This window comes from Nestor notabilis, unplaced genomic scaffold, assembly GCF_000696875.1.
Source record: "Nestor notabilis isolate BGI_N333 unplaced genomic scaffold, ASM69687v1 scaffold9622, whole genome shotgun sequence".
Classification (NCBI taxonomy): Eukaryota; Metazoa; Chordata; class Aves; order Psittaciformes; family Psittacidae; genus Nestor; species Nestor notabilis.
In genome coordinates, this window is record NW_009919664.1 from 1 (window position 1) to 50,711 (window position 50,711).

A 50,711-nucleotide genomic window follows, 5' to 3' on the forward strand; every position below is an offset into this window, starting at 1 on the left:
TCTCGGCGTGGCTCTGCTGAGCAACGCTGCCCCGCTCGGCTTTGTGCACCTGTGCGCGGGCACGGCCGCCCGTGGGCAGTCCCGTGGGCAGTCCGGCTGACCCGACGCCCGTGGGCAGTGTCTACCGCGGCGTTCCTCCAGTGTGGGCAGTGTGGCACTGTCATGTGTATTCCGGAGGATCTGGGTATGTTTCATTGAAATTACACGAAGTGAAACAGTCCTTTACCTCAGGGACGCTCCAGGATTGACAGAAATACTTAAAAGTCTGATTTTCTTTTTTTGAAATCCACAGAATTTAGCATAAAGAGCTCAAAAGATTGACCAAGGCATGCTTTAAAGCACCTTTGCTTTATTTACTTACTGCAATGAACTACAATTTTTCCTTCTGCCTGGACAAATACAGTTAATAATTGATGAAAATCTGTGTTAATTTTTTTGTGCACGTGTGATGATCTGAAATGTATTTGGGAATGCGTGACCTAGGAGTGTTCATCTAATTCATACAAATCAAGTGTGGAATTGCTAATTGTCCTACGCTGCTTTTGTACTAATATTAGAATTGCCGTTGTGGGACAGACAGAAAGCATTGGTCCTCTCTGATGAAGCCCTTTGCCCCTGGCAGGGGCCTAGCCATTACCTGGGAAAGAAAAAGAAACACTGTGCAGCCCTCATGATTTTTTAGTTCTAAGCTTGGTCTAGAAGCCCAGACCTCTGCTATCTGCAACTTATTTATTGTTTTCAACTGAAACAAGTCAGGCTGAAATCTTCCTAAAAAGAAAAAAAGAGGTCTTACTGTGGGTTTTGTTTGTTTGTTTTTCCGCGTGGCTCATCTTTAATACCAGCTGTACTTTTCTCAGTAATACTTGTGATGGTGTATTCTTCAGACTAAGTATACACTGTGGACCAAGTGTAGTTACAGTGGACTGAATTTTCACTTCATTTAAAATAACTAAACACATGAAGTTATTTGTGGTATTTCCTTCTATATCCACTGTGACTGTCAGACCTTATCTCACTGTAACATTCATTTTATGTTAATGTCAGTATTTTGCTATGATTTCTTTTGGTAGACTAAACCTTTTTTTTTTTTCTTCAGCTTTCTTCATGTGAATCTGTTGTTTCCAGCTATTCTAGTTGCCCATCTTTGGACCTTTTATGTTGCAGAGCTGGTGTATTTGAGATGAGCAGAGTGGGCCTGCTGTTGTCAGTGAAATCATATGAAGCTATTATAATTTATCGACATTATTCTCTTACCCTTCTTAATTTGCCCCAGTATTTTATTTGCTGTGTGATGCTGCATGCTGAGCAGATGTCTTCACTGAGCTGTTGATTCAGCTAATTCTTTCCCCTTTGCCGTGTACAAGTAGTTTAAATTATTTCTTCCAATTTGCATTATCTTGCACTTGAAGGTGCGATTTTTCATCTTGAAATATGTAACTCGAATACACCAGGATTCAAAAACTAGCCTACAGCTGTGACACTGCAAAACCTGCTTTTATTTTATTGAGTCAATGTTTGCAAAGTCGGTGAGCCTGTTAAATCAGGACGTTCTCAGTGTGTAAAGTTAATGCTCAGTGCGTAAGGTAATGCTAGCTGCTTGCTAAGACAGCTGTTAACGAGAACATTGTCTTTCCTTCCAGCCCATCCTTTTTTATGTACCCAAGAGGGTTTTTTTTTTCTTCCCTCTCTCCCCCGAAGTGCTGACAGTGCACCTGGGACAGCAGCTAGAGTTGTGCACGCTCAGTGCTCCTGAAAAATAGGGCTCGTTTTTAAAGTAGGACCCAAAATTGGAGGTGGCTTCCGAGAATTGAAATCCTTATCTCTGTAAGGCTTCCTGCATTTGTAAGAGGAAAACTACAAAGCTGGATGAAAAAAACACTTCAGTATCTTCTAATAGAAGATGTTGTTATCTTCTGTATCACTATGAATGTTACACGCACGTGAGGAAGATGCTGCAGTGATCTCTGCCTGCTGTGAAGTTTTATTTCTTGAATGAGTTGGAGAGTCATAGGGAAGCTGTGGTTTAACTTTAGAGACATTTCCCTATTTGGTATGTCAACTGGTTGACTATATTTCACGCTTGAAGGACTGAATTTACTGTTAAAGGCGTTGGGAAGGAGTTTCACACAGAGGTGGATTTGCGTTTCTTCTGATGTATTGGGTACTGTCCTTTCCCTAGCAGAGTCCAGCCACTGCTTCCAACAGTATTACACATCTGGGATCCATTTGCTTTGCAGACACTGATGAATGTTATCTCAGGCCAACATGGCAAAGGTCAGTTCGTCTTCTGAGTGTTTGCTCAGTAACAGAGAAACTGAGTCAATAGAGTCTGACTGACATACAGCCAGTGGGAAGCAGGCTTCTTGACCCGGTGCCATTCAAACTGGTGCCTTCAAAGAGAGGCTTGAAAGGAACATTTCAGGCTTCCAGCTCCTCAAGTCCCAGTGGTGTCACAGGAATGCACCAGTGAGCACTGACATGGAGCTGTGAATTCAGGCCTGTGGGGAGAGCTTGGATGTGGCTCACTTGTGTTGCAGGTAGCCCTGCAGTGGGCAGCAGTGGTTTTGTCTCTGGTGAGTTTGCAGGCAGGGTTCAGGTACTGCTTCTCCTTTGCAGTGCTGTTTCTTGTGAGGGCATTTGGGCTTGAATTCGTGAGTGCCTCTTGCCATCCAGCTACTGTTTGTACTATGGGACCTGCTTTGGGAAGCATTTTGCTGCAGTCAGAGGAAGGGTATTGCAGAGGCAAATCTCTTACTTGCTGTCGCCTGCACCCCATTGCTCCTTTGTCCGTTTCCTCCTAAAAATACGGATTTGTAAAACTTGTGACGTGGGCTGTGCTCTGTCTCCTCGGATGCCCTTTCCAAATTAAACCTTGGCTTTCAGGACTGGTTTTATTACTCAACTCCATACCTTATGGAGATGGAATGATGTTTTGAATCCATTGGCTTTGGTGCCAAAGTGCCCGTTACTTCAGAGGGCCTGGAATGTTGCCCCAAGTGTGGTGTGGTCATCAGAAGTGGTGTTTGTGTGTTCTGAGCAATTCGTGATGGTAGAGGTGCTTGTTCTGTTGTTGACCATTTCTTTGCTTTTTGGTGACACAGTTCCTTGAGTTCCTTCATTTCAGTAAAATGGAGATAATGAGACTCGCTTTTCTTCAGGGTTTGTGTTTGGGTCTGTGAACAGAAAAACTCAATCCAGTTTGCAGCCAGAATCACAAAGTAGCATTGCCTTAAGTTTCTTGATGTGGAGAGGGTAACTTTAGAAGTAAGTTATGGTTTACCTTCATCCTGCCACCATTTCAAGCGTGTGAATGGCAAAAAAATGTGATAGTAAAGCAGGTCTTAAGTATTGGCACTTTGCTAACTGAGAGTGGCTGGTGTCATTGATAGGTAACACTGATTTGTGTGCTAGCAGAACACAGATAACAAAGGTAATCTCATCTGTGGCTGCCTTGATGAAGTCCTGTCTGATGTCTTTGGGTTTGTAGTACTGTACCATATATGCTGGGTGACTGTGCATAGACTCTTTCTTTCCCCCTGCTCTGTTTTCGGGAGATGGCACACCATGAGTGTGTGGTGGTGTGCTGCACTAGCATCAGCTGCATGCTGGCCTGCTCTGATGCTGCCTCCCTTTTGCCTCTTCCAGGTTGCTTCCTTCCTGTGTGAATCTTACTCCAACTATTTAAATTAAGCTTTGTCTCCTGTCACCTGGCAGAAAACTGAAAGGATTAATTAGTTAATATTTGTGCAATGCTTTGAAGATAACAAGTGCCATATAAAGTGCTAAGGATTTTCAGGTGTCATTTTTCACCCTCTCTTCTTTCTAAGTCCCATTAATAGTGGTTTTGTCTTTTTATAGCATCTCCTGCATGCTTCTTGAGTAGGTGATACTTCTTTAAACTTCTTCAAAACTCAGTTTTTAGTGGGGGATTATGTGGCATATGCTTTTGAAGTCATCCAGGTATGTTAGTTCAGAAGTGATACCTGAAACATTTCATCAACAGCTTGTTTAATATATATATTGCACCAGTGCCTGGCTTGAAGAGAGAGCAAGCTTAACATTCATAGTAAGGAGAAAGTTCTTTGTCAGCATTAGTAATTTACCCAATTACAGTCAGTTGTTAATTAGTAAATACTTGTGGAGGTTTTCCTTCACTAAGCGTTTGAAAACCCAGTACAACTAACTGGCTACACAGCACCCTTAAGAACAAGTCTTAGTTGTTATACCTGTAGCTTGTGTTCCTTAAAAAACAGTGTTTAAGAACAATATGAACAGTAGAGTCTAGTCAAATTTTGACGTCTCCATGGTATTTTTTGCTATCTTCTATATTTGGAAAGTGAACATAGCAAGCACCGCGCTAAGTGGAATGCCTTATTTGTAGCGTTCTTCAGCCTAAGATAAAGAATACCAAGACGCTCTGTGGCAGGATTTTAATTTGCCTTCCTTTGTGAACAAAAGAAGATCTGACACTTGCCTCTTGCAGATATGACCCACCACAATAAAATGTCAGCAGTACTTGCTTTTCTTTATTCCTTGAATGGCTTGAGGTGAGAGTTAATTGATCTGGATTATATACAGTGTAAGAATGCAGTTCCATGGACCTCATGGGAAATGAACAAAGCTCAAGATGTGTCCAATGGAAGTGTCTGCAAATGTAAATCTATAGGGCAAAGCCATGATTTTCTGCTGCTGTCAGTCTTCCAACGTAGGAATTGTTGCTTTTCTGGTGTGTCTGCAGGAACTCTCCTCACCTGGCCATCCCATGCTGCTGTAGGCACAGAAGTCACCACTCCCCACTGACCCTGTAGATCATTTTGGATCAATCGCAGGTAACGTGCTGCAGGCCCTGAGCAGGTTGCAGTTTGGGAACCCCTGCAGATGTGGCTGGGAGAAGATGGTTTTGTGGTCTCAGTGGGATTGCAGGAGCTACTTCAGTTGTTAGCTTGAAAGTCTGAGACCCAAGTGCTACTCTTTTTCTTCCTCCGCTCATTGAAATAATAAATTCTTGGCAGGCTTCCTTGAGGTACATTTGGGTAACAGAGGTAACCTGTCTCCCCTCATCTGATTTGATTAAAACGTTTCTACAGCTATTTTGGGTATTAATCATGAATGAAAACAGGGGACTGTCCTACTTATCACTATCCATCTCAGAAGGCATTTGTTACAAATGGCTCAGTGATCAAAGCAGCACAACCCTGAATGTAAATAGCAGCAGAGGGAGGGCTTGTGAGTGAAAAGCAAGCAATTATTGCACAAGGTCAAGAGCTGTTTGTGTGATGAACAAGGAAGATAAAACATCTGCAGTCAAACTGTGATTCTTGTAAACAAGGGGGCTTTGGATTTGAACATACTATATTTTTAAGAGAGAACAAATGGGGGGAAGGGATCAACACATCTGTTGTGCTTGTCTGGAGATGACTTAGACCTAGTATTTTCAGTACGTGCACACTGTCCGCAACCCAGGACCTGGCAGTGCCACTGGCTGATGCAGGTTTACAAACCTCCATCACTGCAGCGAAGAGATGTTCCTTCAAGTCCACCTTCTGAAGTTAAGTGCATGCTCCACCACAAGGTTCATTTTGGGAACTGAGTAGAAAAGGGAAGGTGAGATCTGGTCTTGTTCTTCGGATTTCTTGCCTGTTCTCTCTCTCTTGCCCCCCATTTTAATGTAGCAGAAGAGACCTCTTTTTAGAATGTGAACTACTCCCCTCCTGAAGAAATTAATTATGAAATTAAATGCAGTCATCTCCATTACTGCTTGGTATTTTGAGGCGGGTTTGCTCTTCAGCTAGATTCCCATAAAATGTCTTGTCAGACACAATCTGTTTCATATGTACAGGGTCGCTCATTGATCATATTTATAGTGGGTTGAATGCTGTTGTCCCAAAATGAGAAAGACATCAGTGGGTGGTTAAGCTAAGACACAAATCAATGTCTTGCTGAAAAATGGGCTTTTGAAATTGTGGTCGGGTGTAAGACTGCTTCTTTGCCAAGCAGCAGTTCCGCTAGAATTGGGTTGCTCGCGTCAGCCCCAGCTATTCTTGATGAAGTGTGCAAAATGTCTACCTAATTATACATGTAAGTGTTAGTGTGTGCATAAAAAATGTATGTTGACATATGGATTCAGGCACCTAAGCACTGTTTCAGCCACATATCCATTTACATTTTTTTTAATGCGTAATTTGTGTCCAGGGAAATACATTTTTTCATGCTCTTGAGCTGGAAATAGGAGAAATAGGAAATAGATATTCTCTCCAGTGTACTTTAATAGTTCCTCCTTATTTAATTTTGATTTATATTTTCTTCTTTTTAAAACCATGTTTTCATTGCCTTTGATTTAAAATAAATAAATAATTCTCCATGCATGCTGCTTATCCCTAGCAAAAGACCATGCTGTCATGAAGCTTTCGTGGGGAGCAACTCATAAATTGAACTGGGTTCTATGGGAACAGCACTTAAGCATTTATCACATTTAATTTGAATAATAAATGTAAAATATGAAAATACACGCTTATGGCTTCTTGAAAGATATTCCCGTTTTGAGAATGACATTGAGAAAATAGTAAAAACCTGAGAAATTAACTCTGCTCTCTCAGATCCTTGATGATTTTGAGAAAACATGGCTTGCGGGGCGACCACATTTTTCAATAGTGTCAGTCCTGGAAGTATAATTAGTAAATAGTTATTTGCCTGTAAGACTTTCCCTCTGGGTTTCTGAAAGCTCAGAGGTTTCTTGGGTACCAGTTCTAGGCGAGTGGGGTTGTGGAGTGTTTCACTGTTCTTTAACACTTGCATACATCAAAGATCCTTGCAGCTCTGCTAGGAATTGATGGAAAGTGGGAAAGAGAAAGGAAAAACCTTTCTGACTGATCAGATTTCTTCCACCTAGCTTGCAAGATTATATATTTAAATATATCCTTTGATTTAAAGAGCAGAAGCAGAGCTAGAGAACATGCGTTTTTGTACCTTGTACTTGAATAACAGTGACTGTCAGCAGTTTTGAATTGACTGTCTTGAGGGTTTGGGCTCACTTACGTTTTACTTGAGAATCCTTCATGCATCTAGATCAGACACTACAAGCACATGACTGATGTGCGACCTACGCCATAAAAAATTCTGTGAAAATAAATTCAGATTGAGATCTTGAGCTGGGGAAAATCTGCAGACTAGAAGTGCTACCAGATTTGCATTTCATAGTCTGCCTCTTGTAGTCTGCCTTTTTCCCAAGGTCTTCACCAAAGTTTCCTGCGTCTGAGGACACCAGGTGATTCATATATTGGTTCCAGCTCACTGAGCCAGCTATGGATGAGGACCATTGTGCTAGGCACTGTGCAAACACAGCATGAAATAAAATAGACCTTCCCTCAGTTTTACTGAAATTTCTTGTCGGCATAATTGTCACAGGGCAGGAGGGGCACAGATGTTGCATGCGTTGGTCCTACTGCCTTATAAGTTTAACAGGTACCAAGATAGGAAGCTTCTTCAGAAGAATGTTAGGAGTGTTTCTTAACTTTTCAGCGGTGTTTGTGAATAGATTTTAAAGCTTCGGCATGCTCAAGTGAGGAGAGTTTAGCTTGTTTCTTATTTATAGAGTTCCATATGTGTGAATGTAGCACTTCCTGATGCATATGAAAAGAGGCTTCCTGCCCAGGAGGGACTGTCACCTTTCTTGACCTCTTCTTTTTTTAATATGAGCTCATCTCCTCTTGTGCCCTGGATTTAAACAAGCAGCAGCCTGCTTGATCGGGCAGTGCCTGGCTGATGAGCTCTCCTGCAAAATGTCTGGAATAAATCTACCTGAGTCATCTCTCACAATTAAAGTCATACAGCTCGGTACATGCAAATGAGCCTCATCTTTACTGCCACTATGCCTGTGGGCTGTGCAGGAATATGAGCCTGGTTTTCCATGAAGAAGAGCTTGTAACTGTTTTCATAGGATTCTCTTTCCCCATCCTTTTAATTTCATGCTGTTGCCAGAACTGTAGCTGCTGGTACCATCATCATAGTGTTGTCTCTGGAGCCCAACAAAGCAGCCCCATGGCTGGGACTGGCACTGGGTGAAAATGACTGCTTGGCATCGCTTGCCTTCAGTGCAGCTGGTAGCAAAGATGGAGGTTCTTCGGGAGGTTTAAGGATAAATAGGCCTCTCATTTATTTGTGGGTAGGGTCTTCATTAATTTAATCAGGAAAAAGCTGGAGAGAGTGAAATTGCTTAATTCTTACCAGTTTGCAAACATCATGTAGCACAAATGCATGTTGGGAGGTGGTGAACTCTTCTGTTCGGCTGATAACCTACCAGTATTGCTATGGCTGCCTTAGATGTGCAAGCAGGGTGTTTCTGTCCAACTCAATGCTTTCAGCTTGCACCTTTAGGGTGTTACAACCAGGAAAGGCTGCAACATTAATCTTAATTAAGGGGAGATGATGATTTATTCAGCAGGGCTGACTGGTGCACTTGTATGCACAATGCCTTTCCCAGTGGATTTTGGTCTAAACTGTAGGATCAAAGAGAGCTGCTGTAGTAAAACAGCAGGAAAATGAGTAACGTGTATTGATTTGATACCTGGGAAGGAATTGGACAAAGTAGCAGTGGATATATGCAATGCGATGTGCTTCTCCCTCCAACCACCTGCTCTTCCACCAGCACAGCGAGTTTTCTTTAGTGGCAACACTGACAAGGCAGTAGTTAAAGCTGTCACCATTTCCAGAATCCAATTTTTCAAGAGGTTTATAGCTCTGCCATTATAGGGAGGAGAAGGAGAAAATTTCACTGAAAATGCTAAGCAGCCTTTCCATCTGGAAATGGCATGAAATACATGTACTTGTGAGCTATCAGTGCTTTAAACAAAGTTCATAATACCGTTTGGTGTCAGGTTGAAAATGGCTTTTGTGGCTTTTTTAGTCCAATTAATTATTTCTGGTAGTGATTTCATAGACTGGAATATCCTTAATTGAGTCCAGTTTTCTAAACCAAAGAAGTAGCCTGTAATTTTGCTTTTCCCCTCTGTGTTCAGCCTTAGTTTCAGTAAAGTTTAGTTTTAGTCTTTTGTAACTTGAGACATAAGTAAACCTTTAAGACACTTGGAGGGTTACAAAAAATTGAGGTGAAGGGAAAAGTTTAGAAAAAACCCCCCAAAAACTTAGGATTACAGAGATCTGCTCATAAATCAACATTAGATTAATCCTTCCTCTACCAGCCTCTGATTGCAATGAGTTTTGAGCAGGAATTTGCACGTCTTTGTCATCTCACTTAGCACAACTGTATTTGTCTACTTTCATTGGCAACACCGTTTATTCATCTCGGAAAATACACGAATGATTCACATACATCAGCCTGAAGTAGGAAGGCTGAGCTGTGGACACCTGGATTTAGAAGAATGCAAGTCTGTCAGTCGAATTAAAGCATCAAGGACGTTTATGCTGAAAGTAGTGGCTGACTTGCAAATGTGCTTTTTTCCTTCTCACAGTTAGACCATCTGGTCAGTGGGGCTCAGTGGTGAGAATCCTGCCTGCAGAGTGGGATAACTTCTTTGTTCTGTGCCTCTGCAGCCTGTCATGCATTTATATTTGATGTTATAGGTGTGTCCTGTAGTAACTTTAAATTCCAAAACACGTCCTGGGGTTGTTTTGAGGATGACCTCCGTTTCAGCTCAGCTTCTTCCTCCACCTCATGTGTCCCAAAACCCCCCTTCCCTTTTCCACATGTAAAAACTCACAGCACTTATGAAGTATATGTTGGAAGTGCAGGTTTCGTTTCTGTGCCTCAGTGACATGATGTTTGCAAATAGCTGAATTTGTAGTGATGTGTAGTGCCCGGGGCTGCATGTTCTGACTTTGATCGGCTTAGTGCCTTGTTTTGAATGCTGCAGTCTGTAATGCATGGGATGCAAGAACAACAGTCTCTTACTTCTTCACACTCACTTTGGACACATTTTCCAGCCCAGTTGGAGTGAGTCATGATCAAAATTAGTTCTGTAATTAAGAAAACACTGAACCTCTTGCGTGTGTTAGGCAAATGAGCTGAAGCTTTTAGCCAAGCAATTATGTGTTAAGGTTTTACTGTAAGGTGAATGTAAACTAGATAATTTCTCCAGCTAAGCTTCCCATAATCATTCCATTAGTATGAATTCAGTACAGTGCAGAAGGGAGGCAGCATAGTTTGATGGTTAAGATTATTATTATTGAGGATTATTGCAGTACAAATTAGCAGTAGAGGCTTCAGACAAGGTTATGGTCATATTTTGATATGGTAGGATACTTTTTTGACTTTTATGATAGGATAAAAGACCGCTCTGGAGTGGTCATGATTTAAATAGACCAATAGATGCAACAACAAAAAAATTATTTGCGTAGCTACAAAACTGAGATGCAGCGAGATTAAATGCTGTGCCTTCCATGTGGCCAGTGGAAGCCAAATTTGATCTTGTGGCAAAGGCATTCATTTGTGTGTGTGTGTGTAGTACAGTATCACTTCTGGGAAATACGAGCCCTGTTCCACTTTGGAAGGGCAAGTGGGAGAGGGTTGTGGTTAGTGCAGTAATGTGGGTGCTGGATTACCTGCAAATTGTGTTTTCATTTCCTTCATCTGCTCTCTGTCAGTGGGTTAGTTATTTTATCTGATTATCTGCCTAGGGAACAAATGTTTAAAAGGGGAGGCTTCTTAACTAGAACCATATTTCTTGATGTTGTGTTTATCTCATCTTTCCACTTAAGGATGCTTGCTGGGAGTGGTATTGTTCCAGTTTCAGTAAGCCGTGTGTATAGCTTTTTTATTTCTTTGGCTTTTGCTGATCAAATTGATATGATAGTTTATTTAAGGCAGCGTGTCTCAAGATGATGGAAAAAGGTCAAGGCAATTTCAAAAGCAGTTTGTATTTTGTTTCTCAGCATGGAAGCTGTTATTGATGTTTCTGGCTTTGTGTTTCTGTAGGCATTCTTGCCAGCGTTCGTGTACTCGTTGAAGGTGTCTCCACTCATAGAAAAAATAAGTGACCACAAGGATTTTAAGAAGCTTCTCAGGACACGGAATAACGTACTAGTGCTGTATTCCAAATCTGGTAAGTCCTCTTTTTTTTTTTTTTTTTTTTTTTTTGTGTCGCAGCTTGTGTGCCCAGCAGGGTGTGTGTGTTTGAACATCTGTGTACATGCTTAGGTGACTAAGCTCTTTGCCCTTACTTGCTTTCTGTTCAGTGTTGCCTTATCTGACTGCAAGGTGCTTCTGTGTGACTACAAGGGCTTCTTCAGGACTGGTGTCTTTGTTCTAACTCAGAGGCTTCCGATGTTTCAAGTTTGGTGGCGTCTTGATTTGGTCTTCTAATTGCTCTGTCACACTGGCAAAAATGTACTTTATTCTGGCTTTGTGTCCAAAACTGGCAGCTCGTAACAGCTCTCCGCCAGAGTTTTCTGGTGTGTTTATCACAGTAGTTCTCAAGTTTCAATTTCCTGGTGACACTGAAAGGCTTAATGAATAGTTATAGTACTGAAATCAATCCATCTTTGCTTCTGACAGCTTTGAGTGTCCCATGGTTGTCTTTCAACTTAATTAACAAAATATAAAAATAAAAAATGAGCTGCTTGTGTAGGAGGGAGAGACGGCTCATTTCATGTAATGCTACTGTCATGCTACAGTCCTCTCTCTTTCAGGCTCTTTTCTGACTGCTCACGCTTCCTTCCCTGCCTCTTTGCTCTTCCTATTGCTCTATTCTGTTTCTGCTGTACCTTGTCTCCTTTGTTGCCTTGTTTGTTTTGATGTGTTATTTTGTGTGACACCATGTAAAATGAAGAAACAGTCCTTAAGCTCCAAACACAAGTGCAGAATGCTGTTGTGGATGTGGAAGTCATTTGACAGCAAAAATTAAAATACGTCATGAAGATGATTTTTTCCTTAGTGCTGTATTGTTTTTGTTGTTTCTTCCTTTTCCTTCCTCCAGGCAAGCAACACAAGATAAGCTTTGTTTGCGAGTTGTGTTCTCCGTCTCTGACCTGTTGCAAAGGTCTTGTCTCAAACTCAGTGACACTGGTAGTTGCTCTGGGTTTATAATGTCGCAAATTGGAGCAGTATGTGATGACCCAGTATCCTCCCTGCCTCCTCTCCCAAATATCAGAGAACTAGGCAGACAAAAATGTGCAGCTGCTGGGATAATTAACTTTTGTTTCCTAAAGATATGGTTATTCTGAAACAGTTAAAATGATACATGTGACTTAATTTTGTTAAAATATTTGTGTTTTGCTATAATGGGAGACTTTGAGCACCCAAACTTGGCCAAATGGTTTTGTAGTAACAGGTTCAAAGTAAGTCATAAAAGAGTTTCTAATGCTTTTTGATTTTGAAAGGAACACTTCAGATAAAAAAGACATCTGTGTTATTCAGCTTTTGAAAGGGAAAATTTTCTTTTTACGCTTAATATTTTAAGTGGTGTTTGCTTTCATTTTTAGCAGCACAACCAGAACACTTCAGCTCTGACACTCATCAAATAAATGTTGCCCTATAGGCATTGTTCAAAAGCTGTGTTGTGGAGATTTCTTTTTTCTGTTTTTGTTACTTAATTGGTTAGTTTTAGCAGTCTAAACCATTGCATGCAGAGCTGACTGTGGGATTAATGTTTCTTCCTAGAACAGTGATCCTGCACAATTAGAAGTCTCTTGGTTAACTTTCACCCAGAAAGAGGGAAGGGGAAAATAGAGGTAGGAATTTGGAGGTGCAATTCTAAACCAGGTATACATCCCCCAGCTGTAATGAGATGTTGGTCAGCATCTGATCATACTGCTGGAATAAAGGTTTTGCTTCTCAGCTGAGCAGAACTAGATAAGCATTTCTATCTCACATAGAAAATTCATTTGGTTTAGGAGATGTCCTCGTTTTTAGGAGATGTTGAGTTCACCCTATCAGCAGGGTATCCTGCCAGGGCTGCTCAATTAGTGAGTCTTCTGGGACAAGTCTGTCCTATCCTAAATGCTTATTTTTTAAGAGGTGTTCGTCAAACTATTCCACTTTGTGTGAAGAATTCCCCCATGTGTCTACATCCTTGTGTTGCAGAGGGGTGGCAGTTGCATGTTATCGGTATTGGGGGTAGGATAGTTTCTTGAGAGCTAACATGTGTGGGCTGGCATCTCTGATGGCATCAGGCCCAAGCAAAGGCTGTCAAATAAAAAGAAGCTGTTTCTGACTCAGGAAATCATTGAGACAAAAATTGTGGAGGTTCAGATGCTGAGGAGGCTATCACTGCCCACTGTTTCTACTTGTCTGCTCTGACCTATATAGGCCTTCACTTTCTCAAATGTTGGAGACAGATAGTGGTTTATTATAGGAGCATTTGGTTTGACCCAATGTAGCTATTCCTATATTCAGTTAGTTGAAGTAGCGTGGAGCAGCAGCAGTTTGAACAGATCTGGAAGAGGCTCTGGGTTTCTGTTTTCTGTTTATCGAGGCAGGAAACAGTTTCCATTAGATTTAGTTTTTCTGTTAGATTCTTCAGTGTTTATTTTTAATGCCATTTTTAAGACTTCTCTGGAATGGAAGCATTTTGCAAAATCCACGCATGTGGCATGGCATTACAAAAATCCCAGCTGGGTATTTCTAATACAGCCAGCTCTTGGAAGGACCTTTTGTGGGTGCTTTCTGCTAATAGTTTTGAGCTCCTCACAACTGTTAATTCGGGTATCTCCCAGAGTTATTACGAGAATAACTGTGTTATTTTCTGTGTATGACAGGGCAATTGAGGCAGGCAGAGATGCTGAATGGCTTGCCCTAATGAAGGTCCTAATTAGCAGGCAGTGATACAAACTGGTTAGTGCCTAGCCACAGAAAGAAGGCAGTGTTGGGATGGAAGCCAGTTTGCAGGAGAGGACACAGTATAATTCCATAAATATAGGTCAGGGAGCATGCCTGGAGGTATGAATTTCAGTGTGTTGTTTAAGGGGGGTGGAGGGAAGAAGCCACCCAACTTTAGCTGCAGCCAGCATTCCTTCTAGTTTACAGAAGATTTTACTGATCCTTCTCATACTGGTTTCTTCAAATTAGCCAAATGTTCTCCCAGTGCTTCAGAACAAAGGAATGCACCATTGTGTTTTTCTGTGTGGAGTAATAATGCTGTTGTTGATTAATTTTTATTATTATTTTGTCTTCCAGCTGCTGCTGCGGAAAGCTCACTCAGGTTACTGTCCAGCGTGGCCCAGGAGGTGAAAGGACGAGGTACTATAAGCTGGATAGACTGTGGGTATGTGTCACACTTTTTCTTCTTTTTTTCCCCTCTTCGCTTTTGGCTTTTATTGCAGACTTGGCTTTTTTTTAATAGGTCTGAAACTTTTGCCCATAACTGAACAGGCATGACTCTGTGCAGTGTCTTCATAGCTGCAGGGAGCCTACATCTTGCCATCCTCTCTTCCTTCAGACCAGTAGTGGGGAATCATTTTTTCCTTATGGCTGTTGTCACTTCTCTGACAGCATGCTTTGCAGCCTGAAGCTGGGGACCCCAGCTAGCTTTGCCTTTCATGGGGGCACATAGCATGGAAACTCTGACTGCTCTGGTTTTCCCACAAGTCTGGGGAGGAGGAATTTCATCAGCTGGAGATCAGTGCCGTTCTGCTCTGACAGCAAATGTTGCACAAGCAGTAGGGCTGTTTGCTTGGTTTTGAAGTGTCCATCCATTTGTATTTCTCAATCAAATGTGTTTTCTTCTAAAGAACTTCCTCTGTGCTTGCATAGGTTCATGACAGTTTTTAATGTGACGGCAGGGGAACTTGTTTCTCTAAGTGATTGATTGTGTGTGGAGGAATGAAGAGATGTGTAGTTTCTGGTTTGCACGTGTGAAAGCCACACAGCTTGGTGTTGTCGGCAAACTTGCTGAGGGCGCACTCAATCTCACTGTCCATATCTGGACATACCTCTGAAGTCCAGTCTCCTTTTCTAATGAAAGCACTGATAAACAGTTTTTGGCTGTCAGTAATGAGGGCTAGCAAATAGGATACTGGTCCAGCTTCTTGGCTTTAGTTTCTAATTGACCCCCTTTGTCACTATGGAGTGGTCACTACCTCTTTGCATCTTCAGTTTTCCTTTTGGTTTAGGCTGTTTCTGTGTTGAGAGACTTACTGCTTGTCATGTATGTGTGCATGTGGCATGTGCATATAACTAATGGAATGATGAGGCTGTTCATCTGGCCCTTCAAAATGCTGCTATAATACAACTAAGCAATACCCATCTACAGGATTTATTTTAGTTCTAGACTGAAGAAGGAAAGTTTCAGTGTTTAGGACTTCAGTTTGAAATCCAGGGAAGATTTGTCTCTTAGCTCAATGAGTCAGTCTCTGCTTCTGAGATTTTAAGTGATGGTGATGGGGAGGGAAATGTGTTGTTTGGTTTTGCTGCAAAATAAACTTCAATTCATCAAACCCTAATGTGCCCTCCCTTTCTAAATGTTGTCATCTAAAGCAAACTTTGTTATGGAAGTTACTTGCAAGATATGTATTGTAAAGTCTCCTGCAGGTAGTGCTTCAGTATGTTTCCTAGGAAGCTTGGTACTTGAAGAGCCTTTCCTCTGACCATGGTGGGGAAATATTTAAGTTAAGCTTCCTATTTGTGATGAAAAGTGAGTTGTTCCCCCGGAGTGAAGCAACCTGGTGAAGGTCATGCTCTAAGAGGTAGGGAGTCCTGGGAATAGATTTGCAGGTTCCCAAAATTTGCTTTGATGCCGGTAGTATCACAATCAAATTGCTATTTGCAGAGTGACAGGCAGTGGGCAGGGTGCTGTAAGATGACAGTAGCTGTAATTCTGTCTTCAGGGGCTGATCAGCACTTCCTTTCAGATCACTTGGTTGTGAAGAACCTGGAAAAAAATAGATGACCTGTCCAGCTGTAGCTGGCTGTTCGTCAGGGATGCCTCTTCTATCTCTTCCACCTGCAGAGGGATGTTGTAAGAGAGTTTGTGAACTTGCCTCATGGGGCAAGGAGAGCTGGAAGACTGGTTTGTGGCAAAGGAGGCCTTGATGCATGCAAAAAACCTCTTCAAACAAGTAGAATCATAGAATAGTTAGGGTTGGAAAGGACCTTAAGATCCTCTAGTTCCAACCCCCCCCGCCATGAGCAGGGACACCACACACTAAACTATGTCGCCCAAGGCTCTGTCCAACCTGGCCTTGAACACCCCACCAGGGTTGGAGCATTCACAACTTCTTTGGGCAACCCGTTCCAGTGCCTCACCACCCTCACTGTAAAGAACTTCTTCCTTACATCTGATCTAAACTTCCCCTGTGTAAGTTTAAAGCCATTACCCCTTGTCCTACCACTAGAGTCCCTAATGAAGAGTCCCTCCCCCAGTAGTTTGAGCCTGAAGCAAGTTTTGTGGTTACTTTGCTTGTTAAACCTTTAAAGCATTCTCAAATCAATCTTGTAATGTTGAGATAACTTTTAAACAAATTTCTTCCTCAAAAGATCTTTTTTTTTTTTCTTTGCTTATTGCTGCCTTTATCATGATTTATTTATTGATTTATTTTTGTGTATCACTCACTACAGTGATAGTGAGAGAGGCTGCAGTAGTGCTGTCTGTCACTGGTCACAAAGGGCCAGCTGTAAGGCCTGAACGGCCTGAGTCCTACCAGAGTTGCTCAAGCTATTCTCCCACTGCAAGTATGCTGTGAGGCTTATTTGCAAGTCTTCATGCCGAAACAAACAGCACACAGATGCAGGGATATTTACAGCACAGGCTCAATTTGTTTTACAAATACTGACAAGAAATGGCTTGTCTGGCAGCAATATTTAGCAGGGAATTTTGGCTTTGCTCTTCACATCCTGCTGTAATGGACTGTGCCTTTAGATCCAAGCATTGGCAGGGTTGGCATACGTGCAGAGTTGTGGTTTGTATCTCTGCTTCCCTGTGGCGATGACGGCAGTTGTCTTCATGCCTTTTTCTTTATTGGCAGTGTACTTTTTTTTTGGTTTCTTGTCATTCTTCTCCTTCCCTTCATTTTCAGGAGAAAGCAAGAACGTACTGCTCCTCTGATGGAAATAATTTTGGATTGCTGAGTCTTGGCAGTATGTTTTGTATTTCATACAGCAGAAGGGACTGTGCAGGTTTGCAGCTGGAGGCGGGCAGCCTGAATTGCTTATGTGAAAACTGTGCTCCTTGGCCTCAGCTTTTGTTAGGTCTGTGGTATGAGACAGTAGCTAGACTTGAGCTTTCAGTTCCAGGTTGAGTGCTCTTGGGGAGACCAAGGAGGTTTTTCCAGCATAATGTGGCTGAATACTTGGTTTCTTGCTGAGACTATTAGTGAGGAGTAGAGGAGGTTGCCGTTTAGTTTGTCACCTTGCAGCAGAATAGCAGAGCTCCCCAGAGTGCCTGAGCTTACAAGATGTAGGACTGGGAAGTGCCAGGTACCTGCCTTCCCTGTGCAGTTAGGCTCACTGGAGTTAAGTGCCATCCTGGAGCAGGGCTATGCAACACACCCAGGGATGCCTCTGGGTGCACTATTGCAGAAAAGGTCCTTGCTCTTGAGAGATTTCAGTCAATTTGAACAGGCAAATAGATGCCTTCTTCTAGAGGTGAAGGGGCAGCACAAGAATTGCTTGTGGCATTGAAGTGATTGCTGTTTGTTCCTGTGTGCTGAGATAGCATATGTGGCTCTGTACACACACAATTAAATGTGGAGCTCTTTAATTTGTGAATAGAGATCCACAAACAATGTGACAAAAATGTTTTATTCTAGACTGTTCATGTTTTAATTAGGAATTCCTTGCTCAGGCATTTGTTGTTGAATGAATGGTGGTGTGAGACATCACAGAATATTGAATTAATCATGCCTCGTAAGGTGCATGGTATCAGGAATAGAGCACAAAGTTGTAGATTGGTAAATCCTGAGTTTGGGACTCATGTCTGGGGACTCACCATGTTAATAGGAGCTGAGAGTCCCAGCTAATGTTCCTGGCTCTGTGAGTGATTTGCTTCTCGTTACTTTGGGCTGTTAAAAAAGGTGTATCTGTTTTCCAGGCAACTGGGTAAATATTGTCTGATTCATTAATCAGCATTTACAAAGAGTTTGTAGAACTTTGAAAGGAGAAATGCTACAGCAGTGCGAGAGATGCTTTGAAGAATCATAATTTTAAAGTTACCCTCTAGCTGCCTTGAGTAGGTTTTGTGATAGATCATGGGGTGGCCAAAGACTACTGTTATTAGGAAGAGTATAACTAGTTTGGGTGAAGTGGAAAGAAAGTAAAATGGCTTTGCTAAAATGTGTTTGGCAGGTTATAAAATGCATTGTGGTCAGGTGCAGCTTTGAGGAGATAGAAGGCAGAAGAGGTTGAAAGTAGTTCTTTCCGTTGTGAATGTGATTTAGTGAACTCTCCAGGATTTTCCTGTTGCTGAATTGTCCCGAGGTTTTTACTGGTTATAACTCCTGCCCAGTTGTGGACTGATATTTTCAAAACCTCATCCATTTCTTTGGCTTTGGGTAATTATTTTCTGTTCAAATTTGCATGGTTCCCTTTACTACTGTATGTCCCAAACATAAACAAAGCTGTGTGATTTCCATCTGCTGTCATAGCGCATGTGCTTGGCTTTAGCACATCAGACTGCTAGGAAGAGGAAATACCATCTGGTTAAAATGTCTCACTAATTTTTGGTTGGTTTTAATTCCACATTTTCAGCTTTTGTGTGTCATTCTTATAGTCCCTTTCATGTGTCCTGTGTGTCATTCTTGTCTTCATCCCCAGTAATTACTTGTTATTGTTGCAATCCCATGACACTTAGCATAAATGTAAGCCCATAATTTGGCTGGTAAAGCAGTACTTTCAGGCCTGTGTATCTAAACATGTGCTGGTTCATGAGAGCCAAATCTAATGAGTAGTTGTATTTTCTGGGATTTCCCCCAATTTCCATGTTTATCTGCCTTTTAGATGAAATCTTCCTTCACAAATTTCTATTTTCCCAGTGCCTTGATACAGAAAGGCTTTACTCACAGTCATATATTAATTCTTTTAATACTTTGAAACAGCAGGGAGGAATTTCAGAAATAAGGCTGCTGGCATTAAGGGTCATTTTGGTCTTTAGTTTTAACTGACTCCTATAAAGCCAATCAGAAGTAGGATTTATTTAAGAGAATAAGTCTACTCATCTTCCTTCCTTGCAGTTGAATTTTAAGGCTGATGAAAAGCTTTGAAATTACAAAAAAAAATGACCAGATCTAATGGACAGAGAAAAAAGGAAGGAAGGAGTGATGCTCTTGCACCGATATGACCCCTTCCATCCAAGTAGATCTGCAACAGCTGGGATTTCTGCCTTTTTCTACAGTTACCTTGAAGGCAAAGGGCAGTGGCAGCTCAGGGGTGGATGGCACACACGTCACTTAGGTGCAGCCTGGGGAAGGTGTCTGGGGCTCCGCTGATGGCTGGTCCAGGGAAGGTAATGTGTGCATTGGGAACAGTTTGCAGGTGTGGTTACACTGCCAGCGTGGTCCTTGTGTGGATGCGATTCATATGGGCAAACTGCATTTGCAGCATAGATTTTTTCAATGACTTCCTCTTGTCTCTGTGATAACCTGTTTGTGTGGTTAATGCTAATTCACATTAAAGTCCTTTTATTTTCCTGTCTGAGTGGCCATGCAGGAAGTGCTATGTCAGTCTGAAAAAAAAAATTCCTTTTCAAAGTAAGCTCTCAGTCTTAACATAAACCCATTTAGTCTGTTCTATTGCATTAATTCAGAAATGCAGAGAGTTTAACTAAAATCCACTGTAGTGCCTGGGTGTATGAGCCTGGGTTCATGTCTGTTTCATCCTAACCATGTGTATTCCCTGTGTTTTGCCTAGAATTGCTCAGTAGCTGTGAATCTTCAATGTTGCTGCTTTTCAGACTAAAATGAAGAGTAAGCAAGTTAAGATTTAATGTAAAGTTACCTTTATTTAACTGAATTCAGTAGTCATTTAAAACATCCTCTAGTTGGTTGATGAGAAACTGAACATGAGCCAGCTTCAGTGTGCGCTTGCAGCCCAGAACGCCAACCGTATCCTGGGCTGTATCAAAAGAAGCATGACCAGCAGGTCAAAGGAGGTGATCCTGCCCCTCTACTCTGCTCTCGTGAGGACTCGCTTGGAGTATTGTGTACAGTTCTGGTGTCCTCAACATAAAAAGGACATGGAGCTGCTGGAGCAAGTCCAGAGGAGGGCCACAAGGATGATAAGAGGGCTGGAGCACCTCCCGTATGAAGACAGGCTGAGAGAGCTGGGCTTGTTCAGCCTGGGGAAGAGAAGACTCTGGAGAGACCTTAGAGCAGCCTTCCAGTACCTACAAAGGTACCTACTTCCAGGGCCTACAGGAAGTCTGGAGAGTGACTTTTTGTAGGGATAGCACAAGGGGGAATGGCTTTAAACTGAAGAAAGGCAGATTTAGATTAGATATTAGGAACAAAAACGCTTACTATGGGGGTGGTGAGGCACTGGCATAGGGTGCTCAGAGAAGCTGTGGCTGCCCCATCCCTGAAAGTGTTCAGGGACAGGTTGGATGGGGCTTTGAGCAACATGGTCTAGTGGAAGGTGTTCTTGCCCATGGCAGGGGATTGGAACTAGATGATCTTAAAGATCCCTTCCAACTCAACCCATTCTATGATTCTATTGTCCTCTCCAGGCCCATAGTACATCTAAAGGTCAGAAAACGGGCTTCCAGAGAATAGTACAAAGTGCTGCGGCATCTGTGTGCCCGTGAGTGATACATTCAAAACCTTTTGTAGGGATATTATATTAGTGTGAGCTCAAAGACAGAGTGGTAGTCTTCTTGTATTCCAGGTTAGGACAGTGTTCCCCCACACTAGGTTGTATGAGTTGGAGGAGGTCTGGATGAGTCTGAGGAAAGCTACTGCTTTGCATGTTCTAGTGTTCAGTGTTTCCAGAAGTTCCTGCAAAGTTCTTTGGTAGCTCTTGTGAATGTATTCAGCTTATTTCTGTGGAGGCATGTGGGCTGCCAAGTGCTTGTAACTAATTTATATTTCCGTGGAAAGTACTGTTCATTATAACTTCTTGTCTTTCTGCAGGGCTGGAGCTTACACTTTCTCCCTTAATTGTTTTTGCTTGACAATACCTGTTAACTTTTTGTCTTGGTTTTCTGTCTGCTCCTTGGCTTGCTCTTGATTGCAGTGAGGATTAATCTCATGGGTTTTAATTTTCAGAAAATACTTATTTTTAATCTCATTCCTATACATTCCTGGCCTCTCTAATGGGCACAGGGAGTCATTTGTATTTTGTGACGAGTGGTGCTGGGTCGCTACAGCACATGGATTATTCTGTTTGCATTCCTGGCACGTTCCAAGGGAGCGTTTGGAGCAGAAGGCTGTGATTGCCTGTGGGTCATAGGGAGGCTTTTTGCTGCATTCTAGGGTGGAAAATCAGGCCCTAAATTCAGATGAGACTCTGTCCTCTCAGTCTGCTAATCCTAATCTTTAATTATTTCCAGCAGCACATTTTCTGATGCTCCTCTATCCCTTAAAAGATTCAAGCTTTTAATCTGCTGCATTGTTAGAGCAGCTCATTTGTTCTTTGCTATGGAAACCTGTTGCTATTGTTGCTTTTTCTATAATTTCCATCGTGAACCTAGAACAGTGGCAAAATGTTGCTTTGTTCTCAAAGACAAATCTTGTGTTTTAAGCTTCCCATGCTGTGTTCATCTCTCCTGGGTCCTGTTCCTATTTTGGTGTCTGCAGGTTCTTAAACCCCATTTAGGAGCATAGTATCAAATCGACTGTCTACACAGAGAGCCGTGCATGGGCTTTCTGTCTGAGTAGATGTAAGCCATTATCATCCTGTGGCTGCTTAGCACAGCTCTTTGGAGAAGTGCTCTTGCAAGCTAGGCTGATGCTTTGAGAAGTGAATTTTACTTATTTATTTATTTAAATTTGATTTCAGCTCTGTTTCAAGAGAGTGATACTGAAACGTCTGGGATCGTTAGAGAATACGAGGAGCCTTAGAAATGTGACATACTGTCAGAAGCAGAAGTTGTGGTGGGTGCCACCCCAGGCTGGGAGGGAGGAGAGAGGACAGTGGGGAGGCAATGCCTTAGGTCTGAGAGGAGGTGAGTTTTGCAGGAGTTGGTCTGGTTTTGTTCAGTCAGCAAAGCACACAAACTGCTGTAGCATAAATGGATCACACAGTCCTTGTTGGACGGTGGGATTGATGACTGCAAGGAGTGTAGTCAAAATCCCATGTTATCTCTGAAATGGCTAATGAATTGCATTTTTGATTTTTGAAACCTCGTAGGACCATATCTAACTACAACTGACTGTTAATGACTTCCTCTTTCAGATTAGTTTTGCAAGTGCAAGTGTGGTTTTTATTTTTACATGGCTTGAGGAAATTTCTGGCGTTGACACCCCTTTTGCTGCTTTTTTGGGTCACAGGCTCCATTAGTTATTTGGCAGGATCTGAGCTCCATGCTTTCTCAGGATGTTCATCAGTCAGTTGTCTGGAGAGGGTATACTGTGGAAGGTAGCCAGTGGGTATTGCAGAGGCTGCACATTGGGCTGGGAAACCCTGTTTGATAATTCACTTCTGAGGACTGGTCTGAAATTGCAGTTGTACTTCCCTGAAGTTGTAAGTGGAGTTGTTCTCTGTACGATGGTTTTCACCATAACATAAACCAAAAGCAATTAAACAGAGACAGTAATGAGAGAGCATGCTGGTAACAAGATGATAGCTTTGACTGGTACCTTCTGAAGGGTTTTCCAGTGTTGGGGGGCTTGCTTTATAGGCAGCCCTGTTTCTGCTCTGCCATACCACTGTGCTCTCAGAGCCTGTTCCACCTCCTTACCTGCATAGTCATGTCTCTTCCAGCTGTTGGGAGAGTGACAGTGTTCGTACAGCCACTGATACAACAGAGTCTCCACTGTTTTGGGTCTACAGGTGCAACTGTGATAAAAGGAACTGCTGAATCATAATTCATGTGCATTGTTGAGCCCTTTTTCGGATGTACAGATAGAAGAGATAAAATCTGTTTACAGATTGTGAGGTCTGTGGTTTATGTGTGGTTACATGTTAGACCGATGAGAGGAGTGAGATTGTTCTTGTGCAAGCAGATTTACTGACCTGGTTACTTATGTTTTCTTAAACCAGCTGGCAGGTTTTTTATTAATTACTTCTGTTGTGCCTGGGAACACTGTAGGTATGGATGAAAAAGAAGGCTGGGTCCAGTCTGCATTAGAAAGTGTTAGTAGATGCCAGCACCATGGCATTGAAGTGATGCGGTCGCACAGTACATGCACATGCTGCTGTTATGTTGGCAACTGGAGGCGTGAACTTTTTTGGATGGCATTTTTGTCATATCCTAAGAGGGGATTTGACAGTCATTCCAGATCCTTCCTCCCCAGAGGCTGATGTGGTTGTAAGGCTGTTTTCCCTTCTTGATGAGAAGCCAATGGGCAGCATTATGTGATAAGGGAGATAATTAAGGAGCTGCAGAAGATCTTATTTGTGCCCATGAGAGAGGATGGTGCTGAGGATGTTTGGTCTTACTCTGCCGCCTTCAGGACCTGTCAGGACAATATTTGAATTCACCCCAAGGAGGATGTTTTGCACTGACACCTCCATTTCTTACTCAGGATCCATCCAGCTTGAACTTGCTTTGTGTTTAGAAACCAGTGTGGACTTCCTGCAGCCTGACTCCTATATTTGTTTTGTGTTCCTCCTGTCTAGCTGGGTTGCTCCTTCCACTGGGGACTGCCATCAGTATCTCTCACTGTTTCTCCATCCTTATGACCACGAGCTCCCGGGTCTGCGGGCAGCCCTGCAGAGGCAGAGCATCCTGCAGTGCTCCTGAGGAATGCTTGTGACATGTCCCCTTTAGGTGCTGGCTTCACTGGTGGTGACCCAAAGGAGGTCAGATGTCCTTCATGAGCCCCTCAACCTCCTCCTGCCCTGGTAGCAGCTGGCTGCCTGTGCAAAGTGATTATTCATGCGTGCTAATGCTGACAAGGGACCCCAGAGGTTTACAGAGAGTGCTCTCGTCAGGCTTCCTGCCAGCTCTGTTGTAATCCCAAACAACAGAAGTGTCTCCCAGTAGAGGAGGTGGGGATGTGAATGGAAAGGGGTGAAGTGTTGCTGTGATGCACGCTGTCTTTATTGTTATTTAGACTTCTTGCTTAGTTAGGTTAATTTTGATCTTTCATTTTATCACTCCTTTTACCAAGCCGCCATATGTCTTTGTCCAGCAAAGGAGAGTTTTGGAGCCCCAGTTTGGTTTTGTGGGAAGGGGGAGGGAGCATAGGGAACATGCCATGCTGTTGTGCCACTGAAGTTTTGACCTTATTACCACAGGGACAGGTGCTGGTAGGTTGTTGGTGATATTGCATATAGGTTGCTGTTTTGGATGATTTTCCGCAGGGCTGCAGCTGGATGGTTTGTATGACTGCCTGCAAGTAAAGCAGGGGTCCCTTCAGCAGTAGCACAGCAGAGACCTGCAAGGGTTCAAATTGCTTTGGGCAGAAATGGCATGAGGCAGCCAAGGATGGCTGCTGGGGGACATTACTGACCTCATCCTCAGACCACCTGGTGCCTTGTCTGGAGTGTCTTGGACTGGGTAGCGGAGTGCTGGTTTTGGGGTGGATTCTGGCTTTTTAGGTTTAGGGATGGGTTTTTTTCCCCATCCCCCCCCTTTTTCTTTTAGTCTTTATAATAAACACACTGCCTCTTCAAGTGGTATAATCAAATTGTAAGAACTGGAGTCCTAATTACCCTCTCCCATGTGAGAGTTGAGGAGCTCATCTTCAGAGAGGTTGTTGGCTGAGATCCAAAAGAGACAAATCTCAGCACAGAGACTCCATCTGTGTTGATATTTACTCTTATTAAGGATAATGGTCATTACCAAGTGATATCAGAGCAGTTTGCTCTTTGCAGGTTATTTTTGTCTGGCTGTGAAAGAAGAAGGAGAAGCAGAATAGGTCCATTTCTGCCATTTCTGTATGTCTCCTTTTCTGCTTTTCTGCAGAATTGTTAGTATAGCAACTGAGCTGGTGGGTCTGGCATGTGCAAAAATCTGCACTGATGCATGAAAAAATTACGTATTTAGACACTTCGTATTCTGGGAATTTGCTCCTGTTCAATCCCTTGCATCAGTGCAGATAGCTTGCGTAAACAGACTAAACTCCCAGTGCAGCGGTGCAGAGAATCTGCCCACTAAATGGTAAGAGACATACTGGAGCAAACTGCTGCTTTGTTTCCTGGGATAATGGATGTGCATTCAGGCAATGCACATGGAGCAATCCGGAAAGCGGGGCAGGCTTAGATCCTGTTTCCGTCCAGTGAAACAGAAGTTCGTCTTTTCTTTTCTTTATTTTTTTTTTTTTTTTTTTTTTTTTTTTTTTTTTTTTCAGTAGTAACAGAAGATCAGTTGGTAGGAGTTGGAGTAGTAGGAGTTGCTAGTTGCTTGCTCACAGGTACATCTCATTAATAATGTTTTGCAGCCTTTTGCCACTATAAACCTGGCAGAACTTTTCTAAGATGAGTATCTGGATCTCTAAATGACCCATATGGAAAAATGACACTTTTATTTTTCCTCACGTGGTTTGAAGTTTCGTCAAATTGATGGTAGAACTAGCCACAGAACTGTCTTCATGCTCACTTTGGTCTGCACATCTTGGGGTTTGACAGACCCCTGTTGCTGGAGGTAGGTTTCAGCATTACGCTCATTCATGCCAACAGCCCAACATTTGTCTTGGCAAGGCTGAGATGGCAACAAATATATGCGTATCCTGGAAACGTTCTGGAGCGTCGAGAAGAGCATTAACAAATGTTGACTGTGGTACGGTCTGACTCTAGTTAGCTGTCTGACAGTCAGCTCCAGCAGGGCCACAAGAGCTTCTCTGTGCCTTTAGATCTGTCTGGGGTAAGATGGGAGGGTGATCTGGAACTGGTACCTCCTCCTGAGATGCCCTGACCTTTGAGTCGCTCAGGTGTAGCCCATGGGACCATTGGAAGACTGCAGGTGAGAGAACACAGGATGTATCTTACCCATAGGTTTGATGTTGCTGCAGATTTCCTGTGCTGGCTCCACACTGCAAACCAGCTTTTCAGCAAAATTTCGAATCCAGGCTTTTTGGTTTGTAATCTAGTTTTGTTACAAGGAGACATGTTCATGGTACTCAGTGAACAGATGACATCTTTTAGCTCCGCCTTCCACTGCCATCTGGGAAAAACAAAGATGAAGCAGACAACAGGAAAATAACTCTTCTCAGGCTCAGATCTCCAGCCTTCTGGAGAAGCTGAAGAAGCATTTGCAGGTTACAGTGACTAGCTTTGGCAATGAGCTGAGAATGCAGAACTGTCATGAATTCAGTAAGACTGCAGATAAACATGCTTCTATACAACTGGGATTATAGGTGATCCTTCCTGGTGAGGTTGTTGCATGTTTTGTTACTTCCTTAAAATGCTTGTTTCAGTCTTCAGCATAATACTCTGATTTTGATGCATGTGTTGATAGCATGCTCCTCCTCATTTCTGTCTGCAGTAAGCATTTAGGAAGTTTCCACAAAGACATGCTCTCATCTGCAGCGCACTGCGAATTTACCGGTTATTGTTCCTCACATTTGCAGAAAGGCAGCTGGAGAACATCAGGAGTATTAGCACCATTGCTGGCAGCAGCACTTAATTTGGTGGGGCTCTTGCAACCCTTGCATCTTGGTTTCTCTAATGTGTCTCTAATCAGTTTAAACTTGATGGATTTTCAGTGTTTTCATTTTCTAAATTGATTTATCTGCGTACAAGGTACAAGTTGTCCTCTGCTGGGAACAAGTTTTCAAGCTTTTTAATCTTGCTGTTCGTCAATGCAAAGAAGAGTCTTGTCAATGTGAATCATCCTCTTTTCTTTGTAATTGTACTGTTTCACTCATTTTTCCAAGTCTTTGACTGACTTTGTATTTACTTCAGCTTGAAGTGTCCTTATAGCTTCATTTCTGCATTGTTTAGGACAGCAGTTAGGCCATAAAGACCCTTTACCTGCCCACCTAAGCAAAAGTTTGTGCAGTTTTCTCCTGTGACCCTTCTCTCTTTTTCAACTCAGGCTGATCAGGTGCTGGAAGCAATTCATTCTCGTTTGGTTTGAAAACCACCCCCAGCAGGTCTGTCTGCTGTTACATGCCTCCTTCTTCAGGAGCTGTGGCAGATGGTCTTTATGTCCACTGGCCAGGTGTTGCTCCAGGGCACATCCTCATACCTGGCATAAATGGAGTTGCTGGGCTTGGGACACCAAAATTTGAGCTGGTATTTGTGTTTTGCAGGAGGACCTTTTTAAGGCTAGCCACTTGTGATCTGGGCTTCAAGATACAATGAAGATGTTTCTTTTTGGTTCCGAGTTCCTTTCTGCCAATGTAAAAGCTGACCTTCTCTTTCTCATTCAATCTTTTCACAAACAGTGCTCTTTGACCACCACCCTAACAGTAGCGTGGTCTTTTTAAAATCTTGACTTCCTAAATTTTATGTTAGTCTCATGGACAGAAGGTTTGCTGAGGTACTCAGACATGTGAAAATGCGCTACTTTTCTGCTTGTTGAGGCCTGGGTTTGAAATGTGGTTTTAACACAGTTCATTGTGTCCTGACCAAGCAAAAGAAGAAATAAAATTGGTTAATGCAGCTTTCCACAGTGCTTGTCCCACAAACTTAGCTAAACAGCTTCCAAATTCCTGTTAGTTGCAACTAATTGCTGATGAGGAAGCACAGCAATAAGTTTTCACAACTGAATGCATTTGATTTCCTTTCTTGTAACCATTTTTCTTCCAATATGTGTTTTTTGCAGTGATACTGAAAGCCGAAAATTATGCAAGAAGATGAAAGTAGATCCTAATTCAAAGGAGAAAGGAGTGGAATTACTCCATTATAAGTGAGTGCTGGGCTGGGATTTGTAATTCCTAATTGCTGATGCCCCTGTTAGGACCATTAATTCTACTTGCAGCTCCATACTGCTGTATGAGTACTTCTTATTTTTTATCCTTTGACATGAGAAATTGATTGCCGTTTCTTCAGTTTGAAAGCATGTGTTGTGACAGAAGTTGAGATAAATTTATTCTGCTGTTGAATAGAGTACACTAAAAGCATGAGTGCAGCCTGGAAGACATGTCCAATGGACTAAAACTACCCGATGCACAAGGCTGATGCATGAGATTCGAGCTTTCTTACCTTCTCTGACACATGCTGGCTAGCATGTGCCTTGGGGCAAGTCGCTCTATCTGTCTGTACTTGCTTTTCTGACTTGAGATAGTACTTCATAAAGTAAGCGGAGAAAGGCAAGTGTAGTAAGACAGCAAGAGGTTTTCTTCCTGGAAGTAATAGGAGTGGGAGTACTGTTAAGTGTAGGAGACACCACTTGGCTGCATCTCCATCTCCAAAGATCATGCTTTAGGAAATATTCTTGATAAAGTGTTGGGGAGGAAATTACTTCCTAGAAACCTGCTTGCTTTACACCCTGTTTTACACTCTCCCTTTTTCCTTACTCTTTTTCCCCACTGAAATTACTGTTCTGTAAATTCTACTTAGTTCTGTGGCTTTAGCAGGAAAATGTTGTTCTGGTTAGTGAGGAGTGAGAGCAGCTACATGATTTCTGGCAATGGAACTGTAAATTAACACTATTCCCCACTGCTTGTTCAACAGAGACGGTGCATTTCATACTGAGTATAACAGAGCGGTCACACTGAAGGTAAATTTAAATCTTTTATTATTGTTATTTCTTTTCTGCTAGATATGAGGGAGACATTTGTGGATTAAAACCAGGTGTTGGTACACGCTGAAGGCATGAAAGGGAAGGGGTTAATCTTCATAAACAGCTGTCAGAATGACCTAAAGGTTTTTGTGTGTGTATGTGTCTGCCAACTGCACATTGTTTAAAAAGAACCCATGTTGAACAGTAATGTAAATTGTGAGTTAATGTGCAGGCTGGTAACAAATGGGGATTTTCTTGCTTTGATTACCAGATGCTGTTAATGGCAGTATAACTAAAAGTATTAGCTGATACTGCATTTTGATAAGGAGTTCTGTGAGGTTTTTTTGAAGAGAGCTGAGTGGTCTTACCAGATTATGGAACCACAGTTCCTATAGAAGTGCTCTGAGTACAGCAGGGATAAAACAACCTTCCTTCTGCAAACCTTGACACACAGCAACAGAAAGCAATGTTCTGTGAGGGCAGTGGAAGGAAGAAGACATGAAACATGAAACAAGTTTGTAATCCTGAGGACTGTAGAAATGGTGGACTGAAAGCACAGTAAACAGGCTGAAATTGTGCAGCCTTCCTCTGCGAAGCCCTGGGAGTATCCTCACCTGAGGTTGCAACCCTGCAATGGCTTGGCTTCCAGAAACTGCTCTGTCCAGCTCTGATACCCAGTTCCCATTTCTTTTCTTCCTCCAGCAAACCTGGGCCCTGCTTCATCATTGGTCTTGTGGAGGCTTGTTGACACTACTCCAGACCAACGTTATTACATTTTCTTCCCCTTTCGTGCTTGTTCAGAGGTTTGGTTTGGGATGGAGGAAAGCCTCTGTGAGATGCTGAACCTCAGTCTGTCAGAGTGGCTGTCTCTAAGCGCACTTGCTCCTTTTGCAGCCAGAGTTGTGAGATATCTGGGGGTACGGGGGGCTGTCTTGGAAGCAAGCCCTGGCTTCAAGCATCCATTCAGCCTGCACTTGGGGTCGTCATGCAGGATTTGCCTGTGGTGGGAGAGTAGGACTGTGTATCTTCCCATCTCCTGCAGTAGAAATCTTGCCTGCAAGAACAGTGTTACATACTCAGCCTAGTCAGCGGGTGCCTGAAGCTTCTTCAGTATTTAGTGAGGAAAGGTACCCAGTAAATTCTTTTCCCTCTTGGTGGATGGTGGAGTGAGGGAGACTTGTTAGTTGCCTAAATTTGGATGGTTTAAACAATGCATGACATGTCTTTCCTGCCCTCTATAAAGTGCTGCAACCAGGAGTTAGTGCTGTGACTCCTCCTTATAGATGGGATCAATGGGAAAGCACCTGCAGAGTCCTATGGAGTGTTGACTTGAGAGGCAAGCATAGCAAAACAGGAACCATACCATTTATTCCTTCAGTTGCTGTTTTGTGATGAGCACTTCCCTTTTGCCTTGCCTGCTGGAGAGAAGGAAGCAGCATCCAGTGGAAAGGGCTACAGGATTCCAGTGCAGGTGGAAGGAGGGTTTTGCAGTTCCCTTGCTCTAGGAGTTCTAGTCTTTTGTAATATAACTGCCCCTGTGAAACCAGGTGCTAATGATTTATAGGTTGTACAGTGCTGGGCAGTGGTCAAATACTTGTTCTGCTGCTCACAGCTGCCTGAATGTTTTCTGTATTTTTCCCTCTAACCACTTCTTCTCCCCGTTTTCTTCTGCTGAGGCAGTGACCTTTCTTTTTCTCTCTCAGCTGTGGTTGTCAAGCATCTCCCAGTACATTACAAACAGCAAGCAGCAGAGCAACACAATTACGTAGGATATCATTCATTTTACGGACAGGTGGACATACTGAAGAACAGGGAGATTAAAGGATTTGTTTCACATCATTCAGCAAGCTTGTGGCAATAAAACTTGGATCTTCTTTCCAGGCATCCAGTAGACATATTAATATATGTATGACATTTTGGAGGATGATGGACACAGCTCTGAAGAACTGTAAAAGGATTCTTCTAAAGTAATCGGCAATTTCATAGATGTGGCTGATCCAGCTGATAGTGTACTTGGGTTTTTACAGAAAGCTTTTCATTTCTTAAATTAACTAAATCCTTATGTAATTAGCAGAGATGCCCTTGTGGGTTTACTGTGAGAAAAATGAGGAATAAAGGATGGATCAGTGTTCAAGGTGGGGGGAAGTTAGTCAGCAGTCAGAACCTCTTGCTGCTGGAACCTGTGTTAGGATCAGAGCTGTTTGGGCTATCTGGTAAGGGGAGGTGGACTCCGAGATAACAAAGTTCGGTGATGCAAAATTATTAGGATTAATTTAAAAAAAAAGTATTTCCAACTCTTTGCAGAGAGTTTAGGTTCTCACAATGCTAAGTGTCAGTATGAAAGGAGGAGCTTGTGGGGTAATGAACATGAGAGGGAAGGAAAGGACACAGCTACAACTATGCTAGAGTAATGCAGACTATTGTAATGGGTTTTGAATTACCACTCTACAGGGTTGGCTCTGTGCTTACCAGTATTTAAAAGTCAAATTATTAGGAAAGGAACGGAGAATGGAAGAGGAAATGTTATTCCACCATCTGAGTCCACTGGGTTCCTTCATTTTGTGTCTTGTATGTGATTCTGGTTGTGCCATCAACTGAAAAATGCAGAAGTACTGCAGAAGGGCAGTGAGTGTGATCAGAGGCACGGATGGCCTGAATATTTACATGAAGATTCTTGGGCTTGGAAAAATGGACAATCTGAGGAGATTATGACTGTGTGTACCTTGACAAAGGGAATGATTACCTATTTTTTTCTTCAAACTTGGGTGCAAACCGTGGCATTTTGGGATGGAAACAAGTAACTGTAGTGTTTAAAAAAGGAAAAAAAAAAAAGAAGGTTATAAGACTCATAGGTACATGTTGTGAAAGCCGAGAATTTAGGAGTCTTAAAAACAGTTTTAGATAGTCATAACGGATAGATCCATTGATAGTTAGTAAGCACAGAGGTCCAAATACAACAGCTGGTGCAGAGTCCATAGACTTAATTACTTTTTACCATAAATTGAGACCATGTATCAGTGTATGCTATATAAAAATGGTACTGGTATAATTTTTCCGTGTGTGTCTGTTGAAGCTGCTGTTGAAGACTGAAGCTTAGATCAGTCTTTGATCTTAACCAATATGTCTCTTCATATGTTGCTTTAGCCACACCATGTTCTAATCCTTGATAGTGCTATAAGGCCAGTATCCAGGCTGTGTTTATTACATGATGAAGCCTTTTCTGGAGGATAATATACAGGGAGAGTTTTACTCTCCTTCTGAAATGGAGACAGTGCTCATTAAAGTACAAATCTGCTCAGTGCTAGCAAGGGGAATAGACTAATCCAGTAAATTGGTACTGCTCTAAACACTGAATCCTTTTTCAAGTTTGCTGTTTTAAAGAGTGTGTGTGTGAAATTAAGGCAAATATTTTTACTAGTATCTCTACTTCAAAGGATTGAAAAATACAGGGAGTATCTCTATATATATACAGGGAGTGCCTGTATGTATATATAGAGATATTCCCTCCAAGTTCAAACCTAGGTCCGTATGTTATAGCCAGCTATTATACTGTTAAAACTAGCTTGCTTTTAGCAGCATAGGTTGGATGGAGCCATGTCCTGTATTCTGCTGAATCAATGTTTAAGGTTCAAAGCTGTTGAAGAGGTTTGGGCAGCAGGTTACAGCCCTTCGTGGCTCTGTCAGTGCCATTGAGTCAAAGCAGGTCCCTGACCATGTCATAGCAAGACAAGAGCATAGCTGATTCTTCAGCCTGGGGGCTGCTGTGGCCTGGGCCTTGCTCTGCTCTCTAACCCAGCAGCTTGGGGACCACTGCTTTTCTGTGATTAGGAAGTGCTGTGGTTTGTTGGTGCTGGGGCAGGGGTAGTTATTTAAAGGCACGTGGGAAGTTCTCTTCACCTCATGGAGCAATGAATGCAAGGCAATGTACTGCCTGCTCTGCCAGAATACTTCTGATTTTTTTTCTGTCTTGGCTCAGGGGGAGAGGCTGGATGAATTAAATCTCTTTAATCCCCCATCCACTAACCACCTCTGTTTCTGCATGACTGAACTTGGCATGCAGGAGTTCTTGCAGTCATTAGCTATTTAAAATGTTGACCCCCCTCTCATCCCCTCCAGTGTATGTTTGCAGTCTGTGCACACTGAGAATGAGCAGAACTTGATGTAGCTTTCCTAAATGTAGAACATCTCCACTGTTTTATCCTCTTCTTTCCTTTCCCCATATATTATTTTCGTAATGCCTCTAGTTTTTGAGCTTTTTATAACTGTAACTCCATTGTAAATTACTTAATTTTAATTTTTTTTCCTAGCTAGCTCCTTTCTCTGCTAATGCCGTGTTAAAACAGATTTCTTCCCCTTCAAGTGTTTGTAATCCCAACATTACTTCCTCACCCCTTAGGCTTTCTTACTGTGTACATATGTAATATATGCTGCCTCTTGTGATAAGAGAAATCTCTTCAATATTAGTTGTGCAAGCAGACAGAAACATAAATGCAATAAATGATCCTGCCATAATCTCTGAATTCTCCTGAGCCTTGCAGTACCACCTGAGATGCAGGAAAATGAGCTGAACCCTGCTATCTGTTGATAAGCTGCTGGGATGTTGTACCAGAGCAGCCCTACCAAGGGCAGGGAGGTGGCAAAAGTATCTCTGAGACTGTTTCGGTGGCACATGTCACCAGATGCGCTGCTAACCTGCTCTTGAGAAGGAGGAGTGCAAGCCTAGGCATTTGGATGGATATTCTTGGCATGTGTTAGTATATACTCTGCTCTATACTTCCACTCTTTTCCCCAGTTTTATGGTGGAAGTGGGAACTGGTAAGTTGGGATGTTAGTTACGGGGAAGTTACACACCCATGTATCACTTGGTGCTGCAACTGGAGATTTGTGTTTATTAGCGTTAGAGCAGATGAGTATATGAGCAGAAAAGCAAAGGGACTAATTGGATGGGGTTTGCATGACAGCATGGATTTGAGATTGGATGTCTCATCATTTCCATTCATTTTGCTTCTAAAGATTTTTTCCCCCTGTTTCTTACAGTCTATGGTGGCCTTTCTGAAGGATCCAGAAGGTGCTCCACTGTGGGAGGAGGATCCCGAAGCCAAAGATGTTGTACATGTTGACAGTGAAAAGGTACATTAGCTGGATAGATGTCCTATGTATGTTATATGGGATAAAGGAAATGTGGGGTTTTATGTTAACACTTAACAAAGCACCATTATTTCCTTTCTTTGGAAGAGAAATTTGAAGCACCCAAACTGTTTTAAGTGACTTCATGAAGTCTGTGGAGTGCTGTAACTATAAAGTGTCCCGCTTCCTGCCTTCCTCTCCCCTACATGTGGTTCTGATATTAGTCTGCTAGCTACATGGCAAGTATCAAAGCATTGTTTATGGTGTGGCAGAAGAGACCTGTTTGTCTCAGGCAAGTGTAGTAGCTTGCAAGATGCAGTCACTGCACGATGCAAGTAAGAGGTAAAATGCTGCTCTTACAACTGCAGGTTGTTGTTAAACCTTGGGTTTCCTCATGTGCCTGAGATTGTCACAGGAAGTCTGGAGCAGGATTCAGGAGCAGGATCCAGAGATTTAACCTTGAAAGTCAGGAAGTCAGGAGCAGGATCTTGAGAGATTTAACCTTGTACTGTAACTGTCCTCTTGGTGTTAAGTGGCAAAGCAGCAAATACGATGAAACTACCTTCAAAAGCCAGTGCCACCACAGAGCTACCCATTATATTCTAATATAATCAGCTAGGTCTTTCATATTAGTTTTCTAGTCTAGAGAATTTTAAAGCTTTAATTGATTGGACTCTAGCTGGTATTTTGTAAAGGGCTTTTCAATTTTCTTGCTTTCATTTTTAATATTAGAAACAGTTATTTTGACGTTCAGTTTTTGTAGGAAGATTAATTTTTAATGTTCACCCTCTGTACTCTATTATAAGCCTTCCAAGGGTTGCAATCAATTTGAAAACTTCATCTGGTTTCTCTATCATGCTGCTACTGAAAAGTCTTTTCTTATGGCTTCTCATAGCTTCAACAAGGATTCATAGTGTGAAAACTGAATTTGTTTTGCTTATTATTGAGTCTGACTTTTTGAATTAGAGTATAGCTTTTTGGATGCGTCAGGGAAGAAAAAGTTTCCAGTCAGAGTTTCTGCAGTGAGACTAAACCAAACCATGCAACTTCCACATCTCAGCAGTGAAGATGCTGATCTAGGATATTTAGCAGATACTCAAATCTATAACTTTCCACAGAACAATTGAGGCTGGAAGGGACCACTGGAGGTCACCTAGTCCAACCTCCTGCTCCAGGAGAGTCACCTAGAACACATTACTCAGGATTGTGTCCAGACGGCTCCTGAATATCTCCAGAGCAGGATAATCCACGACCTCTGTGGGCAACCTATTCCAATGCTCCGTCACCCTCACAGTAAAGAAAGTCTTCCTCATATTCAGATGGAACTTCCTGTGCTTTAGTTTATGCCTGTTGCTTCTCATCTTATTGCCTGGTACCACAGAGAAGAGCCTGGCCCCATCCTCTTAACATCTACCCTTCAGATATTTACACATAGTGATAACATCCCTCCGAGCCTTCTCTAGTTCTTAAAATTGTAACACAAGTAAGAGGTGTGCTTGGGTACAGCTCTGGTTTTATTTTCTTTGGTTCATTCACTAGGAGTTGAGGAGGCTTCTGAAGAAGGAAGACAAACCCCTTCTAATGATGTTCTATGCCCCATGTAAGTAACCCAGCATGTCCTGTTATCTCTCCCTTCTGCACTGAGATGTCCAGTTCTGACTAGAAGTGTCACCTGCGCTTCACTAATACCATCTTGTACAACCGTTATCATTCAACTCATTGTGGTATTCTGCCTGTTTGTCCTCAGTTTTCTGTAGTTGTCCATCGCTTGTATCCTAGTCTTGCCTCTTTCTCTTGTGATTATAGAATCATAGAATATCATGACTCTTTTTCTTTTAAGCAGCTGCTTTCTGTTATTTCTTTACCTTTTGTCCTTCCTAGATTTGTATTGTATAAGACAGAAACACTGTATACTGGGTGCATAAATGTTCATACATCTGTCTGAGAGTGGCTAGCCCTCTGGCCTGTATGGAGCTGTAAGTGCAAATAGGTATTGCACACAATTTTTACTTTTGCAGTTTGGGCCATAGCATAAGACAAGCTGGTTCCACACAAGCAGAATATCTTTGGAGGACACCCTAGAGTTGAAAAAAACCCAACCCTTCCTGACTGCTGTCAGAGGGAACAGTGCAGTGGTCAGGAGCAGGAATATCTTTCTTGTGCCATCCAGGAGGCACCCTGCATGTTCCTGCCCACACTGGCAAGAGTGTGAATACAAGTGAGATTTTGGGGTGCAGGGGGGCAGGAAAGAAAGAGAAGAGCACGTTGAAGTCATTGCATTTCTTTTGTGACTTTGACCTTGTATTGCTGCTATCTTGTCACTGCATTGGTTGCTTGTTTCTTAATTTTGAAGATTTACAACTGCTTTTTTGTGTTTCCTGGTGACTGGTATGTGAGAGGCTTTTCAGCTTTTCAAAACAAGATAGCATTGCACTGGAGCTGTTGCTCAGATGGAAAGCAGGGGGGCCATGAGAGAGGAATGAATGTGTGACCTAAGCTAGAGGAGCCTCCTAGTACTTGGTATGCCCTGCTAGGGAAATGTATGTTAGACACAACTAGCAATTTACTGGCTTATTCTCTTTAAAACTGTGTCCCATGGCAGCATTATCTGGTGTTTCTCAGTGTATTTTCTCTCATAATTACTGCCTGAAACACCATTCTACCTTTTTAGTCTCATCTGAGTACTGCCAAGATGGCCAGAATTGCCCAAGACTTAGTTTGATGCATCACTTGGAGAACCTTTTTTCCTTTAGTTAAATTAGTTGCAGGTCTGTGCCCTCAGACTCTGCAGCAGGATGGTCCTGTGTGGCCTGGCCCAGCTCATGGTTGTTCCCAGTCACTGCTGCTGCCACCTTAGCATCAGTGGGAGATGATACGCCTGCTCTGCCTGTAAATCAGCCCTTCAGGGAGAGTTTAGCTGCAGAGTGCTTTCACCATTTACCTGTATCGTGAATAACAGTTTTCCACAACTGAGTCTCTTCCTGAAATGTGCCTTATCTAACCCTTCATTTTCTTTGAACTGATCCCCCCCAGAAACCCTCCTCCTTACAGTTTCTCTTCTTTTGAAGTGGCAAAGCACCTGCTAGTTCTCAGTGCTGTAATACTTTTGCTGTTTTCTAAACTGCTGTGAAGGAAGCCTGCTTATAAGGGTTTTTTTTCCCCTCCCTTCTGATTTTGCAATTCATAACTCCCTCATCTTTTATTTAACACACAAGACCTTTTGACTTGGTTCTTGTCCAGTTTTTCTTTTCTTATCTAACAAGATAGAAAAGAAATGCAGAATGCATACAGCATTGAAGTACTGGCTTTGGGCAGCTGTTACTGGTTACATACAGGTGTTACCTTTCATAACTGAGAGCAGCAAATCAAGGCTGGTCACTAAAGGTAATTTTGCTTTTCTTGTAAGTGGTGACTCAGGGAGGTCTTTGGCACAAGAGGACATCAGAGACTTTGTCTGGGAAACTATGGGGAAGACAGCTGCATTATTTCTCTGCTTTGTTGGAAGCAGGGATTTTAGATTCATTGTGGCAGATTCATAGGAAATGGGCTCTCTCATTATGTACCAGTGCAGAGGGAGATGAAAGTGACTGCAGACTTAAATGTAGTTTCTTTAATATTTCAGGTATGCTTGGTCTGGGTAAAATGACTCAGAGCAAAGACATGCTTTCCTTAGAAGATATTGCCTGTCATTTGGAGACCATTCACTGTACTTTCGAACCTGTATTGTAGAGCCAGACAGCACTAAATACGAAAAATTAGGTATACTTATAGGCACTCAAGATTTATTTGTAGTTAACTCTGTCAGAGAAGACTCCTGCAGGAGACAGTCTGGATGTGGCAACACAAAGGAGCTGTTTAGAACATCATTGAAAATGGGGCTTTAAAAATGGAGGTGTTAAGTAGCAAACAAACTAATGTGTGTTTAATTAAGTGTCGTGTTGTCGTCCCCCCCTCCCCCTCCCCTTTGAGACAAAATACAAGACAGAACAGAAGAAAATTAGTTTTTTGATGTTACCCTTTTATGCCTGTATAGGGATATATGTGGCTTTACAGCGTCCTGAACAATATAACCCAGAAATATGTGAGCAGGAGAGGTGATACTGAGGTGGGTTTGGGAGCAGCGAGTGAGGTGGCAGCAGCAGAGCTTGGAACATAAGGCAATAGAGGTGATGGCTGGGTGGAAGAGGCTAGTATATGTCTGCACTCCACAAGACAGTCCAGGGATCAGTAAGAGGTTGAAGAGGGGAAGAAAGGGAAATCAATAGCTGGAGGAGTCTGAGGTCTGAGGCTGCTGAAGGAAAAAGCAGTGAGCTTCCAGAAGATGCTGTTAACTCGTATCTTTTGATGTCTGTCCAGTGGTTTGGATGAGGCTGCAAGACCTCTGTGGGCCTCAAGTGAGTGGTCCATGCCTCCCAAGAAATTGTTGTTTTGATCAGTACTAATTTAAAAACCTCACTGGCAATTTGAGCAGAGAGATGAAAGGTGGAAAGAACCACAGAAACAAGAGCTCTCTTTTGTCTGATTAAAGGGCGTTCTTCCCAGGCATGCTGATGTGATCCTAAACCAGTGGCTGCAAAATCTGTTCTTCCTTTCTGGAAGATACTTGCAAAACACCTGTCTCTTCACCAGAACGAAAATGTTGACAGTTGTCCCAAGGTGGACGCGAGAGTTGCCACAATAAGCATCTGGAGTGCTTGGCCACAGCTTCCTTTCTTTCATGCTGTCTACATTCCTGCCCCTTCCCATGTGCATGTACGTATTTTATTTGGCAAGGGTGAAACCTGCAGCTTACAAAATGATGTACTGCTAATCTGCTTAGCACTCCAGAGTGTCATCAGACAGCTCTTAGCACGCTCCAGCTATACACTAGTGGTCTTCCTCACTTGCTGTTTGTCTTTTCTTCAGTGCATTATTGTATATTACAAGCATTGTTGTTTCTTCTGAGTTATGTCTTCTCAATTAACAGAGCAGTGTTTAACTTCTGATGCCTGTATAATGTGTTTAGGAAGTGCTTGTGAAGTTAATTTCAAAGACTTGTTAAGCTGGAATGAATTAGAAGTACTTCTCCCCATCTCTTAAAGACCAGAAATGCACAAAGCTTTTTGTTTGAGTTCACAAGCATGGTATGTTCCATTGAATTTTGATGTGTGAGTTTCATAGAGGCTGAGGAATACAAAATGGTGTTACTCTTTCCAAAACTGGGATAAGAAATTAGTGTGAAAATTAATAGCATGAAGAACATGCAACATGTGACAAGAAGTAACATCCTTAGAAATTAATAATTATTTAATGAAACAGAGAATGAATTTTGGTGCTTGTTTGTTTGTTTGTTTTCTTTAATGTAAAATGTGTTGTTTCATATGCTTTGGAACATAGATCCTGTAGAACAGGCTGAATCGTTGGCATATTACTTACACAATTTCTTTTTTTATCAGGGTGTGGTGTTTGTAAGAGAATGATGCCATCTTATCAGCAGGCAGCCACAGAACTCAAGGGTAAATATGTAAGTGAGAAGATAAGATTTACATTAAATTTATAAAAAATCATTTTAACACTTTTTTAGGGGGGGCATATTTAAAACCACAAATATTTATCAAAGTGGGGAATTTTTAAACATGCCAAAACAAAACCAGAAATTAATGACTCTGTCCACATCCCTTCAGCATTCTTTCTCTTGTTTTTCATTCTTTTTAAAACTTTGGAGAATGAGGTGTTAACTCACTTGCCCTTTAATCCAGTGTAGTTCTTGCCATGGAAAAATGGGCTCTGACAATATGTAGGGGTGTGTTTAGCCACTGGTTTGTGAGTTTGCAGTCCTTTTGAGCTCATTTTGGTAAAGATAAAGAAATGTTTGATCAGCTTTTTGGCCTAATGTTTTACAGCAGGGTCAGGGATGGATACCCTTACAGTAATAATTAATCCACTTTTCTTAGCGGAGAATCACAGTGTCATGGGAGCGGAATTTCCCTATAAAAGCTACTGATCGTCCTCCTAGCCACTAAGCATAAGCATTAATAAAATCTTACAGTTTTACTTTAGCTCCGTCAACAGAGTTAGCATTCATACCAGATTGAAATGAAAGTAAGTTTTGACTATAATAAAATCCATCAACAGCAGTCACAGTAATTTGGTTACCTGTTTGTACTAAGAAGACTTACTGATCTCCCTAAGCAAGTCAAAGGCACTTCTGTAGTCAAGGTTTTATAATGTGCTTAATGTATAGTTTATATGATGCCAATTATACATGAGTGACGGATAGGATTGTTGTTTCATGGCTTTAGCTGGATTTGGTCTGATCCTACCTGTTGGATCATTCACTGTCAAGTTTGCAAGTTTCCTTGGGAGTGCTGATGTGTGATGCGGAAAAGATGAAGCACTGTGGTTTATTGCTAGGACAGCTCTGGCCATTGCTGCTTATAAACACTAAGTGTTGTCAGACTCCCTCACATTCTCCCAAATAGTTGTTTTTCAGAAGCGTTTCCTCTAAATCTTTGTTTGCTTAGGGCTGAAATGGGTGGGAGTTGTTCAGTTTTATTTAGGACACAGTACAACCCTTGAAGATATTTTCAAGAGCGTGTTTGTCTAGCGAGGCAGCACTGATGCCATCTCCCCTCGGTGGAGCATGCAGTGCAGTCTTGGGGAAAGCACTCCTGCCTTGTACAGTGGGTACATTATGAGGCGTGGGGTGGGTGGGAATTTGGAATTTAAAGAGTCGCCTACAAAGGTAGTGCCAGAGAGAAGGCGTGCTGCAGAGCACTCTGTTCTCCTGCAGTTATCTCTTCCTTGTCCATCTGCAGTTCATTTTATTAAATTCAAACCAGAGAATTTAAGCTCCAGATATGTTCTAGTTTGATTATTTCCTTCCTCACTTGGAAATGGTTTCTGTAGATCCAGACTAATCCTTCACAGCTGAGTGACAGGGCTGTGGCACTGCTCTGAGAGTAGCAGTGCCTATGCTTGATGCAGCTTGGGTCAGGGGTGCTTTTTGCAGAGAAATGTTTTTAGTGCAGGATCGGTTCAGAGGAAAGTCCAGTTATGCCACTGCCACCCGTGTCTTTCACAAAAATCAGCCTTATTGTCTAAATTTGACCTAATTAGCTTCCTGAGTGGGATGTGTACACAGTTTGCCATTTCTGCAGCTAACTGTCCTGTCCCTATGATAAATTAGCCATGGGGTATCTTAGAGTGATGTTGACCTCTGGATCAGACTTTGCTGGAAAGTTCATGATTGGTTTGGATGAGCTGAAGGTTTCGCCTTTTAATCTGACCTGCCATTAGCTGTCAGGATGTGCTAGGCTCAAAAGCCATTATTGCTATTATATATCAGGAAAATGAAGTACAGTATTGCCTATTTAATATGTCATAAAAATGAAAAGGGGAACAGTACCTGTTGCTGGTTGCTGAGTTCTTTTGGGACTAGTTGTTTCTTGTCCCACTACTGTTACTGAGAGGAAGGCAGGGAGGCATTTTCAGTGTTAGATTCAGTTTAGATCTTGCAGTTCCATTACACCCAGTGCAGAAGCAAAAAAGATGCTCCAAAACAGAAGAAGGTGGTTTATTTTATCCTTGGCACAAGAGATGCCCATGGTTTGTGTGTGGGATGGGCTCTGGCAAGTGACTGTCACTGATACACTGTGACCCCAATACAGGGAGGAACTGGTGGTCAGCAAAGCACTTCAGCATCTCCTTAATGCCCATGGACTTTGTGTGTGCCTGAATGCTTTACTCTGTAAAGATTGGCTTGAGCACATGCTTAAGTGCTTTCCTCTTTTGGTGTTTGTCTTTTCTCTGGTAAAAACATGAGACTTCAGAAGCATAAAGTTCCTACACTTAACTTCAGATGTCAAATAAAAGAAGCCTTTGTTTAATCTGTTTGTTAAGTTTGGCTCTAGGAAGGCTTCAAGTGGTGGTGTGAGGTACCAATTTTGGAGCAATCCTGTCAAGAAAACTCAGAAGCAAAGGAGTGGTCATAGTACAACAGGGATGGTCAGAAGTCCAGAGACATGCCCAGCTAGGAAAGGTTCAGAGTTGGTTCAGGTTATAGGTAGCTTGGTGGAGAGGAGGTAAGTGTTGAAATATGTCAAATGTCCCTACAGAGGTGAAAGGAATAAACTGATCTTCGTGTCTGCTGTGGCTCTTACAAGAGGTAATGGACTTAAATCGAAGTCAGAGTCACTCAGTCATTTGCTAAAAGCACATTAGCTGAACATCTGGCAGGAGCAGCTTAGGTATACAAGGAGGATCCTGGCTTTGGGTAGTAGGTGTCTTTTGATGGTCCCATACAGCCTGATAGTAGGTAATTTTGTGATTATAGGCCAGCTAAAGCTGTTACTTTTGTCATTAAAAACAAATCCCATTCTAATAGGCTTTTTGCTAATTATGGTTCATATGGTATATGAACACCAGAATGAATCCAAGTCACTAACTTATCAATCACCACAGGCTTGGTGGACCCAGTGAAATTGTAGCAGAGTATCTGAAATGCCTGGGAATGCCCATTTAAGATCTAGGAGATCCTCTGAGAGATTGTGGCAAATGTGAAATCTGGGGGACTGGTGTTTATGAGAGAATTAGTTAACGAAGCTGGTTCTTGCTTTATAAAGCAACCACTGTGTCTTGATCCTGTTGCATTTACCTACCTGTAAGTGGTGACATAGAGGATAGGGGACGGGGAGAATTGGGTCTAGATAATCTCTTTATATGAATTAAGTCAATCTGGTTGTTGGAACTACAAGGAAAATTCAAATTAAGAGACTTGGCCACCGAGTATAAGCCTTATTTCTGTACTTTTCTCAATTACTTTTCCTTTATCCTTTCTCAGGATAGGGGAGAGAAAACAAAGTACCTTTTTGTGACTTTCCAGTACATTCTTAGAAAAGGTTGACCTTCAAACGAGGATTTTCTGCTTTAAGATTTATTTCGTGCTGCCTCTGAGCACATTTGGTTGGTCTGCGCAGTTTGCAGGAACATGGTATTAAATTCTGATGTAGTATTTCAGCTGGAAGGAGAAAATCCTGATTTTAGAGGGGGGAAGGAGGAGGGGTATAGATTAAGACCCTGCTGCTAAAAAGATTTAAGCTGTCAATGCCATTAAATTTAAGTTAATCATGAAGTGGTATCTCAGCAACTCACTGGTTGCAGGTTTGACAGCAGAATGACCTCTGAGTGAATCCCACACCCACAAAAATGCAGAATCAGTCCCATCTTCAAATTTTCAGGTCAGAAATTTCTGGAAGACAGTTGGACAAGGAACAGGGTAAGTCACAGGAACCCTGGGCCTCAAGCTCAGGGTCAAGAGCTCTTGAGGTGGAGGATGGGCTGGGATAGAGGTAAGAAAAGGGAAGGAGAGGCTTTTTGTTTCACTTGCTAGTTTGAAAAGCTGCTGTGCTTCTGTGCCTCCCTTTTGGTATCTGTAGTACAAAATTAATTCTTAACTCTCATTATACCATACCAGTCAGGTAAGTTAACATATTTAAAGAATATAAGTGCCGTATTTCCTGGGCTCATGGAAATAGGTCATGTTTTACTTTCACATCAAAGTAATGCTGATTCCCCCTTGTCGTTCAGTAAGTGCATTTTTGAATTAGAGCAGCACCAGTGCTTGGTTCACTAGAGCTTTCCAGACATTAGCTGGGATTGTAAATTCGTCACTGGAGTAGAAGCCAGAGGTGAGGGTGGAACTTCTTGTGTCCTAGCTAGTGTTTGGCTACAAACTAAGCTGTGTACTTGCAGAAGCAGGAAAAAAATCTAACTACAAAGATGAGCACAAGTAGTGTGATTAAGAGAATTCCCTTGAGGTATTTCTGTTAGTGGGTGAATAAAAGAAACGGAGGCACTTCCAGAGCAAGGAGGAGATGACAATCTGATTAGTGTGTGCTTTTTGTGGACTAGACTCAAATACTGTTCTGTTCCCCTTTGCACAAAATCAGAAAAAACTTCACCTCCTTTTACAGAGATCCCTTTGCTTTACTGCAGTATGACTGAAATCAGAATCTGCCCAGAGCTTAGTTGTTTTTACTTAACTCTTTAAAAAAGTTGTCATGTTCCTGCTGTATTGTAAGACTCAATGTGATTATGCTGTTTTTTTCAGGTTCTTGCGGGGATGAATGTTTACTCTGCAGAATTTGAAAGGATAAAGGAAGAATACAATGTCCGGGGATATCCTACAGTCTGCTATTTTGAGTCAGTTATGGTTTGCTACTGCTTTAGAAATCATACACTCAACTATAATTGCACATTCTTACCTTCCAGGGCAAGGACTAAACCTTATTTTGTTGTTTTAACAGGAAAGGAAAGTTCCTGTTCCACTTTGAGAACTATGGTGCTACTGCGGCAGATATAGCAGAGTGGCTGAAAAAGTAAGGCATTGAACTTCATGCACTCCACCTTTTATGTACTTTTCATTATTTACAGAATGTAATGGTTTAGGAACCTATCTCTCCCTCATTCCCTCCGCTCAGAAGAGCAAACAAAACTACCCTGCTGAGATTGGCTAAACTGGTACAGAGAGATTGCCTAATGTTTGGTTTTTAGCATGCATGCCTTGCATTTCACAATTGCATTTTGTTTGTAGTAGGGGACTCTGGACCAAAATAAACGCACATACATGTCCTGAACCCAAGACTTACACAGATCTCAGCTTCATCAAAAATACCAGCTTAAATTTCCAGTGATCTTGAGTTCCTGAACTTGATAACCTGCAAAAGATTTGACTGTTGTTTTATTGAAACTGTGTATCCTAAGTATGCAGTTCTCATTGGTTCTTAGCTGGAGCCTTTAAAATGTCTTGCAGAGACAAACCAGAGATCAAGGCACCCTGGATTGCTAGTCATTTTTACCATGTCTGTGTTTCCTGTCATGACATGAAGTGATGTTGAAAGCATCTTGTTCCATCTAAAGAGAGCTATTTGCAGTCGTAAATATTTTTGGGGCTGAATGATCTTACAGGACTAGCAGTTGAGAGAGAGAAATGGAAAAAGTGTGTAAGTGTGTATAGCTGCTCTTCAGCTGGTGCAAATCAGCACAATGCCAATGAAGCTGGCAGAGCACCTGGAGAGAGCTCAGATAGGCTGATGATGGAGAAGTACTGTTAGCAGTTAGCCCTCCCTCTTGGGCATTGTCATCTTTGTAACCCTGCTTTGTTTGCTGCAGCCACAGAAATAATCTTGAAATTAAACTAGTAAAAGGAAACAAACACATGGGAAGAAATAGACAGTTGCAAACTATTGTTATAATGTGGCTTAGCAAAATTGGCTCAGAATAAATGTGTACCAGTGGGGCTGTGCTGGAGACGTGTATGATTGCAAGTAGTGCAAGGTCTTCAGCAGTGGTAGGCTAGGTGCTTCAGGACTGGGAAACCATGAGTGAAGCGACATCAGTGTTCCCGTTAGCGTCAGGAGGTACAAGCACTGCAGGCAAGTAGTGCCCAGTGGATCAAAGAGGAGGAATTTAGGTGTAGTCTTTAAGCCTCATTTAGTTCATTAAACCTTCAGATATGAATTATCAAGATGGTAACTCCAGCAATGCTGAGATGATGATCAGCCCTTGAAGCAAGGATATGACTTCATCACCTGAACTTTATTATGCTTTTCAGTTTTGCAAGGCTGTGGTTATCTCTTGGCTACCATATGTGAAACATTAGATGTTTTGGGTGGTTTTTTTCCCCCCGTCTGCCCACATAATATCCGGATAATCCCTGTAACATGCAGTGCCTTTATATCAGTGCTCTGACAGCAAGTGAATACAGCTACTGGAGGCAAAGCAGAACAGCTGCAAGCTCTTCCCAATGATAATCTCTGCTAATAAGCCACTGTGGGCTTTGGTTGGTATTTCAGTAGTCCAAAGCTAAAGACAGCTGTTTGTCCTCACTTAGTGTTTGTGCATGCTTATTAATGTTTCCCAAAAGATGATCTGAGCAGTAGCCTTCTTGCCCCTGTTTTTATAATAAATAGAAGTTTTAAGGAAACCACGTTGAGAAATTATGCATACTTGAATTTTGCCAGTAATTTTATGTTGCAGTTAAAAGCATATATGGCGTAAATGTGCTACGTGCATAATACTTTATTACTCTAAGGAATGTACAGTACAAGTAGTCAAATGGTGTGGCAAGGGCTTTAGGGAAGTCAGAGTGTAATTAGATAGCTGTATTGTGGATAGGCTGTATTTCAGAATAGTCTAATATTAAAATTGTTTTAGGAAGTGACTCTGATGCAAGACGTTGCTCTGCAAAGCAGGGGCACGGCAGTGCCAGAGTGTATATGGTGAGGAAAGCCAATGCATTTTTATACTGTGCATGCATGTGCTGTCATCATAGATTCTCGAAAGAGAATCCAGCAGTCATTGAGCCTTATTAAATGACCTATTTTTTGTGGACACTAGGTGCACACTGCACAAAAGTAGCTGTTTTCTCTTCCTTCTCCCCCTTCTCTGTTTTTTCTCCTCTAAATGTTACTGGTGAAGTGCTGAAAGTGGTTGATCTACACTGTTTTTGGGAGGAGGACATGATATAACTTAATAAAGGTTAGAATTATTTAAATTATTGAATTGATGTTTTTCATGATGTTCTCAGAACAAGAGCTGCTAGCGTGGAGGGCTCCAACACCTTTTCTTTTACTACTTACTGAAGGTGCTTCTTACACTGAAGCGCGCTAATGCATCAGCCTTACAGGTACTTAAACTCTCTTATCTTCCTGATAGGCACTGGCTACTATTTTATGGCGTTTCAGATGTTTTCATGAGGTGATAGAGGGAAACCATCATACAGCCTTACTCCAGCACAGCATTAACATGAGAGATGCTATCTTGTACATACCTCAATTCTTTTTTTTAATTCTTAAGAAATGTGATACACAGCTGTATCAGCCTGGATGGTAGGCAAGCCAGACAGCTTCTTGCTGCTTTCAATTAGCTGCTGAGCTTGTTTCGCTTTTTTATGGACTTCTCTCAGGCCTTTCCTTAGCACCAGCTACTCGGATCAAGAACTCGTTCTCTGTTCTTAATTGAAGTAGCTCTTAATAACTCTTCCTAACTCTTCTGTCATCCTATTTTTGGTCTTTAGGCATTGGGTGTGTCTCGTCTCAGTTTTAAATGACAGTTTAGATTTTGCTTGTTGCTGCCTCCAGGCCTTGAGGTGCTTCTTACCAACTCCTGTGCAGACTTAGTAGCACACATAGCATTTTACATTGGGCCATTTGAATAAATATCCTGTGCCCTGCTTTATTAATTCCTTACTGATATAGCTCATGCCAGGCCCTGCTAAACACAGTGTTCTCCAAGTGCTTTGTAGCCACTGTGTCCATTTTCACCATGCTCTGCCTACTCAACCCAACTCCCCTTCCAGATGCATTAAGTGTCATGGTGTTTTCTGGAAAGCCTTCACTCTGCCAGGATATCTGCAGATTATTGCTCTTTTATAATCTTAGCAACAAGCAAAATGATAATCTGCTGATCCTTTAGAAAGTAAACTCTTGTGGATGGAGACCTGCCTCCTTTTTTTTTTCCAGCTGCTTGGATGAGTGCAGCTCTGATCTTTGCTTTGATGTTTGTTTCTTGGTTCGTTTATCAGCAGCAGAGGTGTTCATCACAGTTTTGCATGGATTGCTTAATGTTCTTGGATCATACCCATTGCTTATATCAACAGAATTTGCTCTCTGAATCTGTATATCTCTCTACTGCTTTTTCTGTCGAACTAGGCTTTCAGCCTAGAAATGAGCAAGGCAGGATAAATGAGTTATCATCCGTTTGCCATTCTTTGTGCCAGGCAGCTAACACAATAATACATGCTAATAAAAACAGTAAATCTGCTTTCACCAGAGGTGGGGTCACATCCAGATTTGTACTTTGCCAAAGAATTCGGGGAATTTTGGGGGGTATTTGGAACTCATTTTATCCTTGCCAGTTGTAGTAATAGCTTCCAAGTCTGGCTCCAAATGTTTGTGTGTTTGGGTGTCCTTTATATGAACACTGCTTTAATAAATAAATGTCAATTAGTATAGTTTAGTTCATGTCTGCCAAATTCTCTTTTTAATGTACATTAATAAAAGCCAGGAACAATTGTTTAGTGGGATGATGAGCACTGAACTGGCCCAGAGGAGCTTAGATTCAGTTTCCAGATTTGCCACCATGTCTTTGAGCAGTCTCTCTGGCTCTAATCCGTCAAAGGTGGTTAAACTCATATGCAATCATAATGAAGCCGGTAGAACCTGTCACTCTAAGATTAACCATGCAGTTGAGTGGCTTTGCAGTGTTAGGTCTACAAGCCCAGTGCAGAGTGAGGATATAAAGATGCTTCAGGTTACAGGGTTGTTTTAGGGTAAAACCATATACTCCTGGGGAAACAATCTGTGTAGCCAGCTCATGGTCCCAGCACTGCACCTCCTTCTTTCCCTGTCAGACGTAACCATGCTGTCAGTATTCAGGGTGACTGGTTGATAGGCTCTTTCTGCTCACTACTTTTTCTGTCACTAGCCATTGCACCTGTGAGCTACCGAGTGTGAATGCTGTGAGAAAGGGAGCATCCTGCTGAGGAGGGTAAAATAGTAACAAAAAATGCATCTGATTTCTGTAATGTAATAACCAGGCAGTCTGGTTATCAACTCGCTCCATCCCTTCCATTGCTGACCTGGCCTCTTGAGCTTCTTGTGGAATTTTTTTATTCCTCCTCCGGTTTTATCTATGTTTCAGTGCTTATGAGTTCTGGGTGGGTAAAATTATGGAAGCTGTTCAGTAGGGTTAGTGGGTCGTACATATCTGGACATCTGCACAAAGTAGTTCCTTGCAGTCCGACTTACCAAAATGATTGCTTAGCACCAGAGCTGCTTTTAAGCTGCGTCTGTTTTTCTTGTAGTCCACAGGCACCTCAGCCACAGGCACCAGAGACTCCCTGGGCAGATGAAGAAAATGTAGTTTATCACCTGACTGATGAGGACTTCGACAAGTTTATAAAAGATCATTCATCTGTGCTAGTGATGTTCCATGCACCATGTGAGTTTGTGGTTTTTTTTCTGTACCTTGAGTCAAATCCTTGCTAACAAAACCAATAATGATTTTTTTTGAGGAGATTTCACAGAGCCATGAACTCGAAGTCCAGGCTTCTTTTGTTTGTGATGATTGCTAAATATACAAGGCATGAAATGTTTGTGAAGTTGCTGACTTCAAGTTTAGGACAGAGATGTGCTGCTGGAAGTGACGCTTTGTAGGCTGAGTCAAGACATAACTGAAGAGTGTAATGGTGCTTAAATAGTCTGAGGACTCATAATTTTACAGCATGATTTCCCATTTTCAGCTCGTCTTCTGTGTTGTCTGCTTTCAAAACAGAGCTCTGGTTGATTGAGCAACTCAATTTGATAACCATGAGTGCCTGAGTCCTTGTTCATGGCTGCTGACCTGTCATTTCAGTGTTTTCATTCTTTGAATGCTCCAACCCTGGTGGTGTTCAAGACCAGGTTGGACAAAGCCTTGAACGACATAGTTTAGTGTGTGGTGTCCCTGCCCATGGCAGGGGGGTTGGAACTATATGGTCTTAAGGTCCCTTCCAACCCTAATTATTCTATGATTCTTTGATTCTGTCTCATTTTGGTCTCTGGCAATGTAAGAAGGGATGGTAGAGGGGTGGTTGTCATTACATACTGCGCTGAACTGTGCCAAAACTGGGTCTAAGGTCAGAAAGTCCAAAGGACTTTTGAAAACTAGTGAAGAGCTGAGCTAGTAGTGATGCTACTTACTGTTCAGCTGAGAATGCATTGGACTGATTATTTTCATGACTTGCGGTTTTAGTTTGAGCAATGAAATGGCAATGGGTTGCTTTCAGAAAGCTGTTCCAGCCACGCTGTCCTCCTGTACGCTGTTGTGTGGAAGAGTATGTTTTGTTCACTTAGGATGGAACTTGTTCCAGCTATGTAGCTGGCTCTACCAGTTGTTTGTGTCTGTGAAGGAAGGTTCAGGCTCAGATCTGCTATGTTGGATGATACAGAGCTGCTGTCTCCTGTCGCTGCTGTGCTGGCAGTTTCACTTGGGTGAGATGTTCATTTTCATGGGCCTAGATTTGAAGGCTGGGGCTCTGGAGGCAGGCTGTAGGCTCAGAACTGAACAACGGAGGGTCACGGCACAGAGGCTGAAATCCTGCTTCCTTTTAAGCTAGTAGGAGTTAGCTCCGAAATACCAATTTTTTTTTCCCCTCAGGTCTGCTCATAGACTCATTTGAAAAACATACCATAATGAATTTCCTTTGCCTCATAAAATGTCTAGGGATTTGATCCGCTGAAGCAGGTGACTTGACTGCCGTGTTGTTGCTGTGTTCACTGGATTGTTCATACTAATGAAAGTGGGACCGGAGATTAATGTCTGGTCTAAAAACCAAAGCACAAGTAGCAGAACTGATGAAGCTTGGTTTGCTCAGGAGTTACCCTTTGTTACCCAAATCCTTCCTTCCCCAGATTTCCATGCACCCCAGTGTGCAAGTGACAGCATGGGCTGCTGCTCCTCAGGAGCTGTATACTTGCTGGTTTGGCTGGACAACTGCTGCCAAAAAGAAATGTAACTGCTGGATTTCCCTTTTTTCCCCCTCTCTGTGCACAATGGCTTAGGATGTGTTTTCTCTCTAGCCCCAGATTGCAGGGTTTTACAGAGCTTTAGTTGTATTGAAAAGCTTTGCCAATTTGGGGGTTTGTAAATGGGCACTACCTCGCTGTTTTTCATGTGCCTCAGCATGCTTTCCAGGAGTATCTGCTCCAAGATTTTGCCGGGCACAGAGGTGAGACTGACTGGTCTGTAGTTCCTCGGGTCTTCCACCTTCCCCTTCTTGAAAAAGGGGGTTACATTTCCCTTCTTCCAGTCATCCGGAACTTCACCTGACTGCCATGATTTTTCAAACATGATGGATGGTGGCCGAGCAACTTCATTCACCAGCTCCTTCAGGACCCGTGGATGGATTTC

At 42.2% G+C, this 50,711-nt stretch overlaps 1 protein-coding gene across 1 annotated transcript; it reads left to right on the plus strand.

Annotated features, from left to right (window-relative positions):
• Positions 1-10,930: 10,930 nt before the first annotated feature.
• PDIA5 (protein disulfide isomerase family A, member 5) lies at positions 10,931-48,761 on the plus strand (the record flags this gene model as incomplete). The annotated part of the gene is made up of 10 exons (XM_010010325.1): positions 10,931-11,057; positions 14,129-14,216; positions 27,753-27,836; positions 28,604-28,649; positions 33,690-33,782; positions 35,319-35,379; positions 39,215-39,282; positions 43,870-43,961; positions 44,066-44,137; positions 48,625-48,761. Coding segments are annotated over 10 exons (868 nt in total), but the record flags the coding sequence as incomplete, so codon positions are not given.
• Positions 48,762-50,711: the final 1,950 nt, after the last annotated feature.